At 39.6% G+C, this 72,089-nt stretch overlaps 1 protein-coding gene across 1 annotated transcript; it reads right to left on the bottom strand.

Annotated features, from left to right (window-relative positions):
* Nucleotides 1-17,573: 17,573 nt before the first annotated feature.
* On the bottom strand, nt 17,574-67,173 carry MAP2K6 (mitogen-activated protein kinase kinase 6). Its single transcript, XM_010948617.3, is given in 12 exon segments — nt 17,574-29,220; nt 35,018-35,063; nt 42,216-42,355; nt 43,549-43,626; nt 44,509-44,636; nt 46,794-46,845; nt 47,510-47,626; nt 48,433-48,552; nt 57,060-57,173; nt 57,760-57,808; nt 66,990-67,089; nt 67,092-67,173. Coding segments are annotated over 12 exon segments (1,089 nt in total). The 5' UTR covers nt 67,159-67,173; the 3' UTR covers nt 17,574-29,142.
* Between the last annotated feature and the right edge of the window lie 4,916 nt (nt 67,174-72,089).

Below are 72,089 nucleotides of genomic sequence, written 5' to 3'. Positions count from 1 at the left end.
GTAAACCTTGCTGGATGAATTTCGAAAGGGCTCTGTGTGTCCTGTAATGTCTTCCAGGCCGATGGAGGAAACAAAGATGGCAGCCAAATGGCCATCCCAGCGGGGACAGATGGGCTCACCTGCCGTGGATGGGAGGGAGGTTGCAGCCAAGAACTTGGCCCGGTGGTGCATACCAAGACATGCTGGCGGGGGAAGGCAGTACTGTCAGGCGTGAGGAGCTGGACTAGGGGCGCTATATGCCAGCCCCAGACCCCCCACCTTCTCCCCTCTTTCAAAGGTGCATGTTCGATTCCAGGAGCAGTGTGTTTCCACAGGCCCAGCTAGCAGCAGGATAATGGGATCCCAGTGGAGACTGACTAGTCCCCCCTCACTCAGGGATGTGAAGTAATTCACACATCTAGGTGCAGTGGGATGTCCCATTGCAAATTCCAGTAGATGATGCCTTTCCCAGGCGTGATGGGACTTGGTGTTCTCAGCAGCACAGTGTGTTGATTCACAGTGAGAGGGCAATGGCTGTCTCCCGTGACTTCCATACCACTACAGTGTGAGGTGTCTTGGCAGGAGTCCTCAGTCTGGCAGACAGGTCCTACTGGTTGATCATTCAAATGTATCAAAGCCTGGGAAGTACCTTAGTCTACCCGGCCAAGGTGGTTTTACCTGTTAGTAATTTAATCTGCTGCTTTAATAGTCCGTTCTCCCTTTCTGTAAGTGTTGTTTGCTGGCTATAGGGGAGATGGAATCACCAATGTCATGTTCTTCTGCTCAGTCTTGCGTAGCATGACCTTTGAAATGTGATCCCCAACCACTGTCTATCTGATGAAGGTGTCTGTATGTGGTCCTTAGCTTCTTTAATTCCCTTAATGGGATAGCCTGGTTTGCACAATGACAAGGGAAAGCTTGGATTAGACCAGATGCAATGTCCACATAAATCGAGGCATATTTAGAACCCTCACTCAGGGGCCGGGGAGTGGGAGACAGTGTAATCAATTTGCCAGTCCCTCACTGGTTGGAAATTCCCAGTGGATGGCCCCAGATTCCTTTGGCAATTGCCTTAAGCATATTTTAGGACACATAGGACATGCTGTTACTGCATTAACTAAGTCACTATATTTCAAGGGCATCAAACAGAATTTCTCCCATTTCTTCTGTGCAGCCACAGAGACTACCACAGGAGTAGGGGCCAGGGCATTTGGAGGATCTATAGGGCTTAGAAACACTTGGCATTTCTAGAGACAGTGGGCTGTCAGACAAGGTGCTCCTCTGCTGTTAACAGGTCACTTAGAGTGGGAATTTGAGCCATGGCAGAGGTGGGTCACTGGAACAGATTTTCATTTCACACCTCGATAAGAAAGATCTTACCATGATAAAATGCTATGCCTTTGTGAGAGGGTCTCCCAGATAGAGCACCATGTACATTGCTAGTTGTTCTATGGGGATATATGACATTTTTGCTCCCATTCCAGAGAGCAATCCTAGAGGTTTCCTCTCCTTCGGTTGTCTCTGCCATTGTGCTCACCCAGGTCTTCCTAAGTCACAGACATCTAACTCAAATGGTAGCCCTGTTTGGGAGATGCCCAGAGTTTCATCTGCTTCACTAGTATTCTTGACTTCTCAAAGGCAGCTTGCTGCTCTGATTCCAAGTCCCACAGGTACCTTTCTTTATCAAGTGGTATAAGGGATGGAGGCACTGTGCCAGGTGGGAAGTAGAAGTCCCCCAAACCCCTGAATTCCTACAAAGGCTTGCAACTCTTTCCTGTTCCTAGGGGTTGAATAGTCATACGTCTTATTAATCACAGCTTCTGGGACAACCCACATCTTACCCAACCAAACAACTTCCCCAAACTTTACAAAGGTGCCTGGACCTTGAATTTCCTGTGGGTTCACCACCCATTCTTTTCCTTGTAGATGTTCCGGCAAAGTCTGCAGAGTGTCCTGCAGTAGAGGATGTGTCCTTTCACGTGTTAACATTGTATCATCAATGTAACAGGCCTGTTTTACTGATGTGGGGAAGGAGAACAGGAATGAGTCTTGGGCTACTATCCCATAACATGTGGTGAGGCTGTACAGGCAGCCACAGGGAAGAACTTGAAAGTCCATTGTTGCCTCTCCTATGTGAAGGCAAATTGATCATAGTTATCAGAAACCTATACTTGTCAGTCTTTTTCATGAATCTCCTTGAAGATGAAACTCTTTTGTAGAAACACTTTTGCAAAAGAATTGGAGTAAAACAATAACTGTCTGTAAATAGCAAAAGACTTAAAAATGGCCATGGTTACAGAGCTGGTAAGAGTTTATTATAATACAATTGGACAAGGGAGTTTTGTTATTTCTGTGACATTCTCTTTAAAATAATAATTAGAATTGATTGATAACATTATGCAAGGACATATCAGATTTTTTAGGAATTTTATATAAATGCAACTTAAAGTTTGGCATCATTTCTTATTTGATAATGCTTCCCATGTAAGTTACTATATCAAATAAGCCTAATTAGTTTAATATTCTCTTTTATAAGAAGAGAGAACAAACCTTTTGAGATGTTCAAGGAGCCCTCTGGAAAATTCCAAAGTTAGTTAAAGGCCAAAAAGACTTATTTTAGAATTTGATTTTGGAAAAGTTTATCAAAAATGTCAAGATATTTAAAAATACTTGATTAAATAGGATAATAGGTAACTATGAAACAATACTAAGTTATCCATCTAACCAAAGTGACAATTAATGACTTTGAAGGCAAATACAGAAAGTTACATGCTTGTAAAAAAAAAAAAAAAAACTTAGCTTTTTTAATAGAAATGACTCAGTTTCTTAAGTAATAAAAGACTTGATAAAGACAACATGAAGCACAGGATATTAATAAAACATAGAATATTTGTTTTTTAGGCAGATTGTTTAAAAGTAAAGAGAAACCTTTCACAATCCTATCAAGAACAGATCAATATTCCAAGAAAACTTTGTCCTTTCAGCTCATGAAAAAAAAATTAAGTTTTAGTTTTACGTAAGTATACTATTGATGTTAAAGTTTATTTTTCTTTAAGCCAGTTAAATAGGCCTCTTTTAAAATAAATTTGATAATAGCATCTAGAGGTAGAAAAATATCACATATACATAACATACATTTATAGAGACATATATAAACACACACACAGAAACCCTACAGCTTTCATTCCAAAATTTTATCCATGAATCAGGTACAATACAAAACTCACTAGTTTACAAATAACAGTTGACTCCAGCTTGCTTAAATTTGTTACTAATATTTGTGGAGAAGCCTTCTAAGATTTGTATTTACCCTTGACAAATAATCTTATGGAGGCTGGGGACTAGATTTGGGGCCAGGAAGCTTCTATAGTAGTCCGTATTTACTACAGAAAAAGCAGCTTTTCTCCTTTATTTTTTCTTTTTCTGTGGGCAGTGTTAAATTAGTTATCTCCTGGGGTGTTTATATTTCAAAGACCTGATAAGATTTACATCTTCGAGAAAGAAAGAAAGAATGCAGATTTTCTTTTGGAGTTTTGGGGTATACATCCCTATTGTCTGAAGTCTAGGGTAATTACAATTTCCAAATTTCCTTTGTATTAGGGGTTTAGACAGCAGGAGGCACTTTATCTGTTTCATAGTCAATCACCACAACATTCTCTCCCTCTCTTTTCTCACTTTCTCAGTTTCCACCTCTTAGCATCTCAGTCAGGCTTTGTCACAAGCACTTGGACCTCAATCCATGGAAGCCTGTGTATGCCTAGTTTTGCAAAATAACATGCTAATGGCTCCAACTTATTATCCTCTCTCCCACCTTGTCTGCCAGTCCTGAAAGCTAGCAGAGCCGTGGACACCCACATGTCCTTCTCTAAATTCTTTTATTCCAACTTTCTAACTTCAGCTCTAGTTGGGCATCAGTGTCCACCCAAATGCCCACAGCAGAGGCCAGCCCATTGCACAGCCATTGCTTTCCCATCTTTGCTACAGTGCACTATGCACAGTTCCTCAAACAAGTGCATGAGACCAGCGGGCATTTTCAGGGTGCCCCTGTACTCACGGTGGTTCACAAATGTCCAAGCCACGCCTCCCCACTTAGAGGTCAATGGCCAACTTGGGATTTCCCCCACAGATGCCTCTCTCCCAAGGCCCTTTTTTTTGGTCTTCTGTCCAGCTTGCAAATTGTTGGTTTATAAACTGAACCCTACACTTGCAGGGCAAGGAGAGACCAAAGAAAGAGGCAGCCACTCCAGATGGGGAGGTGGCAGGCTTAAGAAACAGGGAACTTATGTAGGAGGCTTATCTTGGGTGCCAGAGGAGGAGATCTCTGCACCTGCCCATCAGAATCTTAAAAATTTGTATAAAGGCCTTAATGGGGTTCAGTCATGTACACTATCAGATGGTCTTAACAAGGCTGCATTCTTGAATTCAGCTCTCACTGTGGCAGCAGTGGGCACAATGTATATTCCAAGGACAGGGGCAGGGGTGAGGAGGCTCCAGTTGCCGAAGTCCAGCTCGTGGGTCAACCTGAGGTCATGTCCTCTTGATGACCTTCTCCAGCAGATGCTCATGTTATTACTTGAAGAGAGATCTGAGGACAGTGTTTTTCTTATTTGGGGGCACACCAGGGCTTTTGTCAAATAATTTTTGACAATAAATAGGTACTAAAGGAAATATCTTGTGTCATTGCCATAATATTGTTTATTGTCAGGGAAAAGTATATATAGGTTAGTGGCCTTTTTGTTTGTAGTTCTGTGCTGTTCACTTCTCTTATAGGAGAAATTTCTGATGGAAATTAACAAAGAATCAAGCTGCTTTAACCAGAGGAGATCTGTTTTGTTTTGATTTTTGTTTGTTTGTATATTTGTATTTTTGGTTAAAGTGTGCAGTGTGGTTCTCCAGTGCACATGGTGAGGGATGTAGTTCTGTAAGCCTATGAGGGTGGCATCACCAGTTGAAAATGGAAAGAGGGGACCTGCCTCCTTTAATTAACAGAGGGGGACTACATACAGCATATTGAGAGAGACTGGGCGCAGCAAATTCTATGAATATAGTGTTTATTTCTTATAAAGACCGTATTCTGATCCCAGACATCTTGACATCATTTGACCATAGATGAGTCAACTCATTTCAGCAATTGCTTTTTCCTATAGACAGAAATTGTACTGGGTAATGTGGGAGAAGCACAGATGTCTGCAATCATGACTTTAAAGTATGTTAACTTAGACTGACTTCCTAGTTGAGGCAGGTCTGGGTTTGAGAGACATTTGGGGACCAGTTTCTTCCTCCAAGATTGCACGAAAGCCGTCCCCCTCCTCCCTCCCCACAACCTCCATTGGTCTGATTATTAGCCCATGGGAAAAGTCACATGATTCTGTATCCTGTGCTAGCCTAGCCAAACTGCTGAGTCATTTCCAAAAACTGTCAGGTGACTGTAGGAATTACCAAAAAAAAAAAAAAAATAGCAGGGGAAAAATGACGGTAGTCTACTTATTCAAGTGTGGTAAAGTACATGGACTTAGAAAGTCAAAGGTTCAGATTTCTGCTCTCCTATTTAATTATGACGATAGCCAGGTGACTAGTGTCTTCGAACCTTAATTTTCTCGTATATAAAAATGGAAGAAAATAAAACCTAGCTCTCAAGACTAGTTGTGAGGATTAAATGAGGTAATGTATAATCAGTTAGTCATCAGAAGTAGTTACTGAGCACTGCTGTATGCCACTCATTTATTGTAATAATTTTTTTAGTTTTTTTTTTTTTTTGTGGGAGGAGGGGGTAGTAATTAGGTTTATTTATTTAATTTTTTTAAAAGGAGATACTGGGGAGTGAACCCAGGACCTTGTGCCTGCCAAGCATGTTCTCTGCCACTTGAGCTATACCCCACCATTGTAATGATTTCTATAGCTGCTAACTGAATTGAATTCTTACCCTAATGCCAGGCACTCAGCTAAGTGGGTGACATGTATTCTTTTACCGAACCTTTGAAACAACCTCTTGTATTATCTTCATCTTACGGGTGAAGAAGCTAAGACATCTCTGTCCAAGTTTAACAGTTCCACACCTGGGAATTCTGACAACAGAATCCAGGGTTTTCCAATACGTTGAACTCTACTACGTTTTGTAAGGCTCCCTGCTGAAGAGTGCCTAATAATTAGTAAGTGATTCATAAGTATTTACTGCTCCTTCTGAAGAGAGTCTGTTTCGCTATTTTAAAAAATTAAATTGTATTGACAATTTACTCTATTGTTATTCTCCCCTTAAAAACAGGAAAATCTAAATAGGAGATGGGAAATTCATAACCTGTTCCCTTTGCTGGGGAGTACAGTGAGCAACTGCCAAGTTTTAGCCCTCCCTGTGTGCAAATGAGCAGTAGCCCTTTATAAGATATACTTAGAAAGCTGCTGTCTCTTATATTCAGTTATCCTAGAAAGTATAGTCCCCTGTATTTGTCTCACTGTATTTTTACTACAAATGCCAGTCCTTAAGAATGGTTCATGTCCCAGGTTCCTCAATTATTTCTTTCTTCATTGTATCCCTGGAGCCAGATACCAAGCAGAATGTTGTTGCTACTGTATGTAAAGAAAATCCAATGTATTTTGCTGTCCCCTTGTGGCCATCTTAAATTTCTCTCTTTCAAATGATAAAAGAATTTCCAATTAAATCTTCTCCCTTCAGAGGACCAAGTACGCATTCTTTGTACCATTGTCATCAATGTAAAAAAAAAAAAAGTGTATACACTAGCACACTGAGTTTTAATTGAGCTTTGACTGGTACAGTGATGACTGAATTCTCAACTGCATTTGAAAGGGATCTTTTGGTTGAAACTTACACAAGGGAAAGTTATTTCTTTTTTCCAGAGTTTAGTATTGGAGCTTGATCATTCACCATATTATTGACATAAATAGAACATTACATTGAAAGGAACAGGAGGTGAATTATAAACTCATCATTGTGGGATCTACCTTTTCATGAAAATGTTAAATAATTCAGTATTTCAAATAGAGAAGATACAAGAAAGAAGATGTGAGTTATTTTAATACAGTTTGTTCATCAGTGCTGTAGAACTGTTGGAGAGGTCTGCCATAGCTGAGAGATTGACAGAGAAAGGGAAAAATGGAATGATGAAACACTACTAAACATGTGGACCTACCCAAATATGCCTAAAATTTAAAGAGAAAAATTTTATTGACTAATTTAAAATCAAGTTGCTTAATTTAAACATTTATCAACCTCTTATCTACAACTTTTTAATACTTATGCCTAGTTTCACCATCCTCAAAACATACTCTAATATTAATAGGGTTTTTTCCCCAGAATCACCAAACGCATTAAAAACAAATATTTTAAGAACTATAATTGTGTATGTGAAATGCCAATAATCAAACATTGAAAATGATTTTTGGCTCTTTGGTTGATCTCTCTTTTGTCAAAAGTTACTCTTTCACTCCAACTTACATTAAAAGTGGGAAACTTTCTAAGGTTTGGATTAAATTGCCTTTGAATCAGCAAAAATATTATAAGGTGTATTTAATATAAGCCCTATATATAGTGCATAAAGAGACCTGTTTTTACTCTGTGGAAGATTTGACATAGATATTTGGGCGTTAGTGGGTTAAAATCATTAAGTTATCTGATCTGGGTATGACACTGGTCCCCTTCCTGAAATTTAAAATAAATATTGTAATTTCTATGAAAATAGCATTTCTTTTTGATCGGAGTAAAGCAACAGATTTTATCCTTTTTTTCTCTTTTTTTCTTACTTTCTGTTTTTGTTTGTTACAAAATTTCACTGCTATGAATCCTTTCAGAAAAATGTGCATGCATTCTACATACACAGTTTTGCATTTTATTTTGTCATGTTCACAGCCCCTTTGAAACCATCCATGGGTCCCAAAGTACCTGTGATAGCCTGATCGGACCATATCCAGAGCTGTCCGTTCAGCACCAGTGAGGCCCCTCACATCGATGGAAAGAACACAAGCCCACCCAAGCTAAGGCAGAGAGTGGATTTCAGTTACTGATAAGTGGGCATAGGGATGTACAAAGCTGAGTATTTGGAACATGACTCATTGGATGGTATATTTGAATTTTATTCAGCATTTTTTGGTGTTAAGTTGGTCTTATTTTCCTATTCATAGGTCCATGAATGTGCTGCATATAGATTTTATTTTATAGATACTGTTACTAGCAATGCTGCTGATCCACCAATACAAATGCTGCTGCTTCTTTTTTTTTTTTTTAAGAATGCAATGTCATTGAAATCAGGCTATCTTTCCAAAGATAATATTACAATTTGAAACAGAGGCAATTAGTTCTCTGATAAAAAGTACATTAAGATGGTTATTCTATTTCCTATGAGCTTGATAATTTCTTGACTCAAAAGACCTAATTCTTTGGGAGGAAAAAAAGAAATCTGCTGAATTGTTGCCCAAGGTTAAGATACAAAGTTGACCGTTAACCTTTGAAATACAATGGGAAGAATTAAAGCACTGCTTTTGTGTAGTTTATTGTTTGCAAATCAGTTATTTCTAAATCACCTAGAAGTCACAGCATAAAATATTATTTCCCCTTTGAATTTTTGCTAACATCCAGAGGAGAGTGGAGAACTTCCCTGTGTTCATTCTTATAAGGAAAATGGAAATTTGTGTAGCAGGCCCATGTGTATTATACATCTTAAAATATTTCCATCTGCTTCTGAAGTTTCCATAAGAATATGCCAAAAAGTCTTTTACAGATTAACAAGAGGGTAAATGGGGAGTTTCAGTGGATCTTTTCCCAACCACATCTTCCCACCTCTCCCTGCCTGCCCACCCCACACACACCTAGTAAATGTTTGGTATCATTTAGCTCTGAATGAGCTCTCTATTCACATGCAGAAGATATTAATGTTACATTTTCCATGACTTAACTCTGACTGCAAGAGACATTCATGCACTATATGTCACACTATATATGACATAAAAGATTTTTTCCATGTTCATCAGGACAGGATTGTATGTTTGGGGAGGCTATGCCCCACCCCCGACCCTCTTCTGTCCCAGATCTTTTAATCTGATGTTAGAAAATGGCAATCACTGTAACAGTTTAAAGGAGCAAAAGGGGTATTTTTCCAGCTGTGAAGCATGACTGCATTTCTGAATGATGGTAGAATTTGTCTTTGACATGGCTTTTAAGGAATGAATTTCTTTTTCTCATTTGACTCGTTCAATAGCTCATAGTTCGTATGCTCTGTAGTCACTGGTTTCAACAGGTGGTCCTGGTTTCTCACATTCCATCTGGATGGTCCAGACACATTTGCCTACTAACAACCCTGAGTTCCAAAGGGTAAACCCACCTTGCAAAGCAGTATCCTCCATCTTAGACATTTCATAAGGAGTTCCTGAAAGTGAAGAAGATGTAATCTGAGATCTCTTCTTCCCGAGCACCTTGGCCTACACTTTGCGCATGGTGGGTGTGGAATCTTTCATCCCCTCCAGCTGGGAAATAGACATTTTTGCCGGTGTTTCAAGCCCAAGATGATGGGTTCTGGTTCTCAGTCCCCACTCCCCTACTTTTTCCTAATTGGATCCACCAATCCTTTTTACCTTAAGGTTCAATCCTAGCCTGTCAATAGAAAGAACAAAATAACTGGGTGTGTAGTCTCTTTTGCATCTGGCTTTTCTGTATCCCTTCACAATGGGGAGTTGGGTTACAGCCCTGCTGTCAGACCTGGTGGGCCTGCCATTGTGACTGCTGAGTTACAGGGTAGCCTCTCTTGACCCTCAGCCCCGTAGTCTCCTTCACTGCAATCCTTATATGGGATCAAGCACACAGGGACAAGTTCAGTTCACCTAGGCTGCCTGCTATTCTCTCTCTCTTCAATTGGTCCATCTGTCTGGGTTTCTACTGACATTCTCTTTCTTCAGCTCTGACCAGGACTCAAATCTTGAGTCTGCCTGACTCCACTCTAAAAACAACAAGGAACCATCTTAAAGCCAGTCCAACTGCTAAAGTCCTGGTGATCTGCTGCATGCCCACTGGGATAACATCTGCCACCCACCTCCCTTCATCCCACCCTTTTACAGAGCCCCTGTGGTTTGACTGGCAAGACCAGTCCCAGACCTTCTGGAGACCTTCTTTAACTCTTTCCTCTGCCTCTCTGGACCACTCAGGCCACAAAGGTCATGGTTTACCCAGCTCCCCAAACTGGCCCATTTTTACCACTAGTTTCCTTGACAAAATGGGAAGACTGAAGAATTATTCTCAGGGTCAAGAAAGTTAGAAAACATTTTCTTTCTTTTAATGCAAATCTAAAAGGTACACAATAGAGACCAGCCCCTTGTGTAGGGAGTTGGATGTCCAGCACCTCCACTTGGCTGTGTGAACTTGATCTAGTTACTGACCTTCCAGGTCTCTGTTTGTTAGTTTGAAACCTCAGGAGCTTCCTAGGTGAAATCTGAAACTGGGTCTAGAACACAGAGGACAAGGGGAGACTAAGGAAAGAGGTAGCCACTCCAGACAGAGGTGGCAGGTTTAGGAAGAGGGGAACTTACACATGAGGCTTGTCTTGGCCACTGGAAAATAAGATGATCTCTTTACCCACCCACCAGAATCTTAAAAGTTTATACAGAGACCTTAATGGGGTTCAGTGACATATTCAGTCCTGATGGTCTCAACAACACATAGCTCTCTGAAGGCTGCATCCTTGAAAAATGGCTCCCACTATGGGAACAGTGGGCAGAACATATACTCCAGGGATGGGGGAGGGGTGAGGAGCCTCACTGTTTCTCTGCCTGTAAAATGAGAGCACCAGTGGGGCATGCCTGTCTGACATCTTGTAAGAATTTAATGAAATAATGCTATGTCATAATGTTATTGTTTCAGATATGTTTCTTTTTAAAGCAAAACTAGGTTTTCTTATTGTTTATTTTCAAGGTATCAAAATTAAATAGAGCTATCATATATTGAAATTTTACTGCAGACAGTCCTCACTGGGCATGGTGCTGTGTTAACTGAAATGTGTGCATGTGGGAACCATGTCCTCATTTTGCATCACTGACATCACCACATGCAAAACGAGGACTATTTGTATATGCCAGGCACAGTGTTAGATTCCTTATTCTATATCCTTAAAATTCCCACTAGCTCCTCCATAATGTTCTTCGTGTTTTCCCCCTTTTAGGTAGGAAACTAAGTCTTAGAATGTTTAAGAAATTTTCCTAGACCCCGAAGCTAGCAGTCAGTACAGCTAAGATTTAAACCCAGGTCTAGATGGCATCAAAGACCACAAGCCTCCCACTGACATATGCTTGGTGCTTTCTCTGATAGAATAAAGTGGAATAACAGCATATATACAGATGGCCAACAGGCACATGAAAAGATGCTCAGCATTGCTATTTATTAGAGAAATGCAAATCCAGGCTACAATGGGGTATTACCTCACATCAGTCAGAATGGCCATCATTAAAAAGTCTACAAATAATAAATGCTGGAGAGAGTGTAGAGAAAAGGGAACCCTCCTACACTGTTGGTGGGAATGTAAATTGGTACAGCTACTATGAAGAACAGTATGGAGTTTCCTTAAAAAATTAAAAATAGAGTTACCATATGATCCTGCAATCCCACTCCTGGGCATATACCTGGAAAAGACAAAAACTCTAATTTGAAAAGATACTTTCACCCCAGTGTTCATAGGAGCACTACTTACAATAGCCAAGATATGGAAGCAGCTTAAATGTCCATTGACAGATGAATGGATAACGATGTGGTATATACATACAATGGAATATTAATCAGCCATTAAAAAGGAGGAAATAATACCTTTTGTAGCAACATTGATGGACTTGAGATTATCATACTAAGTGAAGTAAATCAGACAGACAAATATCACATGATATCATTTACATGTGGAATCTTAAAGAATGATACAAAATAAACTTATTTACAAAACAGAAATAGACTCAGACATAGAAAACAAACTATGGTTACCAAAGGGGAATAGGGGGGAGAAGGGGCAAATTAGGAATTTAGGATTAACAGATATACACTACTATATATGCAATAAATGAAAACAAGGATCTATTGTATAGCACAGGGAACTATATTCAATATCTTATAGTAACCTATAATAGAAAAGAATCTGAAAAAGAATATTACGTGTATATATAAAAAACTAAATCATTTTGCTATACTGCTGAAACTAACATAACATTTTAAATCAACTATACTTCAACTTTTTAAAATATATATATGTTTTTTAAGGTGTCAATCCACATAGAATGCTTTTTCAAGTATTTGATAAATTGCAAAGAAATTTTTATTTAAAATTATGTATACACTTTCAGTATTTAAAGCATATTCCAGCAGTTTATAGTATTTCATTATCTGTGTCCTAATCTTTGTTAAAAAGAAAAAACAAGTATCAAGCCTGCATTTTTTTCTGAGATATCTTGTTTCAGTCTTTATGAATACCTTGAAAATTCATTTCAAAATACATTGGATTTGCCATTTCAAAAGTAGTTATGTCACTGTTTTAATCTCATAAAGCAGAGTTTGCAGAAGTAAAAATGTTGGTTTTCTTGCCGATGTGAGGAGGTGAACAAAGTTTTCAATCTGATAAACAAACTGAAAACTATGCACATCTGTTTGTGACGCTGAGATTTGGCTTCAGTGTATATTCCTGCATGTTCAGCCAACACAAGCCAAGTATTATTGTGATACACTGGGGCTGGATGGTCTAAGATACCTTATTACTTGAAATTGCCTGCTTATCTTAATATGCATTTTTGCTTGATTGTATTTGTTGAGAAAGGATTTAATCAGAGGACATTAGGAAAACTTATTGAGTGATAATAATGTGGCAGACACTGGACTAAGTGCTTTACAGGCTGCATTTCATTTAGTTCTCACAGGCACTTTCTAAAGTAGGTCGTATTATTTCCATTTTAAGAAGGAGTAAACCAAAGGACAGAGAGTTGAAGACATGTGTCCAAGGTCACACAGCTAGTTAAGTGTTGCAGCCAGGATTTTAAATGGCCATCGTGGTTCTAGCCTGGAGCCATTCTCCTTGTTTCAGTACCAACTCAAGCTCTGTCTCTTGCTCAGTTGCTTCACAATTTCTTTAACTATTTTAAAATAATTCTTCCCCCATTTTATTACTATTATCAAGTCATATTTCAACTCAGATTATCCTGCAAAAGTGTGTCATGAATTGTGGATATGTTTGCATACAAGCATAATTTTTAGATAAACTAAATTAAAACTTACTGGCTCCTTCCTTTTTGAAAAATTGCTTACATGCGTGAACAGAATTCATGTCCTTTGCGATTGGTAGACGTTGACACTTGCCGTGGGTTTGTGGCTTGAAACTGACCTGGGTGATTATTCTTTATAGTTTAGGGAATCAGAGGCTCTGGCAAATCGGTATTTATGTTGATTCCAGTGAATGAATCAAGGAGAGGATAGCCTATCCAAAGATCGCTATCTGACTAGCGAGACCAATTTAGCCACTTTATGGTGAAAGTTGTGAATTGTTCAGATGTTTTCTAATGCACGCAATGTCACTGGCTTGACTTCCCTGGCTGCCAAATTGAAGGAGCCAGGAGAGATGGCATGTTCTTGATAAACAGTCCTGCAGCTGTTGAAAAGGTCAAGTGGTTTAGCAGAGTTCTTGTCTAAGAACAACTCTTTGCCTCCTGGTCCACAGGCTCACTCAAGAATTTGGAAAACGAGCTGCCCTGAGCTCAGCTGACTATTCTTAGGCAAGTAGCATTAAGTTCTGAGTCCGTCTCCTTTGGGGGACAGAGAATCACCACTTGCCAAGGAAGTTTCTGACTACATTGGCAGTGCAAGGAAACCCAAGGTGAGGCTCATTAAGGCCCAGATAATACCAGGAAGTCACTGAGTTTGGAAATTTGGAAGCAGAAATCTTTTAGGTCATTCTCTAAGCTTCATGGTCACCACCTCCTCCACCTCCTTCGCTATGAAGCCTACACAGTGTTCTGCATTCCCAAAGCAGCCCTCTGTTTCCAATCTATAAAACACATTTGTCTATAGCTGGCATAGAGGTGTTCCAGCATAAGGGTTATTTTTTTTTCCTTCCTAATACTTCTTTTTGATAATCCTGCAATTAAAAAAAAAAAAGAGCAACCTGGATTTAACCAAACATCAGGATGCTGATATAGTTAAATGCACTTTAACACACATATTTCTTCATCCAATATAGATACACTCTGTAAGTCTGATGATAACTTCCTGAGGCTTCTTTTTGTCTGTAACATGGGGTAAATGTCGAAAGAATTGCAACATTTTAGGTCTGATCATTGAAACTTCAAAATTGGATGAGATGGGTGGACAACTACTACTTCTCCAACTGCAAGGTGAATATGAATCACCTGTGGATAGCGTTGCCTTCCAGGTTCTTCACTGCATTGTCAACAAGCTCCTGGGTGATGGCACTGATGCTATGGCATTGAAGAGCAAGGTCACACTAGGCAAATTCTAGGGTAGCCCAAAGTTTCTCAAAGCTAGCAAAGGGGCATCGTATCTGAAAAGGGATTATGGAGCTAAATGCCCATTGGGCGTATGATGATTACTTTTGCTTGTAGAGTTCTAGCTTCAGTAAGATTTGTTTGGTTTTCAATGGGTAGAGTACCCACCTGACCAATGGGAAATTCGGCTCTTACTTATTACTGGCATTGCATAATCATTATACCAAATCTGCAAAAAAGTTTTTTTTTTAATAACTATTTGCTTCTTAAAGGCAGATTCTGTTATTCCGTTCCTATGCTCCGTACCTTTCCTTTAAGTGCTTCATGCTAATATCTTCTTCTGTGGATATTCATGGAAGACATTTCTTACACTTCAACTTATTCAAGAAATATACCTTTCAGAGGATGCCACTGTGTGGGCAGGCCCCAGCACTACAAATTTCTAATTTGGGTTTATTGCCAGATAAGTCTGATCTCTTAGTTTAAGGCTGAACCTGGAGAGGGGTGAGCACCACAGTAGTGGAAAGAGAGAGCTGTCTTGAGACAAGTGAAACGTTTGCTGATGTTCAGCACTGGAGATGTTTGAGGTCCTTTAGCTCTTTATTACTTTTCCAGGAAAATCAGACTCATGCATAAATTTAAGAATAAGGATATTTATCAAAGCAATCAAAAGAAAATAAAAAAAATTCCACCAATTAAATAAAGCAGTAAAATATATATATATTTATATATGTGTGTGTATGTACTGGAATATTATGCAGCCATTAATAATGATGCTGCCATCTACATGAATTGACATAGATGCCTATGATATGATTTGGAAAGTAAGGAGGGTAATGATCCCATTAAGATTTTATATGCATGTATGTGTATGTGTAAAATAGTCTGGAACAATATATTTTAAAGAACACATGAACAATTAGCTCAGATTGTGGATAATGTTTATTTTCCTGCATATAATTCTCTAAGTTTCCTCATAATGTATTATTTTTAAAATAAAAAACAAAGCTATTTCCATTTGAGGGGAAAGCACCCACTCAGCAAGTATTTATGAATCATGACCATCTGGAGTAGTAGGGAAGTACTAACAGGAGTTTTGTGAGTCATTAGTGTCAAAGTTTAATTCTCTCCTGTGTCATTTTAATACCAACTATGGCTTAGGACTTTCAGGCAGAGATGGTTAACTCTCTAGAGGATAACATCATTTTGACCCAAGTGCTTTCCTTGACAAAATTGTGCATAATAAAAGGAAACTAATTTCATCATTAATTTTAATACATGTCGTCTACTGCCTCTTGGCCACCAATTTAGGAAAGAAGGAATAAGATCCAAGCATATTTTAACTGTGTTAGATAGACCAAGCATGACAGCTACTCTTCAAAGATGCTTCCACCATGAAACACCATAAACTATGACCCAGTATTCACAGTGGAAATTACCCTATATAATTTCCTCAGTTTCTACCTGGACCTTTAGCATCACTAATTTTGGGGAAATCCAACTGCTATGGAAGAATTCTGAATTCTTTTAAGATATAGCTAATCTGTGAGGAGCCCAAGCTACTTATATAGAGAGGCCACATGAAGACAGAGATGCCTTATTAGTTCCCAATTCCATCCTGCTCCTGTCACCCCAGCCCAGGCAGCAGACTTGTGAGTGAAGAGGCTCTCAGTCACTCTTGCTCCAGCTACCTGACTGCAACTGCATGAGAGATGCTGATCAAGGACCACCCAGCTGAGCCCAGTCAACCCACAGGATTGGGAGAAAGACTAATGAATTGTTGTTTTAAGATACTAAGCTTTGGGGTTTGCTATGGTACAGAAGATGACCAAAACAGCAAGAAACAATCACAAATTTTTTTTTTTTTTTTGCTCTTAACTCAATTGCCTTTCTCCATTTTCCACTTTAACTCAGTTTCCTACAAAATCTTGAGTAAACAGGGAGTCATTCGGATGGTATGCAAAGAAAGAGGGCATTATACCCATCAAAAGAAAAATATTTTAAATATCTTATATTTTAAAGTATGAAAATAAGGAATGGCTATAGACCCCTGTGGAAAACAATGGCTATGGAGAAGTGGGTAAATAACCTTCACATATGATGCCTGAGAACTTGTGTTTGTTTATGCCTTCCACCTCCGTGTACTTCCACCTCTTATAGAAACTTAAAATTCCTAATGCTGAGGAAGGCTTGTCACTTAAGAAAGATGATGGATTGCAGTCCAAGGGGAGAAGGACTTCAAAATCAGTATAAAAGAGTCTGTTGTCGTTGGAAGGTCATTTGAATGATGTCTGCAGAAGTAAGGTGAGCCCTCCACTTTGTATTCCACAAAATTAAAGAAGTGATGTAAAACTGAAGTGAAATACTTGGGACTTTTAAAAGAGTCAATTCCTAATTCAGCAACACCAAATTGTTTAAGGAATAAGCAAAAGAGAGTTGAGTGTGAGCCTCCAGATATAGCTGGTAATCCACTCAAACTTAAAATTAAGGTCTAGGAATTCTTCCCTAAACTGGACTAATGTGGATACAAGTTTATAGGAGAAATCAGAGAACTCTGAAGACCCAATCATATTTACCTGGACCAACATTTTCTTCCTCTGAACATCTGCGCTGTGGCACTGTTTGATGGTGTAAAGCAAATTTCCTAACATTATGTATAAGACAAAGAAAAACTCAAATAACTAGATGGTTCAGTGTCAGAAACACATGGAAGCCAAAAAGTCTCAGTCTTAATCTTTTCACTTAAGCCATCTGGGAGGCGAGAATTCTACCATTGAACCACCAATGCTCTCTTTTAAGCCATCTGGACTCATCCCCACCACAAGCCATCTGATTTTAATAATGAAATATTGGCTTCACTTCTAACCTAGGAATATTGCCTATAAGAATATTGAGTCTGAAGTTCACTACAGATGACATGACTTTCTAATGAGTCTTCAAGATTGCAATGCTGTTATGTTTTGTTCCATTATGTTTTGGAAGTAGTACAGGGGTAGTACAGATGAGAGGAGAACAAGAGAATATATATTTCCAGCAAAGCTTTTTACCTGCAGGACTTTTACCACCATAAAAGCAGCATTTCAGGAACCAAGGATTTCCACGAACAACTTAATTAATATACAGACTCTCTGTGCTTTTTAAAATGTCTTTTATTGGTTGTACATTTTCTTATGAGATCAACACACCATATCTTTCGAGAACACCTGGCTCCTGAAGACTTAGGTTCTTTGTTCTAGCCATGAACGTCATAGCAAGCACGTTGACAGGAAGAGGTGGTTGGGTGTGTTTTGTCATTGTCACCATCTTCTCTATCTTCAAATTGTTGTTTGAGTCAGTTCGTAGATTGACGCGACATGGAACACAACACACCCGGTGTGAAGTCTTACGCACATAAGCACAAACATCCGGAGACCAGTTACAGTGTCTGCAACTCATTCTCTCCTCCTCAGCAGCAGTATGAAACCGAAGAATATCCTGAGATAGGAAATCGAAGTGTCAGCTCCTCACCCCCAGAGGAGTCCAAGTTTGACTTAATCTCCTGATTTCATTTTCCTTTTGAGGTGGTGAGAGGGGTGCCGGCACAGTCGCCATGTGAACCACGTAGCAGTCACGTAGTTCAACATCTCAGCCATGTCCTTATTCAAGAGCACAGACTCAAAGAACTATTTCGTGGCACATCAGAAATTTAACTCTTCCTTTACTGTGCTCGTTGTAGATCAGAAAAGAGGAGGGAAATGATAGTTATGCTTTTTACAAGGTTCTCTGATTAGAACTTTCATCACTTTATAGGACAAAATTACCCCCACCTTTGGCAATTATTGTAATTCCCTGTTTATTGACTGCTAGAGGCCAATTATCCAGGCTGTTAAGTAAGCCCCACCGATAGTATTTGCATGAAAAGATGAATTTCTCAAGAATAAAGACCTAGGACTTCCCCCAATGCTAAAAACAACCATGACTTCTTTAAAGCCACATTATCCCTCAGTTCAGTACACTTCTGGTAACTATTAAACCTCAGCCTACGTCAACGCTAATACTTGTATCTACCTCAAATCCTGCACATTAGCTATTTCCTTGGCTTCAAGATTTTGAGATAATATCACCAATTACAATAAGCAGTAGTTCAAAAGAAAAACAAGAAGAACAATAATGCACACAACCTGGATAATGGGAAAGCTAGGCTAAAATGAAAATGCATGAGGGCCACCCAAGCTATCCCAGTAAAGACAACAAAAGGCGCACTTCCCCACAAAATAGGTATTTTTTCAATACAACACTGGAGTTTTGACTGGAAGTTACCAATTGATATTCATAATTCTCCTTTCCCCATACAAAGATAAGGCATGTTTTCCCCTTGAGGAAGCTGCCCTTCACACACACACACACACACACACACACACACACACATTTCCATATAGGAAAACACATAGTTAAGGATATACCCCCAACTTCTTTCCTTCTGTAGCTCAGGAGCGAAAAGTTCCCAAGGCCAACACATAAATTTAATGTGCACCTCAAAGGCATGGAAACATTCTACCCACATCCTTCAGAGGTCTTTTACTTTACGAACGTCTAATGAATTCCATGCTCTATGGTTCAGCCTCCCTCAGCCATAAAGAAAAGATATGGCAATCCACGAAGAAGAGATGAATTCCACCAGGGAAAGGTAGCAGCATGTTGTACACGGCAGGAGAGATGAGGGGGTCGGTCGATGAGGGAATCCACAAGGCGGGAGTCATTCTTCTCTTGCACACTCTCCAGAGACACAGCATTGGAGATGGGTTTCAAAGGACAGGGGTGCACAACCTCTCCGATCTCCTTTCAGAATACTTCAGGTTTCAGGAAGAGATAATGGGGCCTCCGAACTAGCATATGGAATTGCTTCATCCTAGCATCAAGGGGTTGTAAAGACCAGACATGTTCCCACTTGCCCAACAGCTGTCTTTACAATAAACATGGCTTAGAAGCAAATTTGGGGTGCAACACAGGAAAACAATCAATCATATATACAAATAAAAAAAGACCTATTGTAAAATTCACAGAAGGTAAGAAAAAAAAGTGGGTTTTTTTTCCTCAAAGACCAGATTAATAAATGGAAGCAGCATTTTCAGCAATAAGACTGAAGCACAAAGGAAGTTGGGGAACCCCACCTATCATACTAAAATTCTTGTGAAGTTCAGTTCCATATAGTCAGTTCCATATCATAGTTATATATCTAGATATCATTCATAGTTTCACAAAATATATAGAAAAATGTTCACGTATTTAAATAAACAGTTTCAGATTGTGGAACTACATCTCTAACACCTCTTTCAGCTTTAAATGAGCCCATGTGATGATTCTGTCTAGAGGAAATGTGTTCCAATTGTGAAAGTTAATTACATAAAGAAAACATGTTTCCTCTAAAAATACCTATTTTTATTAAAACATCACTCCTTCATTTCAGTTCATATAGAAAATCACTCCACTCAGGAAATAAATTTGAGACCAGAGAATAAATCCAACACAGGGATAATGGGACAGATGGGTTGCCTGCATTTTCTTAATCAAACCTCCTGGGGCGGCTTTCCCACAGAGATTGGCTGAGAACTCTACAAATTGTTGCCAAATGTAACTTTTGGACACCTACAGCATTCTAAAATGGCTGCTCTAAAACCCCAGCTGTTAAATTTGGTTTAGTGGCAAACATACCACAGAATTCACCACAGACTCTTTGTGAGTGTGTAGAAGGCACCTGATATGATTTGCTTGATACCTAAGCATCCCTTGCGTTTGGTTCATGACAGATGCACCACCTTAGTTTTCAGCTTCCAACGGCTGTCCCAAGGGCCTATGACTGTTCTCCACCTGTAACCTTTGTAAAACCCAGTGATGGTCACTGTTAGCTTGCATCTCAGATCATACCCTTCTCTGTGCCAAAACTGTCCAAAGAGCTTTCTTTTTACTTACACGTCAATGAACAAAAATTACAATTCTTGCCTCTGTAAATGTAGAAATTTAGAAATTCCACTGCCCATCAAGAGCCCAGTCACACCACTTCCTTGTCACTGAGATCAGGTGACTCTCAACCACTTTGGAAAACTAACCAATTTAAGGATCGATATGAATAGCCATCACAGATCGATTTTTGCATTTTCTTTCAAATGATTCATGCTTAAAAGTGAAATTAAAACACCCTCTCTTCTTGTCCTCCTGCCTCCAAGCCCTGTTCACAAACTCAATACAGGGAAAGCCAGGGACACACCAACATTTTTGGATACAAAATTTCCTGAATTCATAGGCTGTTTAGGGTCTTCAGTTTGCTCATCCTAAGTTCCCAAGCCTTTAATTGCCATAGAAACTTCCAGTTAAAGGGAACAATATTAGTAGCTGAATATTCTGATTGGAGTTTGACAGGGGTTTCAGACAGGCAAGGTTGACCTTTATCACACTCTTGTCCCTTTTCCTTCATGGCAAGAGACCCCCAGAAGCACCAATGAACATAGTCTGAAAGCAAGTTCTGTGCCCTCCACTCTTAACATTACTTCTTCCACTCTTCCCCTGCCTCTAACAATTCAAACCAGCTTTGAGTGTTGTTTTTTTGTTTGTTTTTTTTTTTTTAATTATAAATTTTAGCTCTTCTGGTGAAGACTTGTAGTGTATTTCTACAAATATTCACAGTTCTCTGCATTGTGGAAAAAGTATAACCTTTGGTGTCCACCTTTCTTAAAGACATTTGCCACCAGAACTAAACATGAGGGGGCTTGGTTTTGTGTTCATTTTTCTTCACCCACAAGGCAGATAGAGAGCGGATAGATGGTCTCTGTAGAATCAGTAACACCAGGGAAACGAGAAAATTTTCTGATGTTCAAATCAATGCCGCTCTCTGAATCTTCTTATAGTTCAATTTTTTAAGGGGAAAAAAGGTAATAAAGTTCTGGCTTTTGTTGGGTTTTCCCATAGGAGATCAGCTTCATAGTAATACTGAAATAATTTAAGGAGTATACCTGTTTGCATCTTTTATCAGCTTGCTCTTCCATGGGGTTCCTGCTCTCTGCATTTATCTTTTCTTGTGGCCCCCAAACATAATTTCACATCAGTTTTCAGCCTTAAACTCCAAAGTCCAGTGACAATTCCCTAAGGCAGTGGCTTGACTTGCTTTGTTAAAATAGCTTGCAGACTCCAATACAAACATTGTAGTGACCAAATGATGCTAATTGTTCATTTCTGGCGACAATAGAATATGACTTAAGAGGAAAAGACATCCAACCCAGCTGCTCGTCTTTTAAGGCCAAATGGGAGTTTTATTATCAGGTCTTTTATTTTGAATGAGGGCTTTGCTAAAAGTTCTCTCAGATATCCCTTACAGTTTCAAGATTTGAGAACAACTGAATCCATGTAGACAAGACCAGTGCAAAATTGCCAATTCTGACTTTTGATATATGAAAATGGTTGGATCATTTCCTTTCCACAGAAGCATTAAGTCAGCCCAGGCCATCTGTAACCAGCAGAGGAATAGCAAGCAAAAAGCAGTCAAGGGAAACAGAAAAGACTGTGATGGCCTGGTCAAAGCCATAGCCTCAGGGATTACTTAGGAGGTTGTTTCCTATGTTAAGACACAAGTAAGTGCCTCAGCTGTCCTGTACTTTCCCTGAGCTCAGTCTCCAACTCATAAAAGCATTACCCTCATTTTTCAAAAAAGACCCTAAATCCCAGAATTGCAAAAGTGTTAACCTGGACAAAACCCATGTGTCGAGATTAACGGCCCACAGTGAAATCTGTCCATATTGACAACTCTAAGAAAGAAATACAATGCAAATCTCCCAAAATCTAACTGTAAACTACCAAGAATAGGGCTTGGTGTCCTAGTTCAAATGCAATACAAGTGATGTCGAAATACTGACAGTCCAAGGGAACTAGGCTGGATATTTTTAAATTCTATTAACATGTATTTGTGTTATGAGGTGCTATTGGTTTCTTTTTTAAAAAAGATTCCCTATTATAAAGTCCTTGATCTTGCTTTATGTTTTTACTTAAGCCTAGACCTCTTCACCTCAGATATTTAAAAAAAGGCTTTTTAGAGAAATTTTGCTTGTAAAGGAGTTTGGGTCAGGAACTGAAAAGATAAACCCCAACTTAAGTCTTGATTGCAAATGGCTCCACTAGAAAACCTGCAGTGGTAGAATGATATTTGCATAGCTGTAAACAGTGACTCTCTAAGCCTTAGGAAAATGACACATCTTCTTTGCAGACACCAGGAACAGGTAGTGAATGATGTATTTCGTGGCAGTGTCCCAGAAATTACCCCCAGAAGGATAATTTCATTTTGAAGGCCCTGAAATTCAGGTTTTGTTTCCCTAGGTGAAGAGAAAACATTCTTTTAGGTAAATGGCTAGATCAGATATTTAAATGTGCTCTCTTAAGGAGTTTCTGGTATCATACTAAGTGTAATTTATGTTTGCCTGAAGATACAGCAGGGAAAATATGTTTCTGAATAATAGAGAGACTGTAGCTTTAAGGAAGATGTGTTGTACTGTTCTAGAAGAAGAAAATAGAGAAAGCTTCAGTAAATGGCAGTTGTATAGTATTCTGTACGCAAAGAGTATTCTGTACAGCAAAATTACTGACAGAAGGCAAAGTGAATTATGCAATTGTTCAGGTCCCATAGAGAAAGCAGAGATTTCACTAGAGGCTATGGGGTCAGAAATTCAACCGAGGCTGGCGACTCAAGCTAGTCACATGAGGAAGGATGCATTTTGCATAGGCCCCTTAAGATAGTAATTTACTGATGATTTTAAAAAAGGAATAAGGTGAAGCAGCCTCCTCCCTCCAAGACCAGGCAGGGACTGTACTCAAGGGGTGGGTCTAAGTATCCTATAGCTCTAAGTCCACCTGAGAACAAGTATTTTGATGCCGAACTATTCTTTCTCACTTTCTTAAAAGGTAGCCAAATAGGTGAGGTGGATAAATTGGAAGATTTTAAGAATTCTATCTGCCTTCTACTTCTGAGGTTAGTATGGCCTCCCAAATTCTCAAATCCTGACCCAGTTCAGGGAAAAGGAAAACCAAATGATTAGTGTCTGGGTTCATGATTTTTCCCTGCATGCGAATCACACCACAAAGAGAAACAAAATGCAAAGCTAAGAGAAAAGAATGTAGTTAACATCTCAGAGAAGTGTGCCTTTTATTTGCAAGCTATGAAATAAGTTATTGCATAGAAATGCAAAAAGTAGAGACTCAATTTAATCTGAAGAAAATTGTCCCATTGGCTTCCAGGGCAAGAAAACTTACCGGAGGAAATTAAGAGACAATTTTCATGGGACTGAACAGTCCCATCCTTTCAGAGTTCATTTTCCTATGTCCATCTTCCTCATCTGCCTCAATAGCAGCTGAGCTAAATACTCACTAAATGGAAGAACTCTATACACAGAATTAATCAATTGCAGTGTTGTATTTGATGGTCTAGAACAGGTAATGGCAAACCATGGCCTGTGGGCCAAATCTGGCCCATTGCCTGATTTTGTAAATAAAAGTTTTATTGGAACACAGCACCATACTCATCCATTTACATATCATTTATGGATGTTTTCACTCCACAACAGCAGACCTGAGTAGCTGCAAAGGAGACTGCATGGCACACAAAACCAGAAATATTTACTATCAGGCCCTTTACAGAAAAAAGTTTGCCAATTCCTGGTCTAGGATGTCACAGTCCACATTGTACAGAGCAGAGGTTATTGATCCTATGGGATTGTACATAGCCCTACTCTCCCACAACAAAAAAGTATTGGTAAAACTATGTATTCCATGTACAATATACACTTTGCTAGGGAGAAGGTCCTAGCTTTCAACAGTCTGAAACGAGTTCAGAGTACCCCAGTTAAAGCTAAAGAAAACCAAAGAGTATCTTTAGCTACCAGCACATTTAACAGTGCCACACACACACACACACACACACACACTCTCTCTCTCTCTCTCTCTCTCTCTCTCTCTCTCTCTCTCTCTCTCTCTCTTATAGCCCTAGACAAAAGGTACATGGACCTTCTAAAGTAAAATCTTTTTTCCCATTCTATCAGGTTTGGTAGCTTCCTCTTCCTAGATTTTACTCTGGCATTTTCGTTCTAAATATGTAAATGTTCAGGAGTCCAGTTGAAAATTGCATCTTTCACTTGCTAGTTCAATAAAATGGAAGATTCCTTTATGCCGAGAAATCTCCATACAAGTCATAGATTAAGAAGGCAAAATCCCCAGCATAATAGAGGTTAAATTTATTTCATTAGATCTGATAAACAGCTCCAATGAATTTTATAAATATATGAATCCTACTTCAGGGTTAGAAGGAGTTGCATAGCTAAAAAAGCATTTAGGTTGGAAAATTAAGAAGCAGGTATCCATTACCCTTTCAGGCCAAAGATAACGTGTTTTGTTCAAGGCCTTTGGGAGAAACAGAGTAGTTTCTCTGAGCAGAGTTGGTGAAGTCTCTTGGTCAACAAAAGCATTTTTAGTGTTGAACTATGAAAACGCCCTCTCTGCCTCCTTTGTGATTATATTCCAGAGATACTAAATCAATTGCATTTGGAGAAACCAGGTGCCTCATCAGTCTCAGTGCTGACCTCCTCCAATGCTTGGGCTCATGAGGGTTTCATTTTCTAGACTCTGACATTAAGTGTTGCAGGGCTGATGGACAGCAAAGAAGGACAGGACCTCAATTGAAAATCCTAATCAACCAGAGGCAAGCAAAAACAATAATAATGGTGAAACACAAAGAGTGAAGTGATGCAGGGGACTGAGTAACCAAGAATTCCATTTTTAAGGTCACCAACTGTAGACAGTGCAAACCTCAGTGTAACATATATCTGTGGTTCCCAAACTGAGATATTCTGAGGTTCTGCAGCAAACTCCTAGGGACACCACAAGATATTGTACATTCTTGAGGGAGACACAGCCACATCTGCAGTACAACCTGCAAACTACTATGATTAAGTTGTGTAGACCTAACTGCTTAATAAATGGAACTATTAAGTATTTATTTTGGCCCAGGGCACCATGGAAAAAATTTCTAAGACAATCAATGGCATCCTGAACAGAGAAAGTTTGGGAATCTCTGGCATATACATTTTGGGGTTAGGCGTGGAGAATATGCAAGAACTGTAAAATGCAAACAATTCTGAGCTACACCCACACAATACTCATTTTCCATTTTAGATTGCATAAGCAAGATAGAAGCTGCCCATTTGTTCTGACTACATCAGTGTGACCAAACAGAGTCACTAGAATAATGGGCTGTCATCAGGGCCTTCAATCATGGCTGGCACATGAGTGCCACGTGGGAAATCAGGGATTATCTGACTGATATTTTATTATCAACTATATACACCTATGTGAGTTCTTTCTCCTTTAGTCACCATCTGGGGAGGCTCTACACTTATTCCAGGAAGGCTGACTTTGCTTAAAAATAAACACACTTTCTTGAGAAATCTGTACTTGAAATTATCTTCAGAACTCACGGCATGGTCTTTTTAAAAGACATTTAAAAGTTTTAAGGGTAAAACTTCAGCACTGAGGGCAAATTTTACTTCTAGAAGTTGCCAAACACAGCCTGATGCTAAGTCTGAACAAGGTGGGTAAACCAAAGAGGAAAATTCCTGGTAAGGATTTTTGTAAAAAGAAACAAACAAGGAACAATTATAAAATGATGATTCCATATGTTACACGCAGAGAGGAAGAAATAGATTCTGAAGCCTTTTCTGAAAAAGAAGTGGCACAAATATCTTAGAAGCATTATTCACATAAATAATCCTGAAGGTGGCCGCTCTGAAGGGCAATACTCATTGATACATACACATGTATGGAAATTGTCTCCAAAGACATTCACATGACTTTTTTGGCACACCTCTAAGATCAGTAATATATAGAGATGGATTTTTTTTATAAGCATAAAGACAATATATAATATGGATAATTACATGGATAATTATAATACACCAAATCAAATACATTTGGGGGAAAAAAGAGTATGATCTCTTTTATAGAGCCATACTGACTCCATTATAGGCAGCGCTAGTATTCAGATGGTACATGCTGGTAGCACATTAAATATTTTGAGTATCACCCCTGGATAGCGCTATCTTTTCTCTCCCTCCCTCCCTCCCTCCCTCTCTCTCCCCCCACACAAACACACACACACATATATACCTATACATATACACATATGTATGTACATACAGGAGACTCCCAACTTACATCAACTTAAATATAGTTTATGCATCTCTATATTTATTTTTAAATTAGTTGTTTAGAACTTATAACACAGTTCTAAAAAAAATTCTAAAATTTAGACTCATAAGGTTCTCAAACCATTCTACTTCAGTACATAAGATACCTAATCATCATGTAGCACATCATTTCTAGGGGGAAACGGTATCCCAAATTTCAAATCAGTATTCCAACCTCCCTTTAGGAGGTAGTAGATCAGTATTTTCAACTCTGATGCACATCTAAATCACATGAGTAGCTTGTGAAAAATACCAATTCCCAGGTCCTATCCTGACCAATTAAATTAGAATGTCTGGGAACTTCACATTAATAGTGTTCACAAACACCCAGTGATTCCAATGTGTTGCCAGAGTTGAGAACCATTGACTAACTCCTTCTGTACTCTAGTGTGACTGTTTTGCAAGTTTGGGCCCTGGGCTCACAAACTGGAGAGGTGTACATGTGAGAAACACACTTGATTAAGAATATTTCAAAGTAGAAACCACACTGAACAAGAGAGAGGTAAGAATCATCTGACCCAGACCAGAAAGATGTTTTGCTTTGTGTATTTCACCAAAAGCTGAAATGAAATAGCCTCAGATTTTTTTTTTCTGCTTTCTTTTTTTCAGAAGATGGATGAATAACAGTTGTGATTTTTTTTTCTCTCAGTCTCAGAGAAACTTCCAAATTTAGAAAGAAGGGTAGGAAAGTGAATGGTCATAATCACTGGGATAATGCCCTTCATCTGGCTGGAGAAAGATGAGGACAGAGGTAGCATCAAAGCAGATGAATTTAATGTTTATCAAACAGGTCTGGGTTGGAACTGAAAATAAAGAAGTGCATGGAAGTGTCATTCACTCTGGGCAACTGCTAAGAGCTGGATGTCAAGACAAGGGGAAAATGCAGAGAAAAAGATGTAACTGGACTTCAAAAATCTAAAAGGGAAAGAAGAGTTTTCGAGGGAGAAGCCCTCTCTCCATATTTGTGAACTTGAAGCAAAGAAAGAAACAGTGTGTTCTTTTCTTTTTTTCATCACACTCCTCTGCCCTTGTACTGTAAGAGTAGCCTCGGAGGAACACAGTGTCCAAAAGCAGGGCTCCCTGGTGGTTATCACTTGTCTTTTTCCCTGTGGACCAGTTAACTCTTTGACCTTCGAGGAACCCAGAGCCCCAGATCAGAGAACCTGTGGGTGTATCTGGCCATGAGAAACAGCTTTTGTTGCCTCGTCAGCCTACTAGGAATCTACCGTGGTGCCAGCCTCCCACCGTGGGGTGATCCGCTGCTGGAGAAGGCGGTGCCTCGAACTCAGCCTGTGGAAGTGTGGCTGTCTATTCCTAGGAATTCATTCAACCCTCCCCGTTACCATATCCAAGAACTACCGGCTGCCTTTAATTTTCTCCTATTGCAGCCTTTCCATGTACAGTAAGGCTTCTTCATCGAACAGAAAACAACTACCCTCCCCCCAAAAAAAGAGCTACAAAGGCAATCCTTGGGGCTTAAACATTGTAGGAGGGGCAAAAGCAGAGGAAGGCACCGATTCTCTGTGTGGTTTGACATATTTCCCCTCAGGACTGATAAATGTCATCCTTACTAAATATAGGTGTTATTTATAATAGCCATTTGGCAGAATTTGTGACTTATCAAATACACACACACGTAGAAGGAAAGATAGGTGATGAAAAATCACATCACAAATCACATTCCATTGATACTATACCACTAATGTCAAGAGAACCAAATCTGTGACTCTTTGACCTGTGATAAAAGGGGTTTTATGTTTTTCAGACTCAGGGAAAGAGTATGACCAGGATACCTTGCCACTTCACCAGAATATGTGGTGATTACCCAGGCTGGAGCAGAAACTTAGGAACATGGCAGTAGCCACAACAGCTGAAATAGATATTTCACAAGAGCTCCTGGGTGACACTTACATAATACTCCTAAAGATGCACATTAAATAATTTCTTCTGGACCACAGACACAATTGAACTTAAAAAATAAAAACCCTATAAATACTGCCAACCCAACCTTGTCTTTTGTCTCTCCCTCCTTGCATAAAATGGAATCTTTTCAACCAAGCACTTAAACATAAATATTAAAATAATAAGTGGAACAAACTACAAATCTACTTACAATTTCATCACTACTGTAGCACCTTTTTTACCAGGGCCAAAGCATTCATTTTGTAAAGAACAAGAGAAGTCTGAAAAGCTTAAGGACTCATATGACACATCATTAAATATTTAATCACCTTTTCAAGTCCTAAGCCTTTATCATATTTCATCCATCTAGATAGTTCACTCTATACTATAGATTCCAAGGCCCCCTTTGTAGGGGAAAAAAAAAAGAAAATGGGGAGAAAAACCTTCTGAGAGGCAGGGTTAAGTTATTGGCGCTTTAGTGAACTTCCTTCACCCCATAAACCCACCAGTCCACAGGAGGGTCAACCAATTGAGTCCATTGTTTTTAGTCTCCAAGAATTGATTTTACAAAGGATGCCACATCTGTTCCTTTGGATTCGTGTAGAGTGAAAAATGGATGTTGCTGGTAAAGAAAAGAAAAATACCTGGTATTAGTATTTGTCACTGACAGTACATGAGATTAGCAAATTAACAAATCTGGTTGGTCAACAAATTAAGTATCCCTATTAGGGCTAAACTGGACTCTTCCTTCCCCCTCCCAAATTAAGTACACATTTAGCAATGCAAAATTTTTAAAAATACCGCTTAGTTAATGCTCCTCCCATTTTGGTATCTCTTTGTTTCCATGGCAGTATCTGTTGCTTTAAAATATACATATGTAATTAAGCTATATACATCCCAGCTATAGTAAAATATAAGGAATAGCAGAGTCCAAAGCTCTGATTTACAAATAACCCTGTCCTCTACAAAGTCATTTTTAGACAGATACGGTAGTAAAATAATTAGAAATTTCATAGATTTATGAACATTCAATTTTCAAGAGATGGGTGATAGACATAAGACTTAAGGAATTTATCTATGGATAGTAGTAACGTTTTTCTACTATTTGTCCATGATAAATCATACTTGCTCATAACAAAAGAAAAAGAAAAAGAAATGGGTGGTAGAATGAGAAAACAATTTTTGTGGAACAATAATTGGGCATTGCTTGCCCTTGACACTGGAAAGCTGGTCTGGGCTGAAACAGCTAACAGTGCTACTTTGTAAGCCACATCTACAGCCACAAATTATACTTAGGTTTCTCGATGAAGATCTGATCCATTTTGGAAAATAATGCAGCCTGCCCAACTCTAGGTGTGGGCAAAGAAAACTCAACTAGGAGATTAAAAACTGAAAAGCAAAAAAAAAGTGTCTATTCATGCAACTCAGATGAAGTAAACTTTACGGAAACATCAAGCCCTGCTCTTTCCTAGGGGAACAGCCAGGGTCCAATACAGGAAGCCACACATTTCAAAACAATTCTGGAGGAAACGAAGACATTTTCTCTGCGCCAGGGTGATTTGATCCTCCCTTGAATGGCTCAACTTTGTTACTGGAAATACCTGGCTGTCACACTCGAACCTGATACCTCTAATTAGAAGTAGATCTTGATCCACAGTTCTCCCATCGGAAACAGAACCAACCAAACCAACCAAAAAGGACAATTCCTTCCGGTAGAACCTAGCGCCACCACCTACCCACTGACCTAGCATGGCCACCTCCCTGACTGTCTGGTGGTGGTGTTCTCAGTGACAAGCTGAGCAGCTAAGTATGAGCATTTCTGCACGCAGACATGTAGGTGACTCACCCTGTTTCCCTTGACTTTGAGGATTTTAGTTTACAACCTTCATGTTGCCTAGCTGTAGGTTTTCTCATTACATTTGTTTTAAACCTGACGGCAGAGGGCTGGATGAGTCAGCCCTGTGGGAAACTGAATGCCCACCCGTGGAAGTTTTAGAAAACAATGTAAATGGGACAGGAACATAGAAGTAAAGCTCCAAAGAAGGTAGGTGGTCACCGTGAAGTATCATGACTCAGAAAATGGAAAAGAGGTTTTCCCCCCCTTGCCCACGTGAAGGTACAGGTTGGGTGAGGAGCCAGAGCCTCACACCCACTCTGCTAACTGGAGCTCTAGATGCTGGGTTCTTCGTCTTGAGCTCCCTGGATAAATTAATAGCAGCTTTACTTTTGATTACTAACCAGCTACACAGCACCCTTACCAAGTGCTTTACCACCATGCTTATTCACTTTCCCACATCCTCTTAATATCTGAGATCTTTTAATGTACTTTAAAGCTTTCTACTATCAAAACAGGACCTGTCAAACCTCAGATTGTCTCAGGACTGCTTCTAACGCCTACCAGCCCCATCTTGACTCTGGTTCCACTGGTGGCTATTAGCTCAGTGGATGTAGTCTGGGTCTGTGATTGAATTCAATAACCTGATGTCTTAAATTAAAAAAGAAATCTGCAGGCATCTTTCAGTTTATTCTCAGGCTGGGAAAATGCTGTGAGAGCCAGAGGGCAGGGTGAGGGGAAAGGCGGCAGGCATGTGAAAATGGAAAGTGTGACTCTCCCTCTTGTGTGGGTTTTGAGGCTGCAAAAGGTTGGGAGGGAACCAGTCCTTTCTATAAGCAATAGACTAAGAATAGCAAGGACAGCAACCAGGGGACGAGCATATGAGGCACCATGGAATCATTTCCCAGACCATAGTCCCAGGCTGGGTTTCTCAAAAGAGGAGCCAGGTGCAGGAAGGGAGGACTTTATCACTGATTGGGCCTGGAGATCCTCGAACATATGGCAGGAGCACTGGGGCAAGTGACAATCACCAGTGGTCTCCAAACCCCCTGAAGACACTTCATGCCTCAAGACTATGGTTTTCTGAGTTCAGTCATCCTTGCTCAAGACTGTGATTTAATCTAGAACTTCCAGGGATGTTTGGAGAACATAATCACCTCACTGAGCACCACTTGAATCACCTGCTTTTCATCTCTGGTGATTATCATCTAGGACAGGGGTCAACGATGGATGGTCCAGGAGCCAAATTCTAGCTCGTCACCTATTTCTGAAATAAAGTTTTATTGGAACAGAGCCACACCCCTCTGTTTACACACTGAATGTGGCTGCTCTCATAATAAAACAACAGAGTCAAGGGGTTATAACAGCCCAAAACACCTGAATATTTACTGTCTAATATTTACAAAAACTTTGGCTGGTCCCCTACTCCAGGAGAACAATTCCTACTGAGTCATGTGCCCCAGTGGAAGTTTGAGAGGACAAGCAAATGAAATGACCTTAAAGCATGTATATACTCCTCAGTCCCATTTAGGGAGAAAACATTTGGGATTTCTGTAAGAGGTACATGTCTGGGTTGGGGCCTTAATTATACTGTTCTTCACCTGGAAAAAAGGGTGTTTTTTTTTTCTTCCTTTCTACCTCTTCACCAACTCCTACAACATAAACAATAGCCTCTCAGCATGGCATGTGTTTTTCCAACACTATAGTCAAAAAGTCGACTCAGATTTTCCATTTAAAAACCTCAATTCCACAGGAAAGCTGTGACCAGTTGTGGCCTTAAAAGGCAAGTCCATTTCCAGGACCGCAAAGATTAATGCCATAACGGGGGGGGGGGGGGGGGGGGGGGGGCACATGATCTTACAACATTAATATGTGGAGCATAAAAGACCACCCTGTTAGGATATACTGGAAGGTAGAATTCAACATCAGCTGCCAAGGTATATTAAGCTAGGACTGAGTATTTCTTTCCTCAGTGTGTTCCTTGAAACTTCTGATAAGCACTCACTTAGAAGGGAAAAAAAAGTTCTGCATTTTAAATATCTGCAAAAATATATAAAATATTCTTTTATCTGAAAAGAGTGACAAACAAGGCAACTTTAAAATAGGAGTACAGGCTCTCCAGGACCCCAAAGGAATCACTCAATGCCCATTGCACTTAATGGGAAATTAATTTTTAGATGCTCTGTGGGTTGCTTAAGCATACTAAAAAAAGTATGGCCAGGACTGCCAAGGCCCCTGACTGGCTATTGTACATATAATCAGAGAGGAAGTACTCAACCAAAACATGCAGTATCCTAAGATTTTCTCAAGCATTACTCATCTTCTCTCCCTCAAGCTTAGTTGAATGCTGAGTCCCAGGGGCTGCCTTTTTAGAGGGGACAAAGAGGCCCAGGAAGATACCCTTTTCTCTTCTCAAACTCTTCCCTGCATCCTTCCACAGTCATCCACCTGAAGAATAGTTCAGACTTAAATCTTAAGCAACAGAACTGAAAATCCACCTGCTTAGCTGTGACTACCACCTACTGTCCAGATCTGCCTTCTGCTCTCCTGGCAACTTGTGAGTACATAATACAGTGACAGTCACCATACTCTGCTTTATAGCCCCAGAACTTACTCATCTTGTAAACAGAAATTTGTATTCTTTGACCACCCTGACCCATTCCCCACACCCACATAACCCTGGCAACCACCAATCTACTCTTTGTAAATTCAGTTTTTTAATATTCTACATTTAAGTGACATCATGCAGGTTTTTTTTTTTTTTTGGTCTGACTTATTTCACTTAGAATAATACCCCTAGGCTTCATCCATGTTGTTGTAAATGGCAGGGTTTCCTTTTTAATGCCCGAATAATATTCCATTGTGTGTGTGTACATATATATATATTTTTTTTATTCATCTATCAGTAGACACTTAGATTGTTTACACATCTTGGTCATAATAAATAGTGCTGCAATGAACATGGGGATTTAGATACTCTTCAAGATAGTGATTTCATTTCCTTCAGATTATGCCCAGAAGTGGAATTACTTAATCATAAAATAGTTCTATTTTTAATTTTGTGAGGAAACTCCATAACTGTTTCCTATACCTGCTTTTGCAATTTACATTCCTACCAGCAGTGTACAGGATTCCTTTTTCTCTGAATCTTCACCAGTGCTCATCTCTTGCCTTTCACGCCTTTCTAACAGGCATGAGGTGCTGTCCCACTGTGGTTTTCACGTGTATTTCCCTGATGAGCAGGGATAGTGAGCACCTTTCCATGTGCTTGTTGGCAAAAATCAACAAGTGGGACTACTTCAAACTAAAATGCTTCTGCACAGCAAAGAATCAAAAGAATGAAAAGACAATGTATGGAATGGGAGAAAATATTAGCAAACCATAGATCTGATAAGGGGTTATTATCCAAAATCTATAAGAAACTCATACAACTCAATAGCAAAAAAACAAAACAAACAAACAAAAACAAATAATACAGTTAAAAATAGGCAAAGGACCCAACAAGACATTTTTACCAAAGAAGACAGTCAACAAGTTATACTTCTTCCAGGTTGGAGCCAACTCACCACACCATTTGTTAAGACCTATCAGGAACCTGGAATTCTATCACCTGCCCTGAGTTGGTTCTGAAGATTGAGCACTGCTTTTGGGTGGGATGGGATAGGAGCAAGCATTTGACACCTGCTGAATATGCGCCTGTAAGAACTGCTGTCAGTGTTTGCTTTTATCTCTTTTGTAATCATGCATGAGTAGAACTCTTCCTTTCCTTGCTAAAATTAAAATCTTAAGAATTGGAACAAATCTAGGGAGGTGCTAACACAACATTAGTAAATAGTCTGAATTTTATATTTCAAAAAAAGTGTGTTTCTCCTACATTCATTATATATATAGATAAGGATTGCCAAGTTTAGGTCCCTGCCATCTATATTAAAGAATCATCTGTAACTAGCTTAGAATTGCAGTTACCACAATTTAAAAGAAACTATTTAAAAACAATAACCCTAAGGTCTTACTTTTATATCATTTTTCATAGTGCAAATGATAAATTGTGAATGCTGAGGTCATATAATTCAAATTAATAAGGCTTTGTCTAACTTTTTCCCATTAAAGTAAAAACCAGGAGAAAACAAAGTGATTCTTTCCTCCTTAAATATCCAGCAAAACGTTCATCCAATTAATCCTAAGTATTTTATCAAAAACTGATCAGTCATGTAGTAGTTTAGTTTTTCTCATTATTGAAATCCTTTACATCATATTTTCCTTCATTTTATATTAATTTATATCTCCTAGTACCTTTGAAATGTGAAAATGTAAATTTTAGAGACATAATTTGGTCTACATGATGACAGATGTATTATCATGTAAAAAATTTTGCTAAGACTGGTGACCAGCACCAGGTTATACTAACGAGGGATGTAGGAGGCATGAAGGGCTCAGCTCTCTTTTTTCTTGAGTTTAACTCCACTTACCAATGTCTCAATGAATCAGCTCTTCCAGGATGGCTGTTTGCTTATAATTTATTAGGTCTCAGTCATTTCACCTGTACTCGCTGTTCAGACATGTTTACACTGCTGACGATACTTACCATAAGCTCTGGATATGTTGGCCTTTCTTTGGAATTCTTCTTCAAGCTTAAAGGGAAAAAAAATGATCATATTAAAATCTAGAAGCCATCTGTATTTTCACTAGACTACGATTTCAGAACCAGTAGAAGACTAAAGAGAACCACCTCTAAAAATGTACTGAAAACATAAATCTCCCGTCTTGACTTTCCTCTTCCATTACACTTACAAATTATGTTTTCAGTCACTCTGGGTGTACCTTAATGGGAAGAATAAATGCGCTTGTTTACTTTCCTTATGATACTTTACCAATGACATAAAAACTAGCTTCTATTAATATATATCTATTTTCCTTCCAAACAGTTTTTAATCCATCCCCCCACTGGCAAAGAAATTAGCAGGTGTTTCTTATACTACATTTGTTATCTCTTCACTGTCTTCAATATCTAATTCTTTTTGCTTCTGGCCTCCTTGAATGTATAATTTGTTTATATATATGTATGTATATGTATATATCCTACCAAACCTACTTGACAGAGAAGCAATACACATGTAAAATGTCTAAGGTCACACTACTACTTTATGACTTCTTGGCTGATGAAAGAGAAAGTACACATGGCCAGTGACTTAGCAATTCTTAGAAACACAAGGTGGTCATGCATTATGTCAAGTGGCTCCCATGCTTTCAGCTGTCTGCATGCACAGACATTTTAATCACATTTGACACCAGAGGCAATAGTAATAAAACTGCCATATAAAGAGACCAACCCCTCACCCCATTCTCTACCCACCCCTGTATTCACCCACGGCCTAAAAATGGAAAAAAAAAAAATCAGTTTATTTGGAGTTGGAATCCCAGGTTACAGAATGGAGAAAAGGATGATTTCTAATTTGCAAGGCAACCTACAGACTCCTCTGCCCATCGGGCTGCAGAATCATATATAGATGGAAAGGAAGTTTGCCTGGCATTGAAGGAACCAAAAAGTGACTGATTATTGGGTTGCTGGGATTTGTGCTAATGGATCATTTTGAGCAAATGAGGCCTGGTGTGTGTGACATGAGTTCTGCTCCACCCACGTAGGCTAATAATTGCGGGGAGGGCCAGATACAGAAACAGAGAGTGAAATCGTTGAGACGCTTGGAAAAGCTGTGGTTTAAAACCAAAATGAAATGAAAAAAAAAAAAAAAAAGAGGAAGCTTTTGAACCAAAACAACTGAAAGCCGCCTACCAGTTTACTCCAGGCAATGCTGTGGGTAGAAGCCAGGGAACCTGAGACAGGGCACAGGTAGGTGTGAGAAGTTTCAACCTCGAACTGAGGGCAGATCTAGGACCTGGTGACCTCAGTGACCAGAGGATAAAAATAAGAGCAAATTAGAAAGAGGAAGTATCAACTGTCAAAGTTGGATTGACATGGGAAGGTGTGCCTGAGTGAAATGAATGAGACCTTGTCACTCCTACTATCCTGAGATTTTATACGGCTGTACTGGTAGTCAGTCCTCAACTGCAGGTGGTTTTGCCCTCCAGGGGACATCTGGCAATGTCTGGAGGATGCATTTCTGGTTGACGCCATTGTTACTGGCATCCAATAGGTACAGGCCAACGATGTTGCTAAACATCCCATAATGCACAGGACAGTTCCCCAACAATAAAGAATGATCCAGTCCAAAATATCATTAGTGCTGAGGTTGGGAAACCCTGGGCCATGTGTACTAGGGTTTTCCTCCTCACTGCTGCCTTCTATCTCCTTCTCTGAAGTGAAATTCACTTAGAAGCATCTCCAACTGGGTCATCTGTCATCTGGGCACATTCTCACTTCTACACCCCTCCCTACCTTCCACCCCAGGAAGCGAAAGTGTTTCTAAGTTCAAGAGCTAGTTCACCCAGAAGAAACACAGAACTGTGATCCCAGGAATGTGGCTGACTTGCACACAGACACTAATGAAAAAAAGCAAATAGACTAGTAGACAAAAGCTGTGGATTTCCAGCTATTGTTCAAAGCCAGTCAAGAATCAGAAAGTCTTCTTTATAATATGAACAATTTATCTCCCTAAAACCAGAAAGGAAAAGCACAAAGGTAACATTGAATCCACACTCAGTTGTCAAGTGGTTAATTTCAGGTGTCTCTGTTTAGCTGGATCATTAGTCAGTCATCAAACCCTAACTCGACACTGACTCAGGAAAAGTCTCCTTGAGATCCCATCTTTCCCTTCCCAGCGTTCACTGACCAACAACGGAACCAAGGGAATGATAGAAAGAAAAGCTTGTTTCTCAAACAGTTAAAACAGTGCAACCTGAGATCTTCATGATGTTGCTGATTTTTTACTTTCTACTTAGTAGATAATAAAACAGTATTCTCCCTTCTTATCAGGTAGAAGAAATTAAATACTTACATTCTTTCAAGGAGAGGTCATTTTAAGTCAGGAGGTCTTATTTTTTCACTTGTGGAGCAGTTTATGAAAAGTTCTCTGTAATTTTTTTTAATTTGCATAAAGAAAATGTAGGAAAAGCCACCATAAAGTGTTAAGGATTCCTAAAAGCTCGGTGACTGTTGACCAGTAGGCTATTTCTTGACTTACGGCCTCCGATTACAAAACTCAAAATGGACCACAAGCACTACTGCTAGAGTATTAACAGAAAATATTTACACAGCAAACCAAGGCTGTTCACTGAATTAATATACTGATACAACCCACTCTCTCCATCTTTTAAATCAAGAACACTTCAAAACATGGGCTAAGAATAGCAAAATACTCAGGATAAGGTTAGGGAAAAAAGCAAAAATTCCATGTTTAATAGGAAGTGCTTGAAATTCAGTACAAAATAACAACTGTGGAGTTCAAAGCTATACCAATTTCTTTTTGGACTTGAGTCAGACTTTTGAATTTTCAAGTGGCTTGTCATTTTCAAGCGTGCAATTAGCTAACTGCCCTAATTCCTCTTCCAAATGCCGTAACACACACTCCTGACTGTAGCTGACACCAAAAAACAGCTTCATGCACTCTTGAGAATTGCTAGCATGGAGTTTATGCTGACCAGAGGATTTGTGCCTATTTGAATTCCCTGACTGTTCCCAAGAATGGCTCTTTGGTGCATCCACAAAATAAAAACAAAAGAGCCTCCCAAGCCATACGTCTGTCATAAGCTAAATAAAAACCCAGTGCCTCTTTTTACTGTCCTTCCCGAACAAGTAGGGAGCTATGTTTGATTGTCTGTTTTATACTAGTTCCTTTGAGTCAGACAGTATCAGCGTCTGGGTGGGCCTCCAACCTACACTGACATGCCATCAGTCTGGTCAGCTGGGCACCGAGCTCTTAAATAGGCGTGCAAGCAAAGCAAGAAGGAAGTCAAGCTGTTTTGGCACTTGGCAGTTGGTCTCCAGTGAACTTTCTTCAGTCCCCAAGACAATGAACCTATAGGAAGAGGTCATGGTGAAAAAAATGTAAGCCTGCCAGGCTTCCACTTTTTGAAGGAACTCATTTGTGAAGCCTTCTGCAGGACTAGAATGTAAGGCTTTTCTATCAGTTTTCTCTGTTGTGAATCCCCAAACAAGGCTTATATGGTCAGCACCCCTGCCCCAGGAACTCTCTAAAACCCCTAAGACAAGAAAGCCATGGGCAGGGAAAAAAGAAAAAGAAAATGTTGCTCAGTGGTCCTATTTCAAAATAAGTATGGAAAAGAAAGGTTTGTAAGAAATCTTTTTTTTTTCTTCAAGATCATAAGGAATAAATGCCTTAACTTTCTTTTCTTTTCTCTCCTCCCTCAACCCCCTGCCCCAACCCAGAGGATTAATGGTGCTCTGATGTTATTGCAAAAGAAAGACACTAGCTGGATCTCTGGGCTCTAGAATAGCCTAACTTTGGAGATGATAGTGATAGGTCAATTCGATTCCACCCCGCAAACCCCAATTTACTGTCAACTGACCAGCAGTGACCCGAGGAGAGTGACTACCGAGTTGATGGCCTGGATGAAGGCGTACAGGATGGGGCAGCACTGTGATGTCATCAAATGCTTAGGGCATATGCATCCCACGGAAGGTCTCAGATACTCTGACAGATCACCTAGGCTGTCAGTAATGTACCCTTTTTCTTCTAGTTCTACATTTAACCCAGAGACAGATGTAGGAAATTAAAACACAGATGCATCTTTCTCAGATTTTGAGATTAAATTGTTCACTTTCCAAGTTTGTAGTCCCTTTTCCCCACTTTCCACATAGAGTTGGGGCTTTTTAGATGTCTTCAAGGGTCACAGACATCAATACAGGAAAAAAAAAAAACCCACATGGAGGTCATTCAAAAAAGGGTCCTTTTCTGAAGCTATATCTCAAAAATATAGTTTTATTCACAAGAAAATGGAAGAACAGGTATAAAAGGGAGTTATAGGTTATATCCTTCTTTCATCAGGAAATAGAAGAGGTGTTTTTAGGTAGTGATTATTTTTCCATTCTTTCCACCCAGCTCCAAATCAAACTTAAAACTGTCAGTAATTTGTTTCAAAAGTGAATAACTAAATTGCTACTGGGGTCAGGTGTGTTTCTGTATACTAATACATATGAAAAATAAAATTGCTTCCTTAAAGATCTAAGCCATTCATAAAATACCCCCAAAAATCAATATAATTTTTTGAAGCATTAGACAACTTTTCCAACTCAGTTGACTTCACAAGAATGTTCATACTAAGGGGGTATTAAAGAAAATATATTGATAGTTTATGGTAGGCAAAAGACCATTGACCTGGCATCTGAAATAAGAGAGCCTGTACTCTTAAAAGTCCAACCAAGGATAAGTAAGAATGCTCATAAAATTCAGAATTAATGCCCCCCCTTCTATTTCCCAAACAATATTAACAGAATTCACAATTCCAGGAAAGCTGGAAAATGTGTATGGCTCAAAATTTTTAAATTAATGAACTACAGTAGCTGGGATTGAAAATGAGAGAAAACAAGGGGGAAACGGTGACCTCAGAAGGGTGACCATGAAGATACTTTGTTCTGTGGGGGACAGTAGGAACAGGGTGGTTGCTACAGAAAGAGCAATAAATAGTACAAGAATCTGCAATTTCCACAGATGTGTGCATACATTAAAATTAGAAAAAATTTTATTTTTTTTCAAAGCTTTCATTTTTTAAATATCTGTAAAAAGCTTTAACACTCTTGACTCTGCAGGGGAAAGTCTAAGTAAGAGAAGAAAATTGGTCAAAGGAAAATAAAGTAATTGAACAATTTCTCAAAAAAACTGTAGAAGAAAAACAGTTTTTTAAACAGGAAGCAGTTGATAACAGGTCCATAGGTCACAGTTGTAAGTCAGGGGTCTCACGCCAGCTGTACAGTAGGATGATTTGAGAACATTTGAACAATTCTGATAATCAGAACCCTCCCCAGACCAATTAAGCCAGAATCTCTGAGGCTGAGGCCTCGGTGACAGTACATTCAAAAGCTCTCACATGTTCTATCAGTGAGCAACCAGAACTGAGAACCACGGGACTAAACTGGTGATTCACAACTGGCAACTTGGCTTTCTCAAATTTTTCACACCAGCCTTGTTCTTACCAAGATTTTCGGAAGTGCTCAGAATGTTGGGAAAAGGGGCGAGGTGGGAGAAAGCTTACAAAGAGGATAGTTTGAAAAGGCTTCCTTGGATAAGATCCTTTCCCATTACCACTCCTTTTTGAGAACTGTTGGTTTGAACTATCCAAGATGACTCATCCCTTTTCCTATGTGACCTTTAAACATCTGAGGATAAGGAAAACAAAAAATGAAAACTAAGCTCTTGAATCCAGAGGCAAAAATCATGAACCCATCTAAACCTGGCAGGTGTACCACCACGTCCTGCACACTCATGCAAGGAAAGCAGATGGGAGGACACATCCCAGAGGCCCAGAGGATGTACACATTACATCCAGCAACGTACTGTATGTACTACAGCCCATTGCTCCAGCCCTCTCTGGCCTTCCAGCCAAAACTAAAACAAAAACAAACAAAAAACAATGGTAGGTCAGCATCATATATCATTAGGGAAAAGTACCAGGGGTGACATTGAGCTTAAGGGCTGAGGCCTTAGTTTCACAAGCAACAGTCAGCTGCTTTGTCTCATCATGTTTCCCAGTAGAAGCTTCTTCCAAAGAGCATGGAGGCCAAGGGAATGATAACCTTGAGGAAACCAGACTCTCAAACAGCCTTCAGAACTCCAGCCCCTTCCTTAGCAGCAAGTGGCCAAAATTGCTCCTCTCCAAGGATCACAGCAGGGCTTGTCACCATCTCTGATTCCCTTTCCTCTGATTCTCATCTGCTCTGCAGGTACCCAAATAAACCACCTTGGTTCCATTTTAGCATCCTCTTTCCAGCATCACTTGCAATGATCATTGGTATCAGTCATGCTAGACATCATGCTCCCTCTGCAGATGGAAACCAGTAGGTTTTCTGGAGAAAACTATCCCCTCTCCTAGTTTCCTAAATTCCACTGGCAATTTCCATGAAAACAAAATTAACAGCCTTAGTATGGCTCCTTCCATCTTTCTACTCCATCTTTCTTTAGATACCTTTCTCAGACCCCCAGGACTGTCCATTGTACCCTTATGGGCAAGGGTGTCCAAAAATTAGCAAGTAGTCTATAAGAAGCAGCCTACAAAATCCTAGAACTATTTTGCAAGTAGCTCTTCTGGGTACCTAAATCATGCTCTGAAAATAGCGGCTGTCTTCTCATCTGAAGTAGTTCTTTGCATCATATCTACTCTCCACTCCTAATCCTCTAGTGGGTCCATCTACTTTTCTCTTTATGCTTTGGTCAACATCAAATGGCTTAAAACTCTCATAAAGGAGTTTCTCACTTTTGCGACATGATGCACGATGTTCCTTCTGCTTGGAATACTCCTACTTCCCTTTCCTTTGGAAATACCTCACAGGGTCCCAGCTCAGGATTTATCGCCTCTGAAAACTCTATCTAATACCTTGCCTCTGAGTTCCCCCAATACTCTATGCATATCTGCATCACTGGGCTTTCCATATTATACTGTAGTGACTGATTGGTGAAACTCTCCTCCTTGACTGTGAGCTCAGTGAAGGCAGGGACTGGGACAGAGGCATCTTTGTTGCTTCAGCATCGAGGGCACACTCCATCAATGCTCTTGGGATGAATGTATGCATCATGGGTTGACACCAATGAAGGAAAGTCATGAGAGTGCCTCTTCTTCCCTAACACTGGCATCTGGGAGACAGGATCTCTTACCACTGTGAGGTAAAGTCAACAAACTCTTCGGAGAACTTGTCTGCGGGGAGTTGTGGTGATGGCTCCTCTACTACCTGTTTGAGCTGCTGAAAAGGCGTTCCCCACGAATCATAGGGAAACCGAAGGATGGCCAATTCAATCTAGAGGGGAAAGGAAAACAAGGAGGCAAGCTTAAATAGAGCTACTTGTTTAAACAGGGAATCCACTAGGGAACCCGTTTTGTTCCAGGAGAACCAGAGGGAAACATGATGGTGACAATCAAGTTAAATCTGGGGGGAAAATAAAATGTTCTCTCACAATTTTCCTCCAATTCCTTGTGCTAGGGATTTTCAGATAATATGTTACTGGAGACAGCCACTTAAGTCTATTTAAAACTGAGTCCTCACTAACACCCAGTGTGGCACTTAATAAAATTGTAAGCCAGCAGTATTAAACTTCAGGATATAAAGCCACTAGGCTTTCAAATGTTTAGTCTAAAAAGCAATTCTCACACTAAGGCTTTTACAGAGCTGTATATCTGCTGCCATCTGCTGGTCCCTTGCTAGAATGGGGGGAAAAAAGGGGGAAAAAAAAAACCAAAAACCAACCTAGGACCAAATGACTGATCTTTTTTTGGACTTGGAAAGGCCAATTTGCTGTTACAAGATCACGTGTCTTCTGGGCAGGGATGTGAAATAACTCATGGGATTTAATCAGCTGCTGTGCCTGGGAAGAAGCCAGGACCACAGTGGGTAATTCCAGACCTTGGTGATACACTGAAAATTTATGATCACCAAAGTTACAAATCAGGCACTAGCTGTATACCTTTAGGGCTGTGCCTGAGGAAATTACCCTATTCGTTATTACGTGTTTTGGCTATACCTGTACTCAACAGCCAAGACTTCTGTCATAACCATACTCTGGGAAACTGAGCCTGTGTCCTGGTAACAAAGCTCTATCCAGGTCCACACACATCAGCACTCTTTGAATAGCTTAAGCTTCGGCATGCCTTGATTAGAATAGTTTAATTTTAAACTATAAAGAAAACTGTCATGGAACAGTATAGTCAGATCCTCTCATTTTATAGATGAGGACAGTAAGACAGTCCATGGGACTCCATCAGTTACTCAAGGGTACACAACTACTCAGAAGCAAAATAAAGAGAATTGGGTTTTGCCTAGTCCCAGTTCACTATTTCTGCTGCACCACATTGCAAACAATTGCCACTCCAAATCTCCTGCTGTCTCAGACAAGCTTTTAGAGTGTTTGCCTCTTGGTCTCCAAGTCCACCCCATTCCAGCTTCGTATCCAGAACATCCCAACACCCAGGTCCACAATGATGATCATACGTTACCATGGTGATGCCTAGACTCCAAATGTCGGACTTCACACTGTATCCCTTCTGGTTGAGCTCTGGGTTTATTCTCTCAGGCTGAAAAGTAGACAGAAAAAGACAACTGAGATAACACTCTTGATTCAGTGAAGTCTCAGGTGGAGAGGTGGCACCAGCTGCCAAGTGAGTTGTTGTAAGCTGTTAGCTATGCCTCCCAGGCCAAGAAGACTTGCTAACCACAGTAAACATCAGCATCTCCACGGGGTGTTCCTCATTCTCCATGCACCTTTTCTTGGAGACAGTAGTGGATCAAAGTCCCCCTCACACTTCAAAAGCAACTTCAATTTTGCCTTAAGAAGAAACATGGCACACATGATAAAGCTACTCTGCCAGCCTAGGATTTTCCTTGTTTAAAACTCCAACAGTCTGGAACTCAGTAGAAAGAATCAACAAGAATCACTGGGCTACTGTCTGGTGTGAATAGACCTCAGCAACTTTTAGCTAAACGTTGTTCAACTCCAAGCACAAGTCCATTTCCAAACAGACTATTTACAGTCGAAGTCCCTTAAGTTGAATAGAATCCCAAGGTCTCTGCTCATGGCAGTCAATCTTCACAGCTGTGAGGTTCCCTAGGGACTAACGTGACTCGTTTGGGGAACTTAAATTCTTTTCTCTGTTCTGTTCTCAACAAACAAGGTAGCACTCCCCTGCAGCTCAGTGTGGGAAATTGTCTGGGCTCTATGTATTACTTACTTGTTTTTTTCAAATAATATACCCCTTGATCTAATTTTTAAGAAAAATATATGAAGCAAGGGACTAAGGATTTCAGACAGGAAATATTTAACAAAAAAGAAGGTGCAGACTATTTCTTGCCTCCGAGGCACATTTCAGTTTTCCCTCCATGTCCATCTTTTTCATATTTCCTAGCACCATTTGTCAAAGGTTGCATTCTCAGACACCACCTCCAGCTGCCATACTTACAGCCATGTACGGTTTGCATCCTGCGTCAATGGTTTTAGCGACAGAGTCGACAAGGTAGCCGCTGATTCCAAAATCGCACATCTTCACTTGGCCCAAGGTGTTGATCAGCACATTGGAAGGCTTGACATCTGTAAGGGAGAACAGTCAGGAGCCCATGGTCTTAGCTGCCTTGAAGATTCACCTCTCTACCACCAGGGGGCCTGAAATATCCATTTCTCCTTTTCCTTCCTTTCCCCACCAGACATAGCGCAAAAGGAACTTCCATCTCTGATTCACAATTACAAACCTCTTACTGTTTTCATCTTGATCTTCTACTTCATGTTTTGTCCTTGTAGGATTGCGAGCCCATCAATGGAAAAGCCTGTATCCTCTAATTTGTCATCTTCATTGACCCCATACATGTAGTAAGAACTTCAAAATTTATTAGTGAGTCAAACGCCGAGTTCCACGGGCAGATAGTCTCTATTATATTTGGTGAATAAGTTCTAGAGATCTGCAGTCCAACACTGTCCCTAATGAATAATACTAATATCGTTCCCTTAAAAACTTGTTATGAGGGCAGAGTTCATGTTAAGTGTTCTTATGACAATAAAACAATTTTTTAAAAAGAACCGTTCATAATGATCTATGGCACATTTAGTGGAATGAAAGGGCAGACTGTAACATAACAATATACCAAATATGATCAAAGCAACCAATTTTGATTGGTATTTCTGCGAGTGTGTCAGAGGTCACAAGGTGTAACTTATCATAAACCTAGATATTCCAGACAGTGAGGCAGGTCACAGAACATACATGTGGATAAAGAGGTTTTAGTCTCTAGTTCTTTAAATGAAACCATCAGTCTGGAAAGATATAACACACCCCCAAGTGGATGAACCACTGTTCCCTCTGACTAACGGATTAGAAATTACAGTTAATTTTTTCCCTCATGACACTTTTCACAAAGGACAAGTAATCAAAAGGAGAAAAGCTATTCTAAAACTTTAAAAACTATCCCTTTTAATTTTTCCCTTAAATTGAATGGCAGATATACAGATTTCATTTTATTATTTTTTATACTTTATAAACATTCTCTACTATGAATGAAACATTTAATACTGTTGAAATAAGCCCTTAAAAATCAGTTCCACATTTGTGAGTAATCCACATTCTCCTTCCTATCTGGATTCCTTCACATTTTCTTCTTCTCCTCTTCCTCCTTCATATTTTTCCCATTTTTAATAGTAACAATTACTACTAATAATAACAATCATAATAGACATACTTTTTGAGGCACCTTACATTATTTTCAGGCTCAGAGAGTGTAAGAATTATCAAATCACAATACCCTATTAGCTATCAGTTCATTCCATAGATTTTTTTTTCAGAGACCTGATTTAACATATCTCTTCCAAGAAGCTTTCCTTGACTCTAGTCACCCACGGCTAATCATTTCCTTGTCTGTATTCTACCTATACTATTTCCACAGTTGGCACTTTCATATTTCTAATGTCGTTTTTTTCCTCATGTGTTTGTTGTGTATTTGTCTTATTTCCCTGTCAGGAATCCCTATGTAGTATTTTGATAAGAATATATTTTCTTCTCAGATAACCTGTCAGGGTATCTATTACACTGTTGTGTAAATATAGTGCTATATAAACACAGTGCTGTATAAATGCTGAAAAATGAGTATAAAGAATAAATGGATGGATGAAGGCATGGAAGAAAGATGGAAGAATGGATATGTGGGTGGATGGATGGGTGGATGGATGAAGAGATAACAGGTCAATAGAAAGGGAGAACAGGAAGGAGGGAGAGGAGGAAGAGAGATATATACCAGTGTTTTCATCTTATCCTGACTCCTGCTGTCTGAAAGAGCTGTGCTTTATACCAGAACTTTTCACACCTTAGTGTACACAACAGTTACCTGGGGGACTTGTTAAAATGCAGATTCTGATTCAGTTGGTCTTGGGACACACGATTCTGCTTGTCTAACAAGCTCCCAGGTGATAGCCAGTACAACATGAATTTTCATCCTACTCTCTGAAGTTCTCAGTGGGTAATCCCACAGCTTTGCTTCATAACAGGTATTTTATATTCAGTGTAGGTCTATTATAAAGCCCACATCTTGTGGTGTCCTGAGACAAGATAAAGAACGGCTGCTTACATGATTTGCTATCCAGTCCCAACCCCTCAGTTCTCTTGTCTGACTCAATTCCAGACATTGGAGGAGAAAACAGAACTCAGGTAAAAGAAATGAACTTTATAAAAGGAACAGCCAAGGCAACTCCGTGGATGCTTACCTCGATGAATGACAGAGAGCTTACTGTGTAAATGTTCTAATGCTTTTACAATCTGCAAGAGAAACACAAGATAGGTTTATTTCCCCCGTCACTGGAAAGAAACTGAATGTTAAGTATATCCAGGTTTATTATCCCTGGCTTAAGGTCACAAGGTGAGGTATTTTCTCAAAAAAAGGTGTTCCTATCCAAGAAAGAACACAGAAAGTCATACAAACTGGACTCCTCCCAACAGAGAGGACAATATCCCATAGCAAAGAGCAAGTCTCACTCATACATCTTATTTCTCATGTGGTCTCCAGTGTTTTTTCTCTCTACCCTCCTGAGCCTCAGCAGCCATGAAGGGAGCAGCCCTTCATTCCATTTCATTTTCTTCTGCTTCTTCCTAAGCCTATTCGTCCTAAGAAAACATTTAAATATCTACAAGAGAAAATCAAAATAAACTAATATCAGAATGTAGACGCCAGGAATGTGATCATAGCAAATGAATGTAATGCTGAGAAGCACTTTAACTGAGAGTTTTCCAAATCAAGTCAGTTGTAGAATCTTCTACATAACGTTCAGAAAGAAAAGTATTCATTTATCCTTCCACAGATGCACGCATGCATTCAACAGACATGTACTGGATGGGAGCTATGGTCCAAGTAATGAGGGTATAAGGACACATAAGGCCTGGACTCCTCACATTCTCCTTGGAGTAGGGTTCATGATGTACTCACAGAAACTGCTATTTTCCCTAAGATGTCCTCTGGAATTGTTTGGCCTTTATCGATCACTTGTTTGTAGAATTTGTCTAGGGATGTATCCATGAGCTCCATGCAGATCCAGACATCACCCTAGAAATCAATTGGTTCAGAGATGGTTAGAAAGGATGGAAAAGGGTAAAGAGGAAGCAGTTAACATCTGTCAGGAAGAAGTGACCATTTCTTGCTTGATTTTTGGGAGTAAATGTACAGTTCCCCTCAAGATCCCCAAGGAATTTATAAACAGGCAAGATTATCTCCAAAGAGCAAGCTAGCAAACAACCAAGCAGAACTTACATGTGATCACCCAACTCCTTAATATAAAACTAGGATCTAAATACTAACAACTGCAAGCAGCGGAGTCCCAGAAATCCAGGCCTTTACTGTTACTGCCCTCTGGGAGTTCAGTCCAGATACCTACTCTATGTCTGACTTCCCACACTGACCACTGGCAATAGTTTATCCCAAGTCTGGTTTTAAGAGGGAGGTGAAGCATGAGAAAGTGAAAAGCAGAGGTAGATGTAGCGCCATAGGGTACACAAGGCTACCTGAAGCTCAGCAAGGGACCCAAAGACCAGAGTATTTTGGATTTTAAGGAGTCTATCCGAATCAGTGTACAAACAATTGATAGAGAAACCAATCTGCCAAAATAGGCAAACCAAAACAGAAAGCAGAAAGGGAGCCTCAGCATCTTAATAAGGCTAAATACATTTGAAAACACCATGGTCTCAAGCCAGCTTTGCACCAGTGTGTGTCATCATTTCACAAGCAGGAAGCTCTCTACAGAAGGCATGCTAAAGAAGAAAGAGCACCGGGACTGTGTACGGCCTGTATGTGATCAGGGAAGCTTCTCTGTAAGTTATCGCTCTCCTTGGACTCTGAAGGGAAGCATCACCTACCTCACGGAAGAGTGCGCCGTAAAAGGTGACCGTAAAAGGACAGTCCACAGTCCTCATGGAAATATCCAGATCCATCAGTAGCCTTTTCTGCTCCTGGCTATTTACTGTGGCCCGGATCCGCTGAAGAGGAATGCATGGAAAGTGTATGGTTACTGCTCTGAGGATGAGCCCATTAATAAGGCATGGACCTTACAGATCTTGAAAATAGTACCACCATTCACAGCACAACTTCTAGTAACAACCTTTCAAATATCTACACTAAGTGATTAGCTATTTGTAACCAACTAAGGAAGAATATTATTCATCTGATTTCCCGAATAATCCCCAGTAAGAAGCAAATTGATAATGTATTTTGGAGGGTATGCAAATGTTTGGGAATGACTTTCCAAGTTACAAAAGCAGTCCGATTTATTACGTGGGTTTAGCTCAAACAGACCAGAGTGCTAATTGCTTTCTGGCTGATTTGGGGTCCTATAGAAAAAGCCAAAGCCCCTCTTTGTGAACAAGTAAGAATGTTTGGACTACACAGCAACTGTCAGAGAACTGTTACAGGAAAGGAAAGAGAAAGAATCAAACAAATGGAGAAACCATTCATTCCTGTCCCAGCGCTTCTGAGGAGAAACCTGTCACACCAGCAAATGTAGCCTTACAGAAACATGATCATGTCGTTAAATGATGGGACAATATAATATCCCTAGGCTTTCACATTTTTTGCCTACTTAGGAAAAAGTTTGCAGAAGAACAAACTGAAAAATCTACATAGTAAGGGGAAGGTATTTCCATTCTCGGAAAACAAAGGAATCCAAGTAACCTGACCATCCACGTTCCTAACAATGGCCTAACTATATTAATTCATCTGGAGATGGGCATTCTCCAAGGTCCTTCCAACATCTACTCAAGAAATATGGTTCCGGGAGAAGATGGCGGAGTAGAAGGACGCTCGCAGGTCACCCTCTCCCACAAATACACCAAGACCCACATCTACAGACCCACTCAGCCAACCAGAGCACCTGTGGAACTCCAACAGAACATCGCCCTCTTCAAAAGATAAAGACGCCAAAAATCTGGTAGGAGAAAAGGAAAAAAAAAAGAACAAAAGGCAAAGCAGCGCGGGTCGGGTGGGACGGGTCCCGCGGGGAGGGAGCGGCCAAGGAGGACTGGCGCTCGCTCGCTGGGTCTCCCCTCTCCAACTGAGAGGCCAGCGGGACGGAGGGGGAGCCTCCGAGGCTCGGATCTGTACAGAGCAGCCCTTGACTAACAGAAGTAAGTTAAATGGGCACAGAGCGTCCCCCCAACACCCAGCCTGAGACGCGGGCCGGCAGCGGCAGGCATGGCCAGGCTGCACAAGCCGGGCGGAGGACGGGGGCGGCTGCACGGAGGCAGCCCCGGGGGAACGCAAGGGGCTGCGCGCCGTGGCTGTGGGTGCACAGGGCAGAACAACCTGGGCCCTCCATAAAACAGCAAGGTTGATGTGCTCTCGGAGGAAGGGTGCACACCCCCATCTCTGAAAACCCGCGGAAAGTTTTCGGGGGAAGAGAGGCGGGGCTCAGGCGCAGCCGCCATATCCTCTGTGCTTAGCACTCAGGCGGGGGCGGGGGCGAAACCTGCATCCGCACCGAAGGGCTTAGCAGCCTCAAAGGCCAGACTGAGACTGGCCTGCAGCCCGGGGCAGATAGGATCCTTCCATCCTGGTCCCTCAGAGAACTTGCTCCACAAAGACAAACAAGGAGCTGGGTTTTGGCTCAGAGCAAGGACAGGGCTGTCCCTCGGTCTTCCCCGAGCCCACCTGCGGAGCGCCGACCAGGGCGGAGCGCGCAGCCACACAGAGCAGCGGAGCTACAGGCGGCGGCGCAGGTAGAGCGAGAGCGGCCCCCCGCCTTTCGGGCAGGAACACAGCCCATGACAGAGGTGCTGGGAGGGGGCACGACCCGCCCTCCTACCCGGCCAGTCTGCAACATCTGACTGCAGCATCCGGAGGGGCAGCGACCCGCCCGCCCACAGCAGAGGAGAGCTGCACCTGACCCAGTGTTAGGAGGAGGTGCGATCAGCTTGCCGACAGGTGCTGGGAGCAGCACAGAAGAGGGCGCCAACGGAGGGCCTCTGAAAACAGCAAGCTGAGCTTCCAAAACAGGACGAAGACAGAAAGACTTCACATTAAAAGCACACAGACTCCAGGAGAACACCGACAAACCCCCCCCCCTTTTTTTTTTAAATCTGTTTTTACCTGTTCTATTTTCTATTACTCTCTTAATCTTTACTTCTTAATTCATTTCTATTTCTCTTGGGTTTTGATGTCCTGCTATTCATTAGACACAGGTTTCAAATACATGTATTCATCTCCCACCCCCCTTTTTTTGTAAAGGTTTCAAAAGGACGTCTCAATACTCAATACCGATTAATACTCTGCTTCAACTCACTCTTCTATTATTCATTATACACTGTTTTCAAACCCTCTTTCTCCCTTCTTTTAAAATTCTTTCTCTCTCTCTTATTTTTTTCTCTTTTTTTCCTAAGTTCTATTCCTAAATAGGCATCAGATAGATAAAATCCTTAAGGACCAAAATAAACAACTGATACTCCATAAACCACAGTGCCAAAGAGGTATGAGCAAGATGAAGAAGCAGAAAAACCTTTCCCAATTAAAAGAACAAGAGAAATCCCCTGAAAGAAAGATCAACGAAATAAACATCGATAGCCTACTAGATCAAGATTTCAAAAAATGAGTGATCGAATTGCTGAAGGAATTAAAAGAGATAGTGTTTAGAGATATAAAATATGTCAAAAATGAAATTGAAGCTATAAAGAAGAGCCAAGTAGAATGGGTAAACTCATTGACAGAGATGAGGAATGATCTAATAGGTGTGCAAAGCCGACTAGATAATGCAGAGGAACGAATTAGTGATCTAGAAGACAGGGCAATAGAAAGCACCCATTCAGAAGAACTACAAGATAAGCAAATAAAAAATAATGAAAATAGCATAAGGGACCTATGGGATAATATCAAGCGTCCCAATCTTCGCATAATAGGGGTCCCAGAAGGAGAAGAAAGATCAAAGGGGATTGAAAAGGTTTTTGAAGAAATCATGACTGAAAACTTCCCAAACTTAAAGAAGGAATCAGATATCCAAGTACAGGAAGCTCAGAGGGTTCCAAACAGGAAGAACCCAAATAGACCCACACCAAGACATACCATAATCAAGATGGCCAGAGTCAAGGATAAAGAAATGATTCTAAAGGCAGCAAGAGAAAAGCAAAGAGTAAGTTACAAGGGAACCCCGATAAGGCTCTCAGCTGATTTCTCTACACAAACACTACAGGCCAGAAGGGAGTGGCAAGATATATTCAAAGCCCTGAATGAAAAAAAGATGCAGCCTAGAATCCTTTATCCAGCAAGGCTATCCTTGAGGATAGAAGGAGAAATAAAGAGTTTCACAGACAAAAAAAAAGCTGCAGGAGTTTAGCAACACTAAACCCATCCTAAAAGAAATATTGAAAGGGCTATTCTAAATAGAAAAGCAGCAGGATGCTACAGAAATGAGAAACACACAACTGGAAAGGTGATAACTCATGAATTACAAATAAAGTAAACATGAAATTATAAAAGAAGACATACAAATCACTGAGAGTGGGAGAGGGAGGCAGGGAAATATAGAATATTTTTTTCTTTCTTTTTAAAATTTTTTTAACAGTAGGATGGGTTTGAGATCATGTTACTATCAGTTTAATAAAAACAATTATAGTAATGGGTTGATAGATTTACAAAAAAGGGTAACCACAAGCCAAAACTTTACAAAGGAGTCACAAAAATTAAATAAAATCCATGAAAATACAAAGGAAAATTACGAAACCACAAAAGGAAGAAGAAAGGAACAAAGAGGATATACCAATTCAACTGCAAAGATAAGTTCAAAATGGCAATAAACACACATCTATCATTAATTACTGTAAATGTTAATGGACTAAATGCTCCAGTCAAAAGGCACAGAGCAGCAGACTGAATAATAAAGCAAGAACCTTCAATATGCTGCATACAAGAGACCCACTTTAGGGAGAAGGACACATATAGATTGAGAGTGAAAGGATGGAAAAGGATATTCCATGCAAATGGAAAAGCCAAAAAAGCAGGTGTTGCAGTACTGATTTCAGACAAAATAGACTTTAAAACAAAGGCCATAAAGAAAGATAAAGAAGGACATTTTATAATGATTAAAGGAGTGATACAAGATGAGGATATTACACTCGTTAATATATATGCACCCAATATAGGAGCACCTAAGTACATACAAGAATTACTAACAGAGATAAAGGGGGATATTGATGGGAATACAATCATAGTTGGAGATTTTAACACTGCATTAACATCACTAGACAGATCTTCCAGACAGAAAATAAACAAGGCAACAGAGAAATTAAATACTACAATAGAAAAACTAGATTTGGTGAATATTTTCAGAACATTACACCCCCCAAAAATAGGATATACATTCTTTTCAAGTGCACATGGAACATCTTCCAGGATCGATCATGTACTTGGGCACAAAAGAAACCTCAACAATTTTAAGAAGATAGAAATTATCTCAAGCATCTTTACTGACCACAATGCCATGAAACTGGAAATCAACAACAGAGAAACAAAGGAGAAAAAAAGGAAAGCATGGAGATTAAACAATATGTTATTGAAAAAACAATGGATCAATGAGGAAATCAAAGCTGAAATTAAAAAATACCTTGAGACAAATGATAATGAAAGCACAACCACTCAAAACCTATGGGACACAGCAAAGGCAGTGCTAAGAGGGAAGTTTATAGCGATACAGGCCTTCCTCAAAAAAGAAGAACAATCTCAAATAAACAATTTAACCCACCACCTGAATGAACTAGAAAAAGAAGAACAAAAAGCCCCAAAAAGCAGCAGAAGGAAGGAAATAATAAAGATCAGAGAGGAATTAAATACAATAGAGATTAACAAGACCATAGAAAAAATCAACCAAACCAAAAGCTGGTTTTTTTAAAAAGTAAATAAAATCGACAAACCTCTGGCCAAACTCACAAAGAAGAAAAAAGAGCACAAATTAGCAAAATAAGAAAGGAAAATGGAGAAATTACAACAAACAAAATAGAAATACAGAATATCATACGAGAATATTATGAAAAACTATATGGAACCAAACTGGATAACCTAGAGGAGATGGACAAGTTCCTGCCAAAATACTGTCCACCAAAACTGAATCAAGAAGAATCTGAACACTTGAACAATCCGATCACTAGAAAGGAAATAGAAATAGCAATTAAAAACCTCCCTACAAATAAAAGTCCAGGACCGGACGGCTTCACCGGGGAATTCTACCAAACATACAAAGAAGAACTCATACCAGTCCTTCTCAAACTCTTCCAGACGATTGAAAAGGAGGGATTACTCCCAAACTCATTCTATGAAGCCACCATCACCCTGATACCAAAACCAGGCAAAGACACTACAAAAAAAGAGAATTATAGGCCAATATCACTGATGAACATAGACGCCAAAATCCTCACCAAAATTTTAGCAAATAGAATCCAACAACACATAAAAAAGATTATACATCATGACCAAGTGGGGTTCATCCCAGGGACACAAGGCTGGTTCAACATATGCAAATCAATCAGTGTAATACATCACATCAACAAGAGAAAGGACAAAAACCACATGATCATCTCAATCGATGCAGAAAAAGCATTTGATAAAATTCAACACCCATTTATGATAAAAACTCTCGCCAAAGTGGGTATAGAGGGAACATATCTCAACATCATAAAAGCTATATATGACAAACCTACAGCCAGCATAGTACTCAACAGTGAAAACCTCAAAAGCTTCCCACTAAAATCTGGGACAAGACAAGGATGCCCACTATCACCACTCCTATTCAACATAGTCCTGGAAGTCCTAGCCACAGCAGTCAGGCAAGAGAAAGAAATAAAAGGGATCCAAATTGGAAAAGAAGAGGTAAAAGTGTCATTATATGCTGATGACATGTTACTATATATAGAAAACCCTAAAAGGTCCACACAAAAGCTACTAGAGCTGATGGAAGAATTCAGCAAGGTAGCAGGTTACAAAATTAACGTTCAAAAATCAGTTGCATTTCTTTACACTAACGATAAATCAACAGAAGAAGAAAGTAAAGAAACAATCCCCTTTAAAATAGCACCCAAAGTAATAAAATATCTGGGAATAAATCTAACCAAGGAGGTGAAAGAATTATACACAGAAAACTATAAACCATTGATGAAGGAAATTAAAGAAGACTTTAAAAAATGGAAAGATATTCCATGCTCTTGGATTGGAAGAATCAATATTGTTAAAATGGTCACACTGCCCAAGGCAATCTACAGATTTAATGCAATCCCTATCCAATTACCCAGGACATATTTCACAGAACTAGAAAAAATCATAATAAAATTCATATGGAACCATCAAAGACCTAGAATTGCCAAAGCATTACTGAAGAGAAAGAAAGAGGCTGGAGGAATAACTCTCCCAGACTTCAGACAATACTATAGAGCTACAGTCATCAAGACAGCATGCTATTGGTACCAGAACAGACATATAGACCAATGGAACAGAATAGAGAGCCCAGAAATGAACCCACAAACTTTTGGTCAACTCATCTTTGACAAAGGAGGCAAGAATATACATTGGAATAAAGACAGTCTCTTCAACAAATGGTGTTGGGAAAACTGGACAGCAGCATGTAAAACAATGAAGCTAGAACACTCCCTTACACCATATACAAAAATCAACTCAAAATGGATCAAAGACTTAAACATAAGACAAGATACAAGAAACCTCCTAGAGGAAAACATAGGCAAAACATTATCTGACATACATTTAAAAAATTTTCTCCTAGAAGAAATAAAAGCAAGAATAAACAAATGGGACCTAATGAAACTTACAAGCTTCTGCACAGCAAAGGAAACCAGAAATAAAACAAGAAGAAAACCTACGGAATGGGAGAAAATTTTTGCAAGTGAAACCGACAAAGGCTTGATCTCCAGAATATATAAGCAGCTCATACGACTCAGTAAGAAAAAAATAAACAACCCAATCCAAAAATGGGCAGAAGACCTAAACAAGCAATTCTCCAAGGAAGACATAAAAATGATCAAAAAGCACATGAAAAAAATGCTCAATATCACTAATTATCAGAGAAATGCAAATCAAAACTACAATGAGGTATCACCTCACACCAGTCAGAATGGCCGTCATTCAAAAATCCACAAATGACAAATGCTGGAGAGGCTGTGGAGAAAGGGGAACCCTCCTACACTGCTGGTGGGAATGCAGTTTGGTGCAGCCACTATGGAAAACAGTGTGGAGATTCCTCAAAAGACTAGGAATAGACTTACCATATGACCCAGGAATCCCACTCCTGGGCTTGTATCCAGAAGGAAATCTACTTCAGGATGACACCTGCACCCCAATGTTCATAGCAGCACTATTTACAATAGCCAAAACATGGAAACAGCCTAAATGTCCATCAACAGGTGACTGGATAAAGAAGAGGTGGTATATTTATACAATGGAATACTACTCAGCCATAAAAACCGACAACATAATGCCATTTGCAGCAACATGGATGCTCCTGGAGAATGTCATTCTAAGTGAAGTAAGCCAGAAAGAGAAAGAAAAATACCATATGAGATCGCTCATATGTGGAATCTAAAAAACAAAACCAAAAACAAACAAACAAAAACAAAGCGTAAATACAGGACAGAAATAGACTCACAGACAGAGAATACAGACTTGTGGTTACCAGGGGGGTGGAGGGTGGGAAGGGATAGACTGGGATTTCAAAATTGTAGAATAGACTACACTGTATAGCACAGGGAAATATACACAAAATGTTATGATAACTCACAGAGAAAAAAATGTGACAATGAGTGTGTATATGTCCATGAATGACTGAAGAATTGTGCTGAACACTGGAATTTGACACAACATTGTAAAATGATTATAAATCAATAAAAAATGTTAAAAAAAATAAAAAAATTTAAAAATTAAAAAAAAGAAATATGCAATGATTCTAAATTTTTTTGTAGCTCAAAAACTATGCAAATTTGCTCAAGATAATTTAATCCTCTCATTTTCCACAAATAGAGACAATTTTCTCCCTCAATTCTGGTTTCCTGATTTTCAGGGACAATTTTTTAAAAGCAACAGAATAAACATTAAAAGAGATTTAGATACAAAAAAACAAATGCAATATTTGAGCTTTTGTTTGGATTCTGATTTGAAAAACCAAACAGCAACTTAGAAATAATCAAGGTCATTTTAACTTGGACCTGGTATCATATGACCTTAAGGAAGTACTGCTAATTTTTTATGTGTGATGATGACATGGTGGCTGCATAAAAAATTAAAAGGAGAGGGTCAGGTGTATCAGTTTAAAGAAAAAATACATGCAACTCATACCAGGGAAGCATTTTTCAAATATTTGGAGGGAAACAGTGTTCCCTACAAATAAGCTTTTCCATTTCATCCCATCAAAGATTGTTTTGCTTGTATGAAAAGAGCTGACGTGCAGTTGAGACGGACGAAGGTATACTGCACAGAATAGAAAACGTCTGGGGAGTGTGGACGCTACCTTCACCGCCATGATCTGCCCGCTGGGCACGTGCCGCATCTTCTCCACCACCCCGTAGGCACCTCGCCCCAGTTCCACTATGGGCTCCAGGTCATCCGCCTTCACCTCAAAGTTCTGTCAGAGAGACAAGTAATAATGCAATGCGAAAAAGGGGAATAAGCTGGACATAGACCACCTCGTCCTCTCTCTGGCTTCTCCCAGCGTTATAAGGGTCGTTTCTAGTTCTGATCTAGAAGCTTTCCAAGCCGCCACCGAAAGCAAGATGTGCTGGGAGATGTTTAGGCTCCCACAGTGTGCCCCCTGCTTGTCACAGGCAGTGCGGAGATCCATCTCCAACTCAGATTCCAGACTGCTTCGTGAAAGCTATCTAGACATGCGGTTCTTTGGCCCTGCCCCCTTAATTACATGTGTAATCCATTTGCTGACTGGTGGTAACCAGATCTGTGCTTGGACTTTGAAGAATGCACCTCAAAGAGAACCATCTACTCTCCTCAAATACCTTCCATTAGGACCACAATAGCCTGATTTCAATTCAACACTCAAAATAGTAGGCGCTCCACAGACCTCTTCCGTTTAAATTCAGGCTTTATTGACCCACGCCGTGACAGCATGTTACGGAAAACACAATTTTCTTTGGCCAGTCGGAAAGTGTACACATGAAATGGTCAAGATATTAACTGGCAGACATGATTTTTCTCACCTGATTTCCAATAGAAATGCAAGCTTTGGAGTCTAAATCTCGAGGTGGCCTAAAAAAGAGAAGAAGGAGAAAAAAAAAAAAAACATGAGCCATTTAGTCAGATATGACCTTCCCCAAGCATATGCAACTGGAGAAATTTTTCCTTAGGAATAAGGTGAAAGCTCATAAGTAAAATAAAGCAGCATAAAGGTTTAATAGTGTGGAATTTGGAATAAAATACATTTGCACTTAAATCACTTAATCTCTGAGCTTTCATTTCTTCTTTAATACGAGGATATTAGTATGCTATCTCATGGAGTAGGAGAGTATTAAATGAGATATTCTCAGTAAAATGTGCAGCAGAATGCCTGACAGGCAGTAAATATTCAATACATAAGAGTCATAACTATATATATGTATAGTTATGTGGATAATTATACTATTCTAGTAAGCCCCAGTATAATTACATTCTTATAAGTAAGTATAAGTACTAAACTATTCTTTCATCCAAGAGCACCCACATGCCCCATTATCCCACCACTTTTTCCACAAGTGTTTTTTTTTAAAAAGAAACAATATTGTTCTGTTAACTCATACAATTCACAGATCATAGGAATTCCAAACGTACCTAATCCTGCCTTTATAGGAAAAAAAGGGTCCAGACAGGTGAAGTGACTTGCCCAAGGTCACAACTAACCCAGATGTCCGGATTTTCATGTCTGAATACTTTCTGTCCTACCAGGCTGGCTAACCTAGTTGGGATATTTCTTCCATACACAGTGTACATACTCCCCAGGGGTCATGTCAGCAGCTAGAGGTCTGCTGCTTTTGTGTCTCCATAAAAGAGAGCCCACAGTCCCCTTGTGTGTACTTATTTCTACTACTTCATTGCTACCTCGGTTGATAACCATCCACTGAAGAGAATGATGTTTAGCTTTGGCTGTGCACCTAAGTAGGAGCCTAGAGGAGCATTTTCTTCAAATAAATACACCAAAAGCATTATGAATAAAGTAGTGAACGCCAAGAAACAGCAAACAAGATATACATAATAAACAATATGCTCAAACAAATAAGACAACTGGAAGCTAAGACAAAAGAATCTCGATGCTGCCTGAACAAGGGTGACCAAAGAAGGTTTTGGAAACGCAGGTCTCCCTAAGGGGATGTTCCAGGCCAGAATTGTCTCTAGGAGAATACAAGGAAAAATGAAAGGAACAGCAAAAAAAAATCCTTGGCGCATGACAATTTTCCCAACCCTAATGTATTTTAATTCTACCCCTTCTGCTGAAACTAACTAAATAAATAAAATAAGGAAAAGGTAGGAATATAAACACAGATATACACTTGAATCTAAGGTTTTAATGGCAACCCTCCCTCACTTCAAAATCCCTTTCAAATGTATAGAATACCTAAAATAAAGTTTTCCTACACTAATTTAAAACCAGGACTGGCAGAGATGTTTTTACGTATCTTGTGTTTCTGAGCAGGGAATCTTTCTTCAGAAACACTTTCCAAAGGAATTAAGTTTCTAAAAATCTAATTTCTCACTCTTAAAACCTCGAAAACTGTTTTTTTCTAGTTGTCACAATTTGTTTGTACTAATTACAATGGAACTTTGAAATAAAGACAAACATTACTTGAAACATGTGACTAATATAAACAGTCAAAAACCTTTTGCAATTGTTCAGACACTAAAGCAACAGAAAAGGTCACTAGTTATTTGGCGCTACCTCCCTCCGTGTCCTTGCCATTCAATGAGAGTTTTGAGTAAAAACTCTTCCAGGTCTAATATTCTAGTATTCATACCAGGGCTCTGCAAATTACAGTTTATGACCCAGCTAACAATGAACTTTACACGTTTAAAGGGTTGTAAAAAAAAAAAAACAAAGAATCTCCAACAGAGGCCACTGTGGTCTGGGTAGCTCAAAATATTTACTCTCTGATATTTTGCAAAAAAGTTTGCTGACTCTAGCTTTATGCGAACCTTGCATTATATCTCTACCTAATAGGAGGGTTTCATGCCATTTTCCAGAATGAGAAAAATGAAACCCAGAAAAGTTCAGCGATATGCTGAAGCCATCCATACAGTCCTCAACAGAGCTGAAAATAAAACTCACATCAGCCAAGGCTCAGTCTTTAGCTAAGAGAAGGAAGTCTATGGTGAAGTTTGGGCTAAGTGTGTTACCTGCATCTCATATAATTAAAACACACACACACACAAACACACACACACACACACACCCATGAGTGCCATTATTCCCATGTTCCAAATGAAAAACTGGTTTAGAGTTTAACTAACTTGCTCCCAAGTGGTGAAGCCATGATTCCAGTCCAAGTCTGACTGAATCCAAGGAACCTGCCCCCGACACCCAGGCCTCCTCTAATGAAAATGATCAGTCCACCCAAGCCTGAGGACTTCAGGCTAGTGGAGTCTGCCAAAAGCATCAAATGATGGGGCCAAGACTGACAGCTCGGACTGAATTAGTTGACACTGCGTTCTGTCCAGGGCTGGGCATATTAGTTTGCCTGGGGCACCGAGTCCCTACAGGAGGTTTAAACTGTGGGTGGACATTCTCTGTTGATTATTCAATGTTTTAGTCCTCTGGGGAGAGAACCAAACGTATTACGAAATTCCTAACCCTGGAAGGCCAAAGGTATTCCAAAGGTCACACCTACTATTAGATTTTTACATAAACAACCAGCTTTGGTTTATTAAAATACTTACTTATTTACAGTTCTACATGAGTAATGCGTTTACCGGTTGCTGTTACAATTATCATCCATCTACAACAACAAGGTTAATAACAGTGTTTACTTATAACCTAATAATATTTACTAGGCATCTCCTTGGGCCAGATACTGTGCTAGCCCCTTTACAGAAAATATCTTCTTTAATTTTCACAACTCTTAGAGGATATTATCTCTATTATAATGTGAGGAGCTGACATTGAAACAGACAAAATAATGTCAGCACATTCAAAGAGATGGTGACTAGAACCCAGATCCATGTCAGGAAGTCCTCTCACCTGCAGGAGTGGAAGACCCTACCTCTCATTTCAGAGCCGTGGCATTCAGCTGCCGTCCCTGGCAATCTGATGGTGTGACTCAGAGCTCATGCTGGAGAGCTGGAGGGCCCTGAGTTTGCATGCCAGCTCTTCCACTTATTAAGTGAAGTAATAATAACAACACTTAGTGCTGCCTTCATTGAGAAATTACACTGGAACAGGCACTAGGCTAGACACTTCACAGAGACTCTGACATCTAATCCTCATAGCAACCACTTTGGTGTTTATTCCCGTTTTTCATAAGGGGAAACGAAGGCTTAGTAGGGTTAGGTAAGCTGCCTAAGATATTCACCTGGTGAACTTCAGATCCCAAGTGTGAACCTAGGCATTCTGGCACCAGTGCTGAACTCTGTGCTCAACTGCTCTGAGCAAGGTATCTGACCCTTGTACATGTCTGTCTTCTCATTTATGAAAAGTGAGAGTAAGAACAACCGCCTTTTGAGTTTCTTGTGAGGATTAAATAAGACTGACTAGCAGAGACTTGATTTAGAATTAGTGAGTGCCAATCAAGTGAGGGGCAGCCCAGAAATCTCAAAGACACATTGGCATCAGTTACCCAAAGAAAGAACTCAAGCAAAGGGACCACACACAGCACTAAAAAGAATGGGGCTCTGTCCCAGTCTGTTTATTTTTGTGTAGTCCAGCAGAAGGCAGCAGGGTATAAACGGTAAGAATCACCAAGCCAACCTCAAAAACTTGCCAAGAAAAACTCAAAATGTGGAAGCTTCTTCCACAAATTTAAGCCTCAGTATAATAATAATAATAATAATAATAATAATAATAATAATATTAATATTAATAATAAGCCTCTCCATGAGCTAATGTGGCATAGTTTACAATAATGAAGTGACCCTGGCTTCACACTATGAAACAGAAAAGTTTATTCCAGGTTTATTCTACTACATGAGGGAAAGACAACAAGGAAACTACTTTTAATCTTTGCAAAGATTTTTATTCACTGTGTTTATACCAAGGAAGGATTTATGGTAGTTTTCAAACATTCATAAAAAACAGAATATTCATATAAAGTAGAAGAAGGTGAAGACTAGCAAATGTTAAAGGGGAGGAATGTAAGACAACTAAGAGGTGGATATAAAAATATATCCTATTCATAGCAGCACTATTTACAATAGCCAAAACATGGAAGCAACCTAAATGTCCATCAACAGATGACTGGATAAAGAAGTTTCGGTATATCTATACAATGGAATACTACTCAGCCATCAAAAAGATAAAATAATGCCATTTGCAGCAACATGGATGGACCTAGAGATCATCATTCTAAATGAAGTAAGCCAGATAGAGAAAGAAAAATACCATATGATAGCACTTATACGTGGAATCTAAAAAAAAAAAAAGGACACTGAACTCATCTGCAGAACAGAAACAGACTCCCAGACATAGTAAACAATTTTATGGTTACTAAGGAAAGGGGGTGGGAAGGGATAAATTTGGGAGTTTGAGATTTATAAATGTTAGCCACTATATATAAAAGTAGATTTTAAAAAACATTTCTTCTGTATAGCACAGGGAACTATGTTCAATATCTTGTAATAACGTTTAATGAAAAAATATGAAAACAAATATATATATGTATATGCATGACTGGGACATTGTGCTGTACACCAGAAATTGATACATTGTAACTGACTGTACTTCAGTAAAAAAAGGAATAAAAGTGATAGCATAAAATATATATATATATATATATCCTAAAGGAAATAATAAAGATAAGAGCACAAATCAATAAAGTTGAAAACAGGAAAATAAGGAAAACAGTTGAACCATTTTTAAAAAATCCATAAAATTGATAAACCTCTAGCAAGACTAATAGATTAAGAAGGGAGACGATGCAAAGTGTCAATATCAGCAAAAAAAAAAAAAAAAAAAAAAGAAGGGGGCTATCACAACATATCCTGCAGCCATTAAAAGAATAATTAGGAAATACTATGAACAACTTTACTTTCATAAATTCAACAACTTAGAAGAAATGTACCAATCCCTTAAAAACCAAACTTACCATACTTAGCTATAATAAGATAGATCATCTGAATTGTCCCGTAACTATTAAAATGAATTTGTAATTTAAAAACTATAGAAAAAGGAACATACAAGCTCATTTTGTTTCACTGGAGAATTTTAGCAAACACTAAAAAAAAAAAAAAAAGAATTGCATGTATGTAATCATTATGTTGAATATCTAAAACTAATATAATGATTTATGTCAATTATAGCTCAAATTTTTTCAAAGAATTATCACTTATCTTACACAATGTCTACCAGAAAAATAGAAGAATGTATTCCTAACAACTCATTTTATAAAGCCAGCATTACCTTAATATCAAAACCAGAACATAACAGCACACACAAACACACACACACACAAACCCTACTACAGACCAACATCTGTCATGAACTTAAGACAAAAATACTCAACATTTTAGCAGATCAAATCAAACAATGTGTAAAAAGCAATATACCACAAGCAAGTGGGATTTATGTTGGGGTATGCAAGGCTAGTTCAATATTTTAAAAATCAGTATAATTCACATCAGCAAAGAAGGACAAAGAAAAATCTATAATCACATTAACTGATGCACAAAAAAAGCACTCAACAAAATTCAATATACATTCATAATAAAAACTCTGAGTACACTACGATGAGAGAGGAACTTCTTCAAACTCACACACAACATCTACAAAGACCTAACTAACACCACGGTTTAATGGTGAAAGATTAAATGCTTTCCCACTATGCTGGGGAGCAAAGCAGGGTTGCCTGCTCTCACCAATCTTATTCAACATAGTGCTGAACATCCTTGCCACTGAAATAAGGTAAAATAAAAGTTAAAAAAATAATAGGAAAGAAAGAAATAAAACTTTCTCATTTTGCAGAAGGTATGACTGTCTACTCAGAAAACTCTAAGGAATCTACATTAAAAGTTCCTAGAACTAATAATTGGGTTTAGTAAGGTCACAGGAGACACAGTCTACAAAAATCAACCACATTTCTAAATACTGACAATGAACAAATGGAAATCAAAATCAAAAGTGGAATACAATTTGAATTGCTTTTGAAAAAGAAAATACGTGTGAATCTTAACAAAGCCTAATGTAGAGAATCTGTATGATGAAAACTATAAAATCATGATGGAAGAAATCAAAGAAAATCTAAATACTTGGAAAAATCTACCACATCCATGGACTGAATGATTCTGTGTAGTAAAGATGCCAGTTCTCCCTCAGTTGATCTAGAGGTTAAACACAATTCCTATCAAAAATCTCAGCAAGTTTATTTGTAGTTATAGATAAAATTATCCTAAAGCTAATATGAAAAGAGGATGGCCCTAGAATAACCAAAATAGTTCTGAAAAAGAAGAATGAAGTGGGAGGAATCACTTTTCCCAATGTTAAGGCTTACTACATAGCTGCAGGTATCAAGACAGTGTGATACTGGACAGACACACAGATCAACAGAACAGAATAGAGAACCCATAAATAGATCCAAACAAACATGCCCAGTTAGTATGTGAGAAAGGAGCAAAAGCAATTCAGTGGAGGAGGGAGAGCCTTTTCAGCAAAAGGCATTAGAGCAATTAGAAATCCATTGGCAAAAAAAATAAAGCCCAACCTAAACCTCACACCTTGTACAAAAATTAAACTCAAAATGTATCATAGACTTAAACCTAAAATGTAAAATTATAAATCTTCTAAAAAAGAACATCAGAGAAAATTTACATGACCCAGGACTAAGCAAAGGGTTCTTAAACTTGTCACCAAAAACATAATCCGTAAGAGTTAAAACTGATCGACTGGACTTCATCAAAGTAGAGAGACAAAAAGACCCATTACAGACTGGGAGACAGTGTTCTTGAATCACATATCTGACAAACTCTTTTGTGTTTTGGATATATGAAGAACTCTCAAAACTCAACATCAAAAAAAAAAAAAAATCTGATTAGATAATAGGCAAAGAAGTGCACAGACGTTTCACCAAAGAAGATATGTGCATGGAAAATAAACACCAAAAGTATTCAACATCAGTAGCCATTAGAGAAATGAAAATTAAAACAGCAATGATATATCACCACACATCTGCCAGAGTGGCTAAAATGAAAAACAGTGGTAACGTTGACAGGGATGCAGAGACACCGTGTCATTCATACATTTTTGGTAAGACTATAACATGGTACAATCACCCTGGAAAATATTTGGCAGTTCTTTCAAAACTAAAAAATGAACTTACCATATAACCCAGGAATTGCACCACTGGACTTATATCCCAGAGAAATGAAGACATTTTTATGCAAAAACTTACACATGAATGTTCACAGCAGCTTTACTCATATAACAGCCCCAAACTGGAAACTACTCGTATTTCCTTCAAAGGCTAAAGGGTTTAACACATAACACACGTTATATCCATACCATGGAATGGTATTCAGCAGTAACACAGAATGAACCGTGGGTATATGCAATAACTTGAACGAACCCCAAGGAAATTATGCTGAATGGAAGAGGCCAATCTCCAAAAGGAGATGCATGATCTCATGTACATGACAATCATGAAGTAACAAAATGGATGAACAGATTAGTGATTGCCAGGAATTAGGGACCCCAGGGATGAGGGGTGAGTGGTAGGTGCGGCTCTAATGTAGTAATAGGAAAGAGTCATGTGGTGCTCTACAGTTGAGTATCTTGACTGTGGTTGTAGTTATACAAGGCTACACATGTGATAAAATTGTATAGAGCTACACGCACATACACACACACAAATGAGTGCTTATAGTGCTGGTGAAATCTGAACAATCTAGTTTGCACCAATGCCACTTTCTTGATTTTGATATGATTGTGGAGTTGTGTAAGACGTTAACATTGAGAAGGAGGACACGAGCCAGGGAAAGGGTACGTGGGATTTTTTTCTGTATATTTCTTTGCAACCTCCTATGAGTCTACATTTATTTCAAAATAAATTTTTAAAAGTGTACCCCAATAGAGTCCTGTATAGGGATTTGATCCTAAGCTCCCGAGAAACCAATCAGAGAGAAAAAGTTATTAATTAGACAGTTCATAGGTCCAAGGGAAGAAAAAGCAATCAGAGGGACCAAAGGAAAAAAAAATTTGGTAGCAGAGACTGAAAGAACTTTCTCCTGCAGATCCTTTTGAAAGGATGAAAGGAACAGACTCACTTGAATTTGGCTCCTTGAGCTACAGTCCAAGGCCCTGATGAGTAGCCCTCCCCTCTGCTCTGTCCTCCGAGGTTCTTCAGTGGACAGTGTGTTTATATGGTTGCCTGGGAGGCAATGGCCAATGGTCTCAGCAAAGTCATGCATGACATGATCATATTTACTAGCACATTCCAACACCAGGGGGTGCACTTTCTGATAGAAATGAATCACAGTTAAGGTCAAAAAATCTCCACAAAAGGAGGCATTTTTTTCATAGATGAGTAAAAGCCTTAAAAATTCAGGCTTCCATTGGGATAGCCTCTCTTTGTACTTGACCTGCCTTTGTAGTGCCCCTTGGAATTTCTATTCCCCCATGCAGATGCTTTGATAGGTGGTCATAGCCCCAGCCAGGCAGGAAATACCCTCCCACCTTACAGAGAGACAAGGAAACAAGAAGGAGGCTCAGGGAGAGGGTACCCTGCTTTACCAGGACTTGAGCTCACTTAGGGATTTGATCCAGAGGCTCAGCTAAAAAAGGAGTGTTCCATTACCTCATTTTGCCTTCTGTTTATATGGGACAGGATTTAGGAGTCAGGATGCTAAGTCCTCACCATATACCATCTTTCCACCTCAACCCAAATTTTATAGTAGTGGCTCTCTCGGGAATTTATTTGTTTGCTCAGATCTACATGGAAAAGGCAAAAAGTCTATATCCATGGACTTTTCTGGATTTACATGGATCCCCATCTGCTAAACACGTTTGTAGAATTTTTAACCAACCAATAATATGAGACACTGAGTTAAAAGCTACCCATTCCATGTAGACTAACGGAGTATGATTTTTCTTTTCAAGTCTCAGAGCAGTGAGTACATGGCTTCCCCCTTTAAAGTGCTCTCCTTTCTAACAACTATTTCCGTAGTCAAGATACCGCTCACCAGTCCAAAACTGAATTCCCATTCCCTGGAAATCCGTAAAGCTCAACGTGTTTGGATTAAGATAATGATGCTGCCAACTTACGTGGAACTGGTCTGAGGTTGTTCAAATGCTTCCTTTGGAATTTTAAGGCCAGGATTTCGCTTCTTGCCTACAGGGAAAGATGGAAGGAAAAAGTTAAGGTCTCATAGCATAAGAGCAGGGGCAGAGACTGAAGCAGGGAAAAGGACGGCCCTGGGAACGCAGGTCTCATTTCCCCATTCAGAACTCCACTTCCTACCCAGGACGTCCATGAGCGACAAGCATCCAATCACCAGGCTGAGCAGAGCTTCCCAAACACAGAGTGTGGTCACGAATGAGGTTTTTCACCAGTCCAGGGTGAAATATCAGTGTAAGAATGCCAATTCTTTTTACCCAGGAAGACCTGCCCTTTTCTCCCTGCTGGGAGTTTGACATTCCAGCCTCTTTTTTCCTTTATTATACACAACAATGGTGATGGTAGATGATGTTGGTTATAGTTTTTTTTTTCTTTTTAATGCCAGTCAGATGTAATCATGCTTATCTCAGTATACTACTACATTCTAAGTTGATCTGCAATTGGCTGATAGACTTAACCATGCAGGTGGAATGAAAAACACTTTCCCACTGCTCTGCCCTGCCCATTGTCAACCACCTGCCATAAGCTGAAACACCTAGGAGAGGGATAGAATAATGTTTGTTTATGTTTACCCTGTTCAGAATAGCATTAAGATAACAGATGGACTCATGCAAGGAGGCTGTCACTTCTTTGGGGGCCAGATGGGAACGTAACTGATGTGTTCCCCCTCCTGGGCTGAAACCACAAGAGAGCTTGGCTCAGATACTTTTGTTGATGAGTTAAAAAGAACAGACTGAGAAATGGCAGCTCAAGAAGTGATCAGAGAAACCAGTCTTGTAAGGGCCTGAGATTTTCCTCACCTAAAGAGATCTGTGTCCCTTCACACTTGGCATGAGAAAGCAAAGAGGAGCTGAATAGAATACCCAAGGGTTCACTGTCTTTCTCGCCTTTTCTCCACTTTGCAGGGAGCAGTACAGGCTGACACAAGCCCTGGTTAAGGCCCTAAAGAGAGATCCTGAAGCTGCATGGAAAATTAAGAAATTAAATACTGTAACTGCCTTGCATGAAAAGGACATCCAAAGACTTCAGTTATTGCTCAGCATCAGAGAGCCAGCAATGACCCAGTCAGAATCAGAATCCAGGTCTCCAGATACCCAGCAGGGAGCTCTTCCCTCTGTTCCACAATGGATGACGTTTAGAAGTGACCAGAGAGAATGGGGCAGGGCGGGGATGGGATTATGAGTTTTTAAAAAACCAGCTTACATCTGGTCCCTTCCCTCACCAATGACCTCCAGAGTCACTTTTCACCTGACTCTTGATACCCTCTATTATAAAATGCTCTCATGACATCAATACCTACCTTATTGGACTGATGTGAGAACCATGAGATAACACAGATGAAAAAGCAATGGAATACCTTAAGTAGCTGTTAACTATAATCATTTAGAGAAACAATCTGTACAGCCTCATTAAAGAAAATAAATCATTTGAGAAATTCATGAACAGAACATAGCCCAGTAAACTGTACAATTGAGAATTTTTTCCCTATGCCTTCAAACTCCAAAAATCTAGATCAATTCTGCCAAGCTGTATAAAGCCAGCAAGCAATGTGCTTGGCAGTAATAAACACAGAGAAAGCCTTTTAGAACCACCTTCATTGTAACAGGTTTTCTCAATTTTCTCCTCATTTGGACTTATCCATGTGTTTTATAAGAATTCAAAACTCACCATTTACTTTCCCATTCCTGGAGCTCAGATGGCCATTTAGCACGTCAGTCAGTTATTGACCATACACAGAGCTGTACTATGTACCAGAACGATGCTAAGTGCCGGATCTGATTGTGGGAATCCACATAGGTACACGGCCAGTCCAACAATTCCCATCCATGGACCTCAGCCAAGTAGACAGAGAAGGGTATTTTAAATGAGATACTCCAGGGAGGAACAAATGGCAAGTTTGACTTGTCCAGATAACAGCATACAGATTCCAACACAGGTGCCAGACAATTCAGGTAATCCCAGCAGATACAACCCTGTAGTTGTCCCAGATAAAACAAAACAAAATGAAACTAAAATATATTTTGCCTGTGAAGAAGGCTCCCCAGATGCCATTTAAACAAGCCAAAAGCAAACATTACTCTTTTTTTTTTAATTGAAGTATAGTCAATTTACAATGTTGTGTTAATTTCTGATGTACAGCATAGTGATTCATTTATACATATATATTCCTTTTCATATTCCTTTTCGCTATAGGCATTACAAGGTCTTGAATATAGTTCTCTGTGCTATACAGTAGGCTCTTGCTATTTATCTATTTTATATACAGTAGTTTGTATCTGCAAATCCCGAACTCCTGATTTATCCCTCCCCACCCCCATTCCCCTCAGTAACCATAAGTTTGTTTTCTATGTCTGTTTTATACACAAGTTCATTTGTGTCATTTTTTTTTAAGATTCTACATATAAGTGATATCATATGGTATTTTTCTTTCTCTGTCTGGCTTAGTTAACTTAGTATGATGATCTCCAAGTCCATCCCTGTTGCTGCAAATAGCATTAGTTTATTCTTTTCAAACGTTACTCTTAAGTTCCTATATCTCTCTTCTTCACTTCTAACTCAGCTCTTACAATATACATGTCAAGAGAAATAGCTATTTATGGAGAAAACCACCTTTGAAAAACTAACATAGCAGTGAATTATTACACCACAGCAATTAATTATTAGTAATTCCTTAATAGCAATCAATATTAAGCTATGACCCAATAAATCATCAAAACATCTGTACAAAGAAATAGTAAAAGAAAGAGAGAGAGAGAGAAAACTTTTTGGCACAGTGATTAAAGGAATAAATGACCAAAACAACAATGAAGTCTTCTAGGTGTGGGAAAAGAAGACCCCTGATTCTCTTCTGACAAGAAGAAAAAGAATTCTAGGAGACACAAACCCTAGTTGAATCACACCGTTAGAAAACACCCTGCCCTTTTTGTTTTAAGTAGATCAAATAAAACAAAAATCACAAAGGCACACACTAGCATTCCATAATTCACTTACTTGCCCATCACTGAAAGAGTAACCCAGTAAGAAGACCAGCAGAAGTGACTCTGATGAGGTGTTCAAGGCTGCAAGGACAGTGAGCAGAAGAAAACCACACAGAAGGCATTCTTGACTTAGCTCCGGAGACCACACTTCAGCCGAGTGAGGCAGAACTGCACAGACTCCTCCCCTTCCTCCAGTGCAGATTGCCCCAAACCTCTGCAAGTTTATCATTCCCCGGAAAACTCCAGCTTCAGAAAGGGAGTAGGGAAGTGGGTCCATTTGGACATCAAGACGTGACATTAATCATTAACCAGGCTGGGAGGACTAAATCTATAAAGTAATTCTGGACAGTACAGCGTTCTCCAGCCTTTCTATAAATGTCTCTTTCATTTCTTAAAAGAAAAGGAAACAATATGTGGTCTGTTTCCAGCTGTGTTTATTTCAAAGCAATCTGTTCCCCTTCACAAGGCTGCCAGCACCTGACTCTAACATTTAACACCGTGATAAAAAAAAAATTAATAAGAGGGAGGAAGGTGAATAATAAAATTAAGTGGTCAACTATGATAAACGACCTTTTCACTTGATATTCTAAAGTAAAACTGAAAAATATATCAGAAAATAGGCTCCATGTTACATCACATGCTAGTAACAAGCGTTCTCAGAAGGAGGAAATTCTGTGCACGTCTGCAGATCTCAACCAGTTTTGCCCTCTGCTTGGTACAACCTGCAAAGGCTAAAAACATCCTCGGCCTGACTGAGCGTATGTGGTACTGTATTACATCAGCCAGTGTCACACACATGCCTCTTTTCTCTGAAAATATTGTAGTCCCACGACACACGTGTATTTGCAAAACTCATCTTAAACCAAAGCTGGGTCATTATGATCCCAGCCTGGAGCAAAATGGCACTGAAAAAAAAAAAACCCAAACTTGCCAGTAGTTAGAAAACATTTACCAGGCCACAGAAATGTTCACTAGCTCTGACCATACAGAAAATGATGGGGTACACAAGACCTCTTGCTCAGTACCCGCCCGGAGACGCTAAGCACAAAGGGCTTCTCTCATGTGCCTTATTACATAAAACAGAAGATCGTGCTCCAGGGCCAACCCAAACAGCCAGAGAATCCCACAGGGTCAACAGGAGGTGACGTCGTGAGGATATGCTGACACCTAAATATTTGTCAGCTTGGCCGAGGGTTGGGTGGGGGGACATGATTATGAGGGTTTACAGTTATTGACACAGCTTTACAAAAGGATGGCTTTGCTCCCAGTGCCAAATTTATTTTAAAAATCTGTTTCCCAATGTGAATGGGATTTCCAGCCAAATAACTGGCAACCTGGAGGCTTTGGCTGCCCTCGCTTTAATACTTGCATCTAGGCTTAAGTTCCAGAGGTGGCTGGCACTAAAATCGGCAGAGAAGTGTCATTAAATGTTATTAAATTGCAATGATCAGATGCAAAGCAACTAAGGGGGACAGGGCAGAGGGAAGGGAGTATGGGGAGAGAACTGGCTTTACAACAGCGATACGAAAGTGGACACAAATACCTCCGTCCCCCCAAACCACTGGACCTAACCCACCATGGAGACTCCAACCAGTATGCCAAATTTCTTTGGAATTACATAAAATTTAGAGAAGGAAAGCGGCAAAGCTCATTTTAAAACGCGCAGTCATTTTTATTTCAAGCAGGCAGATGACTCTCCTGAAACCCTGCCTTTACCTTTGCATCCCTCGGCTTGGGGGGGCTCCAGCCCTTTTGTGGACCAGATCTCCATCTTCCAAATTCAGCTCACTGATCACGGGCCCCACAGAACCTTCCCAGACCTTCCTGAACACTCCTCAAGGATCCTTGTCCACACCTGCCAGCTTCCACATGCTGGCATCTCGAACATCATATGAACTCAATGCAACTTTACTAAACCTCCACTCTTCTGGTTTAAAATGTCCACTCTATCTTAAGATGGGTCTCCATGACCATCTGCCATTTTTATTCCTCATATCTTTTCTCACTATCTCAAATCACTGTACTCTTCCACGTATGTATTCACTTCTG

The sequence above is a fragment of the Camelus bactrianus genome, chromosome 16, assembly GCF_048773025.1.
Source record: "Camelus bactrianus isolate YW-2024 breed Bactrian camel chromosome 16, ASM4877302v1, whole genome shotgun sequence".
Lineage (NCBI taxonomy): Eukaryota > Metazoa > Chordata > Mammalia > Artiodactyla > Camelidae > Camelus > Camelus bactrianus.
The sequence above is the reverse complement of the archived record's forward strand: the minus strand, read 5'-3'. Positions and strand labels throughout refer to the sequence as shown.